At 34.2% G+C, this 72,089-nt stretch overlaps 2 protein-coding genes and 1 pseudogene across 12 annotated transcripts; 1 reads left to right on the top strand and 2 right to left on the bottom strand.

The window, feature by feature from the left end:
* Positions 1-45,194: 45,194 nt before the first annotated feature.
* On the top strand, positions 45,195-49,165 carry LOC107921405 (protein DA1-related 1). Of its 10 annotated transcripts, none has more exons than XR_005909437.1 (6): positions 45,200-45,413; positions 45,803-45,820; positions 46,302-46,454; positions 46,740-46,830; positions 46,986-47,121; positions 47,217-48,645. XR_005909437.1 is itself a non-coding variant. In XM_041087274.1 (4 exons), exons 2-4 carry the CDS (start codon positions 46,743-46,745, stop codon positions 47,293-47,295), a joined length of 303 nt encoding a protein of 100 aa, XP_040943208.1. In that variant the 5' UTR covers positions 45,198-45,820; positions 46,740-46,742; the 3' UTR covers positions 47,296-48,645. The 10 variants fall into 10 exon arrangements, 1 of the variants encoding a protein (XP_040943208.1); XR_001691055.2 differs by adding an exon at positions 48,803-49,165 and having other exon boundaries at positions 45,201-45,820; positions 46,296-46,454; positions 47,217-47,302; XR_001691056.2 differs by having other exon boundaries at positions 45,201-45,413; positions 46,296-46,454.
* Positions 49,166-53,198: 4,033 nt separating this feature from the next.
* LOC107922315 (probable galacturonosyltransferase-like 1) lies at positions 53,199-54,597 on the bottom strand (annotated as a pseudogene).
* A 2,737-nt stretch (positions 54,598-57,334) lies between these two features.
* Positions 57,335-58,786, bottom strand: LOC107922316 (E3 ubiquitin-protein ligase RNF185-like). Of its 2 annotated transcripts, none has more exons than NM_001399843.1 (2): positions 58,645-58,786; positions 57,335-58,317 (listed from the first exon to the last, which is right to left on the bottom strand). In NM_001399843.1, the coding sequence occupies exon 2, from the start codon at positions 58,284-58,286 to the stop codon at positions 57,576-57,578; it is 711 nt and encodes a 236-aa protein (NP_001386772.1). In that variant the 5' UTR covers positions 58,287-58,317; positions 58,645-58,786; the 3' UTR covers positions 57,335-57,575. The 2 variants fall into 2 exon arrangements, with proteins under 2 accessions (NP_001386772.1, NP_001386773.1); NM_001399844.1 differs by lacking the exon at positions 58,645-58,786 and having other exon boundaries at positions 57,484-58,085; positions 58,205-58,395.
* Positions 58,787-72,089: the final 13,303 nt, after the last annotated feature.

The raw sequence follows: 72,089 nt of genomic DNA, 5'->3' as shown, positions 1-72,089 counted from the left end.
TTTATTTAATATATTCATATAAAATTTTAACTAAAATTTTATAATATATTAAACACACATGTAAGTCATAACCGACCTATAATAACCATTTATATAATGGTTTATTTATTAGATAAATCCCTTAATTATAATTTAGCTTTTAATTTAATAACAATCAAAATTTTACCATTTACGCGATGTAGTCCCTATACTTAAATTGAGCACTAAATCAACGAGATTATCTAATCGAAATTCAATTCATTTAAATATATATATAACTATGTATATATTTTTATTAAATTTTTAATAAAAATATTTACTAGTCTGGTTTACGAAAACGGGTCCCGAAATTATACTTTCCAACACCACTGACTCTCGGGTCATTACAATTCTCCCTTCCTTTAAGAAATTTCATTCCCGAAATTTACTTGAAAAGAGGTGGAGTACTAAAATTTCATTTAACCTATTCACTCGAAATTCAAGTCAAATACATAAATTAACTAACTTGTATCCCAGTCTAGCATTGTAATTGCATCATTGTATAAAACTAAATTACTCATGTTGTCACATAAGTATATCCCCGAACGAACCGACGCAATTATATCGGCATGTAAGTGAATCATCAGATGAAACCAAAGCTACTATACTGGCGCACACAGTGCATCATGAAGTCGATTCTATTTAATATACAATTTAGTATACAATTTAGTACACAATATTCTCGTAATGTTCAATTTAGAACTATTTTCTCAACTGTTAATCTAATTCAATTTACACTTCACCAAATTTCTAGAAGAAAACTATTTTATTTATGCAATTATCATATATACGTATCACAAAATCTATAAGTAATCATTTAAAAAATTTGAATTAGAGAGTTATGAACTTATCGACTTACAATAGCTATTAATGTTCAAAAGCGATTACTCAACGACCTTCTCTTACCCATAGTTAACAACTGATCTACTCGTTTCTTGACCTCTTTGGCACGTAGTGCCTAACGGATAAGTTTGTCGTAAAGTTTTGCGCCTAGCGCTAGTCGGATATACCAACAATAATTGTGTCCTGCATTGGTTGGTTAAATCGACAATGTTTTGCACTCAACGCTAGTCGAATAAACTGATGATAAGTGTGCTCTGCACTAGTCAGATAAATGATAATATTTTGCGCCTAGTACTAGTCAGATAAACCGACGATAGGTGTGTCTTGCACTAGTCGGATAATCGACAATGGTTTGCGTCCAGCACTAGTCAGATAAACCAACAATATCATATGTGTGCCCAACACTAGTCGCTAAAACCAACAAATATATATGTCTTGAACTTCTCAACAAGTAGACAAATATCCTACTTCATCATTACATTCATAACCATTATACATAATGAAATTTATTCTATATAATATACAAATTAGCATATAATATTCTTGGAGTAATCAAGTTTGAAATTTCCTACCCTACTCCATTCAGTTCAATTCTCACAATTCAGTATTCATAATCACACTTAAATTTGTACGACAATTTTAAAATCGCCTCTATCCATAATCATGCGAACGACATATATTCGTAAACAGGTAAGTTGATCCTAATTCATATTATTACGTACTAGATCTCCGTGCTATTGGTTCACCAATAATGATTCCTCAATCTCTAGCTGCGGGAATAGATCTTTGATTAATAGAAGAAACATTCTTATTATTTTTCGAGCAACCTCGAGCTAAATGTTATAAGGATCCACATCGATATCATGCTTCTATTTTCTCCCAACATTCACTTCCTACAAAATGATTATTCTGCTAATTTCTGCTCTACAGCATAGTTCAACTCATAAGACATTTTCGAATATAAAACAAAATAATGAACCATTAGTATCCAAATCTCGACTCTGACTCGATTCGATGATGAAATGTACCTTTAAACTCAATTTCGAGCTCGATTTAGTCCAAGAATCGATAAACCTATAACTCTGATACCACTAAATGTAACACCCCATACCCGATCCGATCGTTGAACCCGAGATATAAGGTGCTACAAGCAAAAACAAAACATTTGATTTCGTTTCATAGTCCAAATATCTATTAAATATTGGTTTTGAAAAAATCACAAGAATTGTGGGAATTTTTCTCTGTCTCTCATTCAACCCAAAAACAAGAATATATATACACAGTAAAATACAAAGATAGAAACCAGAAATTATCTCCTAAACTTTAGCATCTAATCTCCTAATTAAAAAGAAAGAGATATACACAAAAACTAACTTTAGCATCTAATCTCCTAATTAAAAAAGAAAGAGATATACACAAAAACTACCATACATATTCACAGAATAATTCCAATACCCCCTCAAGTTGGAGCATGAAGATCATGGATGCCCAACTTGCAAAGGAGAGAACGAAATAATGCCTGACCAAGAGCCTTGGTAAATATATCCGCAAGCTGTGACGTTGTTGGAACATGGGTAGGTTTCACATTGCCTTTGAGAATTTCATCCCGAACAAAATGACAATCCACCTCGATATGTTTGGTGCGCTCATGAAAAACCGGATTGTGAGATATATGAAGAGCAGCTTGACTATCACAAGCAAGCGTTATTGAGTGCGGATGAGAGACTCCAAGACTACCTAATAATCCCTTTAACCACTTGAGCTCACATGTGGTCACAGCCATGGATCGATATTCGGCTTCGGCGAAGGATCGAGATATCGTGTGTTATTTTTTTGTCTTCTAAGAAACCGAAAAAGTGCCCAAGAAAATCAACCATCCTGTGAGTGATCGTCTTGTCAACGGACAACCGGCCTAATCTGCCTCGTACCAACCGTACAACCGCAGATCACTTTTGCTACTCAAAAATACTCATTGACCCGGAGTTCTTTTCAAGAAATGGACAACTCGAAGCACTGCATTCCAATGATCAATGCGTGGTTGTTGCATGAATTGAGATAAAATATGAACACTGTAAGCAAACTCTAGTCTTGTGAAGCATAAATAAATTAGTCGTCCAACCAAACGATGATACGGTTCCGAATCATTTAGAAAAGAACCTGTAGCAAAAGCTAACTTATGATTCTGCTCAATAGGAATACTTGCTGGTTTGGCTCCTAAAAGTCCAACTTTCAAGATGATGTCAAGAATGTATTTGCGTTGATTCAAAACAATCCCCTCTGGAGAACGCGCAACTTCCACCCCAAGAAAATATTTTAAGGGTCCCAAATCCTTCATATGAAAACAATTACAGAGATAAGATTTAAAAGACTCAATAGCTTCATGATTATTACCTGAGATAATCAAATCATCAACATAAACGAGAACATTAACTTGAGATGTATCTCATTGCAAGGTAAAAAGAGAGTAATTCGAATGCGATTGTTTGAATCCATAATCTTTTAAGGCTGTCGAAAGCTTGGCAAACCAGCATCTTGGCGCTTTCTTGAGCCCATAAAGAGATTTTCGAAGCTTACACACTTTTCCCGGTTGTGTTACTCGAAATCCAGGTGGTAACATCATATAAACTTCCTCCTGAAGATTCCCATGTAGAAAAGCATTGTGTACATCCATTTGATGTAATTCCCATTGCTTGGCTGCTGCAATAGCAAGAAAAACTCGAACAGTAACCATCTTTGCAACCAGTGCAAATGTTTCAGTGTAGTCAATTCCAGCCACTTGATGATTAACAAGAATCACAAGACGAGCTTTGAATCATTCAATGGAGCCATCAGAGTGATGTTATTTTATATACCCATTTGCATCCGAGTGCCTTTTTCCCTTTCGGAAGATCCTCAATCTCCCAAGTTCTTTGCTTTTCTAAAGCCTCGATTTCACTAGACATGGCATCACGCCATTCTTTGCTTCTAGCAGGTTCAGAATAAGATTTTGGCTCTCGTTCTGCGGTAATGGCTGCAAGAAAATTCTGATGTTGCACAGAAAATTTATCACAGTTCACATGATGCACTATAGGATAAGGCTTACCTTGTGAATGCCGTGGAGGGGAGAATTTCGGGGATGGACTTTTTCTCTGAATGGTGTGTATGACAAAGTCCCGCAACCGAACTGAGGACTGCTTTAAACACCATCCACGTCCCAACTCTTCCTCACCACTTCGAGTATCAATTTCGCTACTTTCATTATTATTTTCAGCCTGCTGCTCATCTACATCAGTAGCTTGGCTATCATTTGAAATCGTTACCTCATTCCATGCCTCGTCAAGTCCTACACTTTGAGGGAGTGCAATTGTGTTGATCATGGACTGATTTGCAAAAGATGTAGCAAAAGGAAATTAATCTTCAAAGAAAACAACATCTCTAAAGACAAAGAATTCCATTTTTTCTAAGTCATATAAACGCCAACCTTTCTTCCCATAAGGATAACCCATGAACACACATTTTCTACTTCGACTGGCAAACTTATCCCTAGTCTTACAGTGAGCGTAACACAAAGACCCAAAAATTCTTAGGTGACCAAAATCTGGTTGTCAACCATAGAGAGCCTCATATGGCGTCTTTCCATTTAAACCCGAACAGGGAGTTCGATTAATTAGGTAACCGGTAGTCAGAATGCACTCACCTTAGAACTTGATAGGAAGCGATCCTTAAAATCTAAGAGCACGCGCAACATTTAAAATGTGCCTATTCTTTCTTTTGACTCTCCCATTTTGTTGTGGAGTGTCGGTACATAAAGATTGGAAAATAATACCATGTTTCACAAAATAATTCTCCATGTAAGTAAATGCTTTTCCGTTGTCACTTCGTACCATTTTTACTTGTTTATCAAATTGTCGATTGATCATAGTGAAGAAATTTTTGAACACTGAAGGTACTTCAGATTTATTGTTGATCAAGAAAATCCACGCACTTCTTGAAAAATCATCAACTACTGTTAGAAAATATGATGCACCACAAGTAGACAAAGTGTTATAAGGACCCCATAAATCACAATGTATTAATTCAAAAATATCAACTGCACGATGTTCACTTAAAGGAAAAACTTCTCTAGTTTGTTTTGCTCGAAGGCACACATCACAACATTTATTCAAAATCTCATCCCTACTACCTCTATCTACCTTCGAAACAAGTTTAGTCATCTGCATAGATGGATGACCTAACCGCTTGTGCCACATTTCTAACGAGTTGCCGGCAGTCACCCTCATTGCCTTGATCCTTGGAATTTCTCGAAAGTAGTAGAGTCCATCCCTTTGTTCACCCGCTCCAATCAGCATCCTCGAGGTATGGTCCTGTATAACACATAATTTTTCAGTGAACTGGATAAAGCAAGAATTATGTTCCATAAGATTGCATGTCAAATTCGGCACAAATAGAACATTTTGCAACAATAAATCTCCTCCAAGAGCAACAGATCCTTCCAAAGTAGCCACAGATTCACTCCCATCTGGTAACCCAATGGGACAACTAGGAATTTCATGAATATTATGTAAAAATTTTAGATTACCCGTCATATGATTTGACGCTCCTGTGTCAATAATCCAAGACAATTTCTTACCTGTCATCTTCTCAGTCGTAGTTGATCTCATACCCTTTAAGGCTTGGAGCAAAACTTGCCTCTGTTCATTGCTAAGCCCAGGCAAAGTGTTTGCTTCCGTCTCATCAATGCTAGCATTTGAAGACGATACTCCCCCTGTGTGGGTTTGGACAGCATTAGCTTGCTGCCCCCTCGTCCTCGACCATTTGATCGACGCTGGCCCAAATTCTTGCCACGGCTTCTACCCTTTACAGTTCCTCGGGGTCGATCTCCCCACCATTTAGGATACCCAATAATAGCAAAACAATTATCAATATCATGTCCGGGTTGTTAACAAACCCCCATTTCTCCTTACTTTCTCTACGGTCTTGACTTTGCACCGCCATAGCCATCACATCGGGGCGATTTTCCACCTCATGAGATATGGTCTTCACTCGTTCTTCCTGAATAACCATCGAGTAGGCCTTGCTCAAGGATGGCAATGGATCGTTAGCCAAAATGTTGGATCTAATCGTGCTATATGTCCCATCCAATCCCATCAGGAAGTGGTGAACCTTTTCCTCTTCTCTTCGCTTCTCCAACTCGGCTGATAGTTGACAAGTACAATTCCCGCATTTACAAGTCAGCAATTGATCAAAAGTCGCCAATTCATCCCTTATCAGTTTCAACTTTCCAAAATAATTGACAATAGTCAATCCTTTTTGCTTGCATTCTACAAGATCAGATCTGAGTTGTTGGATTCTTAGACCATTGACCATTGAAAATCTCTCTTGGATATCATCCCACAAATCCTTAGCCATCTTGACATGAGATATTGTGGATCGAAGAGTTGGTTCAATGGTATTCCGAATCCATGAAACTAACAACAAGTTAATGGTCCACCAATCTTCAATGTTGTCTGATGTATCATTTGGTTTTTTAATCGATCCGTCAATAAGTCCGAACTTCTTCCTAGCATGCAATGTTGTTCGGAAAGAGCAAGCCCATTTTTCATAGTTTTCCCCTTTCAATTGTACTTGAGTGATTGTAAGTCCAGGATTATCAAGCGAGGTTATATCGTACAGAGAAATCGTTTTTCGCACAACCATCCCTTCGCCGGATTTGTGACCGGAATTACCTTTCCCACCAGCCTTTAGAAAAACTTTACACGTTGAAAACCTGTTCTGATACTATGAAAAAATCACAAGAATTGTGGGAATTTTTCTCTGTCTCTCATTCAACCCAAAAACAAGAATATATATACACAGTAAAATACAAGGATAGAAACCAGAAATTATCTCCTAAACTTTAGCATCTAATCTCCTAATTAAAAAGAAAGAGATATACACAAAAACTAACTTTAGCATCTAATCTCCTAATTAAAAAAGAAAGAGATATACACAAAAACTACCATACATATTTACAGAATAATTCCAATAGGTTTGTTCATATATAATCAAATTCAACGTGTAATTCATTGATTTCCAAAATGATAAGAAAATACTCACAATTCATAATATAACCATTTGACATCCTAGGTACATGCTGAGACCAAAAAGAAATCACCCCCATACTTGAGTTCGGGATTTATGCTGGATGTTGAATCAATGATCGAATCGCTAAGTACCTAACCTGTGTACAGGAAAAAAATCATACGTTGAGTATAACCCAGTGGTATCTCTATATCTAACATTTGAAGAAATTATAAAACATGTATGCCTAACTTAACAATAGGAACAAATGCAATTTAGAATGGAAAGTTTCATGTCACAATACGTCAACTAAGAATACGATTCAATTTACTTTTTATAGATTAATCTACTATATCTGTACCATATACATCTCTTTATAGTATAATTGAAATAATTTAATCATTACATAATAGATTCGCATTTACAGACTTAATTTCGATATCTTTAAATCTCCTTGTTTCAATTTCCTTTATAAACAATTCTCCAAATTAATACCATTAATTCATCTATTATCCATCAATACATATACATAAAGAAAATATATCATATTTCAGGACATATCATATTTCATACTTTTAAAAATAGAATGTCGGTAATGACACAAAGAAAAGGGAAATAAAAATAAAGAACATGAATTTTTACGTGGAAACCTTTTCGAGGAAAAACTACAGGTAGAAGAGAAGAAAATTCACTATGTCGAATTTGAATAATTACAAGAGGAGTAGATTATGTCTATTTATAGGCTTGTAAAACCATATTCTAATAGGAGTGTAGTAAGATTGAAACACTTTATTCTAATCAATATCAAATAGATGGAGTTTAATAAGGTTTAAAAAACCTTATTCTAAAATAAAAGAAAAAAAGTGTAGTTCTATAGGGATTTTACTTTTATTTTATTTTACCACTGTATTTTATTTAAATAAGGATTCGGGTCAGTTAATTCTAACAATCTCCACCTTGATACGAATTCTCAATGAACAAGTTCTTCATGGCGAACTCTCAACGAACAAGTTCTCCACCTCTTCCATAAAACCCCTTAAGGGTTTAACTTCAACAATGAACACCAATCAAGTCTAAGCAATACTCAAACTTGGTTATAGGAAGTGACTTAGTCATCATATCTACACGATTTTCATGAGTACTAATTTTACTTAGAACAATATCACCACGAGCAATAATATCACCAACAAAATGATACCGAACATTAGTGTGTTCTGTTCTCTCATGAAAAATTTGATCTTTTGTAAGGAAGATGGCACTCTGATTGTCACAAAATACTGTATTGATTTGAAGGTCTTCATTGAGTTCACTAAAGAGTCCCTTCAACCAAATAGATTCTTTACAAGCTTTAGTAATCGCCATGTATTCAGCTTCAGTGGTAGAAAAAGCGATTGTAGTTTGCAAAGTGGCTTTCCAACTGATTGCACAACCTCCGATTGTAAATACATAAATTGTAAGAGGTCTTCTTCTATCAAGGTCTCTAGCAAAATTAGCATCAACATACCCAATAACTCCATCTCTAGTTCTTCCTAACTGTAAGCAAGCATCAGTAGTACATTGTAAGTATCTTAAAATCCACTGAACTGCTTTCCAATGTTTTTTACCGGGATTTGCCATGTATCTACTAATTGCACTGACTGCATATGATAAATCTAGACAGGAACAAACCATAGCATACATGAGAGATCCCATTGCACTAAAGTATGAAAAATGTGACATGCACTCAATCTCATCATCTGATTGTGGAGACAAAGCCGATGAAAGTTTGAAATGGGCTGCTAAAGGAGTACTAATAGGCTTAGCACTCTGCATATTAAACTTGCAAAGAACTTTCTCAATGTACCCCTTCTGACTTAGGTATAATTTACTTGTTTTTCTATCTCTGAGAATTTCCATACCAAGTATCTTCTTTGCTGGTCCCAAATCTTTCATCTCAAATTTTTCACTTAGTTGGGCTTTGACATTTCTTATCTCTCATTTATCTTTCGCTGCTATCAACATGTCATCAACATAAAGGAATAGATACACAAAAGAACCATCACTGTTTTTCTTAAAGTAAACGCAACTGTCAAAGCTATTTCTTTTTGAAATCATGAGAAGTCATAAAGGAATCAAACCTCTTGTACCACTATCTTGGTGAATGTTTCAAACCGTAAAGGGACTTTTTATGCAAGCAAACATAGTCCTCTTTTTTTGAGACTGTAAAACCGTCTGGTTGTTGCACGTAAATATCCTCCTCAAGTTCTCTATGCAAAAATACAGTTTTTACGTCTAACTACTCAAGCTCCAAATCATGCATGGCTACAATACCAAGCAAAGCTCGAATCGAACTATGCTTTACAACTGGCAAGAACACATCTGTGAAGTCCATTCCTGGAATTTTACTGTAACCCTTTGCAACAAGCCTTGCTTTATATCTGGGTTCTTCAACTCCTAGAGTCCCCTCTTTCTTTTTAAACACCCATTTACAATGAATAACCTCTTTACCTTTAGGAAGTTTCACAAGATTTCATGTTTTGTTTTTGTGGAGTGATTCCATCTCCTCTTGCTTTGTAAACATCCACTTTTCTGAGTCTTCACAGCTAACCGCCTCAGTGTAATTAGATGGCTCTTGGTTTGCATATATATCTTCAGCCACATTTAAAGCATAAGCAACTAGATCAACCTCGGCATTCTTCTTTGGAGGCTTAATTTCTTTTCTAGTTCTGTTTTTGGTAATAGAATATTGTGGCAAAGAAACAACTCTATTCTAAATTTTTGTACTGGCTTGAGGAGTCTACTCTGTTGTAGGTTCTGGATTAATCTGATGTTCCACCTGCTTTTTATTTTCTTTATTGGAAGATCCTTTAAGAGATAAGTTAGGTAGCATAGCAGTTTCATAAAAAACAACATCTCTGCTAATCACAACTTTTCTATTTTCAAGACACCATAACTTATACCCTTTTACACCAGCTTTATAATCAAGAAAAACACATTTAATGAATTTCAGTTCCAATTTTCCATTATCAACATAAGCATACACAGGACACCCAAAGATCTCTAAATCAGAATAGTCAGTAAGATTACCAGACCATACCTCTTGTGGAGTCTTTTTCTCAATGGCAAGGGATGGAGATCGGTTTATCAAAAAACATGCAGTAGAGGCTACTTCGACCCAAAATGATTTTGGTAAGTTGGCATTTGACAACATACATCGAACCTTCTCCATGATCATTATGTTCATTCATCCTACAACGCCATTTTACTGTGAAGTATGATGAACTGTCAAGTGTCTCACGATCCCTTCTAACTTGCACAGTTTATTAAACTCATCAGAACAGAACTCTAAGTCATTTTCTATGCGGAGGTACTCTATTTATTTTCTCGTCTATTGGTCAATCATAGTTTTCCAATACTTAAATGCAAAAAACACATCACTTTTTCTATTTCAGAAAGAACTCCCTAACTTTTCTAGAAAAATCATCAATAAAAGTTAGCATGTAATTAGCTCCACCTTTCGAAGGCACTCTGGATGACCCACACCGATCAGAATGAATATACTCTAACGTTCCCTTCGTGTTATAGATTCCTCTGGTGAATCAAACTCTCTCTTTCTTCCCAAAAATGCAATGTTCACAGAACTTCAGTTTGCAAATTCCTTGCCCATCAAGAAGTCCTCTTTTTCTTAATTCTGCCATGTCATTCTCACTCATATGCCCTAGGCACATATGTCAAATTTTAGTAATATCATCATCCGACAAGGAAAAGGAAGCGACAGCTGCATTACCAGTAACAGTAGAACCTTGCAAAACATATAACTTGGCAGTCTTTCTCTACCCTTTCATCACTGTCGAAACCATTTTTAAGTTTCAAAAAATGGGTATCGAATTTTAAAATGAAAACGGGAGTTGAGTCGCCACCGATCTTTTCTTGAGATGTGATCGGATCACCTTGAAAATAATTTTAGGTCTGCAAATTTTGAGAAAACAGGTTTGGGAGTCAGTTACGTACGAGGACGGGTTAGCACCCTCATGCCGCCCAAAATTGGTACTGAATCGATTGTTTAATGTCTTAGTGTCGAAAATTTGAAAAGATTTCAAAATACGATCCTTTTATCTTGAATAAAAATGAATTGGATGATAAGGCTCATTATCACACTCAATAAGTTAGAGCGCAATATTTCAAATCCTTAAAATCAAGTTCATCTCCTAAATTTTAAAACCTATGCGTTTTGAGAAGGATATCTGATTATTTGGGTCAAATGAGAAAATCAAAACCCAGTAAGTTAGGGTTCGATTTCACAAAATTCCTAAATATCGAATATTGCCTTTATTTTCATTTGTTAGAAAAATCCTCGTCTCAAGAAAACAACATGTCATATCCAATGCGTTAGGACACAACGCGTCAAATTCCCGAGAATGAGCTTTTTATTTTTGTTTTAATTTAAAGAGATATTCTCGATTATTTAGATTCGACGAGAAAAATTGGAACCCAATATGTTAGGGCTCAATTCTTTCGAAGATTCCAAATACCGAACTTTGCGTTATCTTGAAAGACTTTCGTATAAAATGATTTTGGTATTTAAACGATATGCAACTTTTGAATGAAATAAAAGTGCAATGTAATAACAATGTTCGACGCGATGTGAAAATTCGTAAACCACAATACATGTTAGGAACACAAATAAATCAATAAATACCAATGAACAAATACCATACATAAAAATAATAATCTCACACCACACACCATTTAAATAATAATATGAATGATTAAAGATGAATAGATTAAGTAATACCAAGCAAATTAAAATGAAATAATCGTGAAACAAATTTCAAAATGGTAACCAAATGTTTTAAAATAAATAGGATTTTAAGTAGATACGTAAAACAATTTGGATAAGAGGTAAAAGATTTTAAATAAATAGTACATGAAACGAGTAAAAAAATTAACATAAACCAATTTAAAGCAGGGGGTATAGAACAAATTTAAAATTTATATATAAAGCAATTAAAAATATAATCATATATAAATAACTTCAAAGTAAATTATTTGCAAAGTAGGTTAAAATAACATATAATGAATTAAATATGATATATAAAAGAGGAATTTTAAAACCAATCGATTTAAGGATAATCAAATTTCGGAATAACATATAAAAAATAATTTAAACTAAATGATATATACACATATATTAGAAACAATTTAAACTAAATATATATATACATATATTAAAATAGGTGCTATATACAAAAAGTTTAAAATATGTAACAAAGTAATAAAAATAGAAAATGGAATCGTTCAAAACGTAAAATATATTAAAATAATTTAAATAAAGGTTAAAATCGAATTGAAACTACAGCAAAATATGGGGTATAAATAATAAATAATGAAAAGAGGCCAGGGACCATACTGCACTACGCGTATTACATGGGGGCCCGATTGGGAAATATCCCTCTTCCCCAAAACGCGGCATTGCAAGCTGGATTGAAATGAAATAAAAGCAGGATGAGGGGCTAAATCAGAAAGAAGGGAGATAACCGATTCGAAAGCCTTAGAAAAAGGGGAGGACTGGTCGCGCAAATAGACCATTGAGATGAAATGCGCGAATCCTTCCCTCGGTTTGGGTCACCGCGCGGGTATAGGCCGTGAAACGGCATCGTTTCCCTCTTGTTATTTAAAACAAAAATTTCATTCAAAATCATTTCTGCTTCAGTTCCTTAAAAAAACAAAAAAAAAGAATCTGTTAAGGTTTTAACCTTAACTCTTTGAACGCCGCCGACAACCAGGCCACACTAAGGCCTCCGATCTTTGCCTGATCTCTGATTGCGACGGAGTGGGCAAAGCCAGGTACGCTGCTCCTCCTTTAACCCCTTTTCATTTATATTTATATGTATACGAAAAAATGAAAGAACAGAAGAAAAACACAAAGAAGGAAAATAGAAAAGAAACCACCTTTGAGAAAAAAATCAATCGATCTTTGATTTCTCTTTTTTGATATATTTCCGTCCGTAAAAAAAACTACAAAGGTTTTTCCCTTTCTTTTATAGCCGAAGAAAGAAAATAAAATCAAAATACAATATATTGTCCTTTTCTTTTTGTTGTGCTGTGTTCGTTTGCGTTGGCAGGGGTACGGAGCAGTAGACGTGGAGGCGTGGCACGTGGCGGTGGTGTACGTGCCAGGAAAGGCCCTGGTGGCTGCGGCGCTGGAGGCTCATTGCTGTTGCTGCTAGGGTTTTCTGATTTTGGTCTTTAGGGCTTAGGTGATTTGGGCCAAGGGTACTAGCTGATTCGGGTTTGGTATTGGGCTGTATGTAATGTATTTTGGGTCTGGGTAATGGGTTTAAGCTACTATTGTAATTGGATTATGGTATTGGGATGTATTATTTGGACTTAATGTTTGTAAAAAAACTGGACTGTTCAATAATGGTATTTTAATTTTATGGGTTTTTTTATCAAGCCTGGGCAAATTTTGGGTATTACAGCTGCCCCTCTTTGCTCGTTGTCGTGCAACGGGAACAGAGCAAAGACTAAAAGCTCAATTTTGCCAAGTCGTGTTTGGACCTTGGTGCTCTTCTTCTTTGAGTTGTCCCATTTCATCCTACTACATCTTTAGAGGTATAGGAATCGGTGCTTAGATCCACTCCACCGCAACGTCAGGGAGATCAGATTTGTAACTCATAACTGTGATGTCAGGGAAGCAAGATTCACCGCTGTGGCTTTAATCTGTTCCACTGCACTATCTGGGAAGTAAGGTCTGAAATTCTTCGGTCTATTCCACTGTAATCTCAAGGAGATAAGACCTGATGCGATCTACTCTATTGTAACTTCAGAGAGATAAGATCCTTTATTTTAATCTGCTCCGCTGTAATCTCAGGGAGGATAGAGCTAGTGGCTTAAATCTGCTTCCTTACACTTGAAGATAAGATTCACTGTCTTCGATCTGTCCCACTGCAACTTCAGGGGGATAAGGCCTGTTTACTTAGTCTGCTCCACTGCAACCTCAAGGAGAAAAGACTTGTGGCTTAAATCTGCTTCCTTACACTTAAAGATAAGATTCGCCGTCTTCGATCTGCTCCGCTACTGCTTAGGGTGACGAGATCTGTAATTTCTAACCTATCCCACCGCTGCCCAGGGATATAGGACTTGTGGCTTAAATCTGCTTCCTTACACTTAAAGATAAGATTTTCCGTCTTCGACCTGCTCCGATATTGCTTAGGGAGACAAGATCTGCTATCTTCAACCTGCTCCACTGCAACCGATGGAGGCGAGGCTTGTGTCTTCGATCTTCTTCGTTGTCTACGCAGGAAGGCAAGATCTGCTATCTTTAACCCGCTCCACTACAACCAAGGGAGGCAAGGCTGGTGTCTTCGATCTGCTTCGCTATCTACGTAGGAAGGCAAGATCTGCTACCTTTAACCCACTCCACTGCAACCGAGAGAGGCAAGGCTGGTGTCTTCGATCTGCTTCGCTGTCTACGTAGGAAGGCAAGATCTGCTATTTTCAACCTGCTCCACTGCAACCGAGGGAGGCGAGGCCGGTGTCTTTGATCTGCTTCGCTGTCTACACAGGAAGGCAAGATCTGCTATTTTTAACCTACTCCACTGCAATCGAGGGGGCAAGGCTTTGTTTTCGATCTGCTTCGCTGTCAATGCAGGAAGGCAAGATCTGCTATCTTTAACCAGCTCCACTGCAACCGATGGAGGCAAGGCTTTACTTTCGATCTGTTTCGCTGTCGATGCAAGAAGGCAAGATCTGCTATCTTTAACCCGTTCCACTACAACCGATGGAGGCAAGGCTTTACTTTCGATCTACTTCACTGTCGATGCAAGAAGGCAAGATCTGTTATCTTCACTGATCTGTTTTCTGCGGAACATGACCTATATAATTAACCTAATTATGCCTAATGATTAGGATGGCATGATCAAAATGAATCAGATGCTCCTAACTAGACATGTGTGAATGGTGTTTGCATGAATGCAGAATTTTATTTTTCTGAGAATGATCCCATTTAGGTTGTCATTACTCGAAGTTTGTTAAGGCTTTATCACTAAAGTGCTACAACATCTTCCTTCTCAACTGGCGTTTTCTTAAGAAACATTTAGTCAGGTAGCCCCCACTGTGAACCTCAAAGTTTAATCCATTGGGGCACAAAATTTGTACCATCATTCTCTCAATGTAATCCAAGGGTAGAAATATGGCTTTTCCTCAATCCTCTCTTATCCAATTCAAGGATACAGGATCTACATAGTTCTGGTTCCTTACACCACACCCAGGGTGTCGTACCAAAGACTCATGCACAAATAGAGGCTCTCTTATCCGAGGTAACCTTTTCCTATTGCCTGATGATCATCGCTTGCTTGTTTATTTAAGCTTTATCATCAATATGACATTCTTGTCATTTTTTTTAAATCATGTTTCTTGACAACAAAATCTAAAGAGAAAGTCCAAAATTTAGATTCTTCCTTCTCAAATTTCCAATCTTTAAATTTGGTGTTCTCTAAACAATAGTCCTCTTTCAGGTTCCTGTATTATTTAGAAACTTTTCAGAGTAATATGCAAAATTTCCTTTGTGAAAGTGTTATTAGTCCATTAATCATTATTCCAATGCAACATGCTTGCAAAAAGGGTTATAACAATGGATAAGAATAGAATTGGTTCTGAGCATAGTTCGAAAAGAATAAATTATCAAAAACAGTAAAAGGATAATAAAGAAATTGATTGGGAATGTATATCTTGGAAAAGAAAAGAGAAAAAAAATATTCCAAAAACAACAAATTCAATATAGTAAGCAAATTGGGTGCCCCAGATATCACAGCTTGAACTTCTCTGTACAAATTTTCTAAACACCATTCTGAGTTTGACATGTGTTTAGGAGATCTACAGTGCTTTGTCGATGCCCCAAGATGTCGCCTACCCTTTCTTGTTGATTCAGGTATAACAAGATCACCACATGCCCCAATCTGATCAAAATTTAAATTGCTCTGATCACTTCATGCCCCACTCTGATTAGAATTTGAATTGCTCTAATCACCTCATGTCCTGATCAATATTTGAGCTGCCCTTTTCGGGTTTTCCACTCAAATCCCCTTTGGCCTAAGGCGCCCTTTGTGGGTTTTCCACTTAGCCTCTCCATTTTTCATTTTTCATTTTCATTTTTTCATCATTTTTTTTACTCAGAGTGCCCTTTGCAGGCTTTCACCTTGGTCCTTTTTCTTCTTTAAACGAAGTGTTTCTTGACTGGATCCGGGTTTATAGGATTAGCAATCTCACTCAAGATCAGTGCTCCTCTGAAAAAGGTCTTCTTTACAACACAGGGACATCCCGGGCTTGGCATTCATTTCCCTCTAGAATCCTTTCGTTGAGGAAGGATCTTTTTCAACATCCAGCCTTCTCGTGGAATTATCTGAGACTACCCTGTTTATTATAGGCTTGTATCATTTGTTTTCGGTACATCCGACCCTGATGAATAGCTTTTAACCCTTTTCCTAAGTTTAACTGATCACATCGCGATTGGATCCTTCCAACTTTAGCTCAACTAATACCCGGAGAGCTGGGATTTCAATAGGTTAAAACTACCTCAATCCTGTAAACCATAGAGAGAGGTGTTGCCCCAGTACAGATATTCGACAAGTAGTGAGGGCCAACGGCAATTTCCCATGCCAGTCCTTGCAAGTCTCAATCATTTTTTCTTCAATTTTCTTGATGTTCATCTCTAGGCAATTCGGTGACGAGTCGTGGTGTCTGCTTCTGAATTGATTCCAGACCTCAGCTATCGCATTATCTGATATAATCTTCTTTGGACTTTTATATCGGCATATGATGACATTGGCTTATGAAGCAGTCTCTAATGATCTCAAAAATGAAGCAATGCCCATTAGAAGTCTTCGATAATGGTGATATCCATGCCCTATTTTGCTTAAAATTTGAGTCGCCCTTTTCGGGTTTTCAACTCAAAACCACTTTTGGTCACAAAGCGCCCTTTGTGGGTTTTTGCCTTGGCCTCTCCTTTTCCTTTTTTCTTTTTTCCTTCTCTCTTTTTTCATTTTCATTCTGACTTTGATTTTGATTTTTCTCTTTCTTCTTTTTGTTTTTGTTTTTGATTTTGATTTTGATTTTTTTTTTTGAATTGGATCTGAACTCATAGGATTAGACGAGTCCTTGTTATCCCTTTTGACCAGAACCAATATTTTTCTTGATAAAGTCTCCCACATAAGATCTCTCACTTTCATCTTGTATGCGAAAAACCTTATTTGGTATCAGATTTCTTTTATAGAGCGTTTTGGGGCGAAACTGTGACAAAAAACTTTGGATCTTCCTCTTCAATCAGGATAAATTCCAACAACTTGAAGAGATGGAAACATGACTTCAAATGGGCAAAGCTATGATGAGTCAACGAGAAAGGCATTGCCCCGGTAAAAAAAATGTCATTCCATCGTTCATAATGTTAATCTTGAACATACTGCTAATTTCTTACGTCGTGCTGTTGTGCAGATTTCATTATCAGTAGTTAACCTGGGCATATCCTGGTATGATCATACAAAGACATCTTTGAACTTCAGAGGTAACTCAACAAGGTGTTGTTTCGTCTTTGCGGTCAGGTCAATTCTAGTCTTCACCAAGCTCACAATTTCTAATGATTCCTTGAGAGGTAGGATCTGTCTATCCTCTTGTTCTACCATCTTCAACAAGTCTGGAGATAAGCTACAATCTATGTCATTTTCGAAGTCATTAGATCCCTCTAAACACATGCCTCGCTCAAAAAGAAAATCTAAATCTGTAGCAGAGTCATTCACGTAATTGATATCTGGGGACCCATAATATGTACCGAAGAATGTACAAAAGAATGTACAAATTCATGAATAATTATTTGTACCATATAATTATGAATGAAAGAATGATGTGGAAGATAATTTAAAAGAATAAATGAGTAATTATTCAAAAAGAATGAAAGAATATTAGCTCAAAAATGAATGCAAAGATGTATTTTATTAGAATAATGACGTTCAGACATTAGCCTATTTCGCCAAGGAATTTCTATCACTTTTAGGCTAAAAACAACAAAAATGTTCTGAACATTACTCTAAATAAGCAACAAAAACTACAAGGGTTTCTTCTACAGTCCAATTGCTTAGAACGCTCCCAAATTTATAAGGGCGGATATCTAAAAGGGTCCCTTCTTCAGTTGCTTTTCGTCGATGTGAACATTTCCCACTCTTCTCCATACATTGCATTCACCCTATTTTCAATCATGATTGGGTAGCGGATTTTCTACACGGGAGGAATCATCAAATTTGACGACGCCCATACTGATAAGCCTTTCAATCACTTTTTTAAAGGCAATGCAATTTTCTATGGAATGCCCCGTATTTCCCGCATGATATTCGCATTGCGCACTCGCGTCGTACCATTTAGGGCACGAAGGCTGTGGAGGTTTTCAGTAGAAAGGGGCAACAATGTGCGCATCAAATAAGCTTTGATACAGCTCTTTATGCGACATGGGAATTGGCGTGAACTGGAGGTTCTCAGTGCCTTGTTTCACATAAGATTCTTGTCTTAATGAACCTTGTTGACTAGCAACCACTTTTCTTGGCTGGTTCACCGTAATCGATTTGTTGTAGGCGCTCGCGTTGTTTACCTCATTTTCCTTTCTTCTCGAGGCTGATCTTTTGTTACTCTCTCATGCTTCTATTTTCCCATTTCTTATGGCATTTTCAATCATTTCGCCATTCATGATTATATCTAAAAAACTCCTCGAAGCACTTCCCAACATGTGAGTGATGAACGGGGCCTTCAATGTGTTGATAAAGAGCATTATCGTCTCTTTCTCCAAGAGGGGTGGCTGAACCTGGACTGCAACCTCCCTCCACCTCTGTGCATACTGCCTAAAACTTTCGCTTGGCTTCTTTTTCGAATTTTGCAAGGTGATTCTATCGAGGGTCATATCCGTTACATGACCGTATTGTTTCATGAATGCCTATGCTAGGTCCCTCCATGAACCAATCTCGGTACGGCTCAACCGATTGTACCATTTCGACGCTGCTTCAATGAGGCTATCTTGAAAACAATGTATTAATAGCTGATCATTATTAATATACCCAGTCATTCTCCTACAGAACATGGTGATATGGGCTTCAGGGCAACTGGTCCCACTATATTTATCAAATTCAGGCATCTTGAACTTGTGAGGGAGTACTAAGTCTGGAACCAAGCTCCGATCTTTAGTATCGATTCTATGGTAACTATCGACACTTTCCAGGGCTTTGAATTTTTCCTCCAACCATTTACACCTATCCTCCCATTGTTTTGACAGTTTGACGTTTACCTTCTCTTTTTCAGCCATTTCATCGAAATCAGGAATAACAAGATTCATTGGGTTATCTCTAGGACTAGAACCTGATCCAGCCTGAAAGTTCATCGGCTTTGAAACATCAGCTTGAAACTGCTGAGGCCTAATTGAAACAGAGGATCTGCGCGGATGCACCTCAGCTTGAGTTTGCACATGCGGAGGCGTAAAGCTTAGAGGATATAAAGGTCCATCCTTGTCTTCTTCTTCATTATTAACCATAGGACCTTTCCCCTTATTTATTCCTTTTAGTTATTGCTCCAGCTCAGTCATCATGTCCTTTTGAGACTCCCGCATCCTTTCTGTCATGTCCTGTTGAATTTTTTCCAATTGCTCCTTCATTTGATTCTGTAGCTGATCTTGCATTTCTTTTTGCATTTGCTCCAATTTCTCTCATCTTTGATCCATTTCTTTGGCTTTGTGATGAGTACCGTAAGGGTGCTTGATTGGTTGGATTTCTAGATTAGCTGAAATAAACTTACTCAATTAGACCCTTTCAATGGACTTTAATGCATGTAATGCGAATGCATGTAATGAATGCCTAAAGAGACGTTGATTCTGATTCAATTACATTTATAAAACTTTTCTAGAAGACAAATTTCTTTACATAAAACGGATACATGTACGGCCTCACCCTCATATTCTAAGAAACAACATCGATCATTTTCTTCATGCGCATGTTTGAGATAATCTCACCAATTTCCAATAGATGCCACTGCTAGCTCCTTTTCTTGATCGTGGTCGCGATCCATCACCTGCCCATTTTCATAAAGCTCGTCAGCTTCTTTAAGGGAGTTGGAACGTCAAAGGCTCTTAGACAATCACCTTGAATCCTCAGGCTACGAAGCAAGGTCACGAACTCTTCTATGTGTTTTTCAGAATATATTAAGGTAGCCGTATTGTTTTCCACTTTATCAAGGAATCCGTATTCCATGACAAGATTTCTAATTTAGTAATTGGACTTGGATCAATATCTCTTTCCTAAGATGCAAATGCAATGCAATCACAATCAAAACACAACAAAAGGGGTTAGTACAAAACAGAAGTAAACAAGGAAAACAGAAAGTACCAAATCAGGTAACCACTAGGTATTTGGAGTGGCTTTACCTAGGTTAAGTTCCTAAGTCCACTATATGAGGTTTGGTTCTAAAGCCAAGGTACTCGAACCAGCAGATTCCTCGATTCTCACCCATTATAGGCTCATACAGACCGAGTTCGGTTCAGGGGAATACATTTCCCTATGGCTGCACGAAGATGAAAATCTCACGAAGACATAGGTACGAATGTATTCCGAAAGTGATCCACTATCCTGCACGGAGGTGAAAACCTCACGAAGGAGTAGCTTCTCACTCCCACTTAAAAGGGTAAGACTAAACAGTCTTTATGCAATATGATGCCAAGGTATAAAACTCAATTTACAGTAATCATGCAAACAAGTGCAAAGAAAAGATCGTAATTTTTCAAATCAATTTTTGACAATAAGACAGAAAACAATCAATTTTACGGCTTGACAATCTATCTTCCCAGTGGAGTCGCCAAGATGTCGAAACCATTTTTAAGTTTGAAAAAACAGGTATCGACTTTTAAAATGAAAACGGTAGTCGCCACCGATCTTTTATTGAGATGTGATCGGATCACCTTGAAAATAATTTTAGGTCTGCGAATTTTGAGAAAACAGGTTCGGGAGTCGGTTATGTACGAGGAAGGGTTAGAACCCTCGTGCCGCCCAAAATTGGTACCGAATCGATTGTTTAATGTCTTAGTGTCGGAACTTTGAAAAGATTTCAAAATACGATCATTTTATCTTGAATAAAAATGAATTGGATGATAAGGCTCATTATCACACTCAGTAAGTTAGAGCGCAATATTTCAAATCCTTAAAATCAAGTTCATCTCCTAAATTTTAAAACCTATGCGTTTTGAGAAGGATATCTGATTATTTGGGTCAAATGAGAAAATCAAAACCCAGTAAGTTAGGGTTCGATTTCACAAAATTCCTAAATATCGAATATTGCCTTTATTTTCATTTGTTAGAAAAATCCTCGTCTCAAGAAAACAACATGTCATATCCAATGCGTTAGGACACAACGCGTCAAATTCCCGAGAATGAGCTTTTTATTTTTGTTTTAATTTAAAGAGATATTCTCGATTATTTAGATTCGACGAGAAAAATTGGAACCCAATACGTTAGGGCTCAACTCTTTCGAAGATTCCCAATACCGAACTTTGCGTTATCTTGAAAGACTTTCGTATAAAATGATTTTGGTATTTAAACGATATGCAACTTTTGAATGAAATAAAAGCGCAATGGAATAACAATGTTCGACGCGATGTGAAAATTCGTAAACCTCAATACATGTTAGGAACACAAATAAATCAATAAATACCAATGGACAAATACCATACATAAAAATAATAATCTCACACCACGCACCATTTAAATAATAATATGAATGATTAAATATGAATAGATTAAGTAATACCAAGCAAATTAAAATGAAATAATCGTGAAACAAATTTCAAAATGGTAACCAAATGTTTTAAAATAAATAGGATTTTAAGTAGATACGTAAAACAATTTGGATAAGAGGTAAAAGATTTTAAATAAATAGTACATGAAACGAGTAAAAAATTAACATAAACCAATTTAAAGCAGGGGGTATAGAACAAATTTAAAATTTATATATAAAGCAATTAAAATATAATCATATATAAATAACTTCAAAGTAAATTATTTGCAAAGTAGGTTAAAATAACATATAATGAATTAAATATGATATATAAAAGAGGAATTTTAAAACCAATCGATTTAAGGATAATCAAATTTCGGAATAACATATAAAAAATAATTTAAACTAAATGATATATACACATATATTAGAAACAATTTAAACTAAATATATATATACATATATTAAAATAGGTGCTATATACAAAAAGTTTAAAATATGTAACAAAGTAATAAAAATAGAAAATGGAATCGTTTAAAACGTAAAATATATTAAAATAATTTAAATAAAGGTTAAAATCGAATTGAAACTACAGCAAAATATGGGGTATGAATGATAAATAATGAAAAGAGGCCAGGGACCATGCTGCAACACACGTATTACATGGGTGGCCCGATTGGGAAATATCCTGCTTCCCCAAAACGCGGCGTTGCAAGCTGGATTGAAATGAAATAAAAGCAGGATGAGGGGCTAAATCAGAAAGAGGGGAGATAACCGATTTGTAAGCCTTAGAAAAAGGGGAGGACTGGTCGCGCAAATAGACCATTGAGATGAAACGCGCGGATCCTTCCCTCGGGTCGGGTCACCGCGTGGGTATAGGCCGTGAATCGGCGTTGTTTCCCTTTTATTATTTAAAATAAAAATTTCCTTCAAAATCATTTCTGCTTCAGTTCCTTAAAAAAAAGAAAGAAAGAATTTGTTAGGGTTTTAACCTTAACCCTTTGAACGCCGCCGACAACCAGGCCACACTAAGGCCTCCGATCTTTTCCCGATCTCCGATTACGATGGAGTGGGCAAAGCCAGGTACGCCGCTCCTCCTTTAACCCCTTTTCATTTATATCTATATGTATACGAAAAAATGAATGAACAGAAGAAAAACGCAAAGAAGGAAAATAGAAAAAGAACTACATTTGAGAAAAAATCAATCGATCTTTGATTTCTCTTTTTTATATATTTTCGTCCGTAAAAAAAACTACAAAGGTTTTTCCCTTTCTTTTATAGCCGAAGAAAGAAAATAAAATCAAAATACAATATATTGTCCTTTTCTTTTTGTTGTGCTGTGTTCGTTTGCGTTGACAGGTGTACGGAGCAGTGGACGTGGAGGCGCGGCACGTGGCAGTGGCATACGTGCGAGGAAAGGCCCTGGTGGCTGGGGCGCTGGAGGCTCGTTACTGTTGCTGCTAGGGTTTTCTGATTTTGGTCTTTAGGGCTTAGGTGATTTGGGCCAGGGGTATCCGGGCTAGCTGATTCAGGTTTGGTATTGGGCTGTATGTAATGTATTTTGGGTCTAGGTAATGGGTTTAAGCTACTATTGTAATTGGGTTATGGTATTGGGCTGTATTATTTGGACTTAATGTTTGTAAAAAAACTGGACTGTTCAATAATGGTATTTTAATTTTATGGGTTTTTTTTATCAAGCCTGGGCAAAATTTGGGTATTACAATCACAACGAGGGAACCATTGAAAATGTTCAAAACTCCATTTCCAGTTGTGTATTTGTACCCTTTTGAATCAAGAGTACTCAACGAAATTAAATTTCTCTTCAATTCTGGAACATGTCGTATGTCACTAAGTGTTCTGACAACTCCATCAAATATCTTAACTTTAATTGTTCCAACACGAAGCATTATTTCCCATCACAACAACACCTTCAGACACTGTTTCGTAAGTTGTAAACCAAACTCATGTGAAAGGTGTAGCCCGAATCAAGGATACACTTCTTGTTCACTTTAGAATTATTGACAAAAGCCACTAGAAGTTCATCGTCGCTGTAGTCTTCTACAATATCAACTTCACCGAAATTTTTCGGTTGTTTTCCCTTTTGATTCACAGCCTCCGTTTTGATCTTATTCTGTAGCTTATAGCACTCAGATTTAATATGCCCTTTCTTCTTGCAGAAGTTAAAAGTTTTACCTCTGTTTGAAGACTTCGATCTACCCTTAGATTTATCACGAGGATTCTATTCTTGTGTCCTTCCAAGATCATCATCAGTATTCGGATCTTGTCTCCCACGAACAATGAGACCCTCTCCTTAAGAGTTAATTTTCACCACAAGATGCTTTATCTTATCATACGAGGTCAAAGAATCATAAACCTCATCAACTGTGAAAGACTTGCGGCTATATAAAATTGTGTCTCTAAAGGTTGAATAAGACAGTGGCAACGAACAAAGTAGAATCAACCCTAGATCTTCCTTATCATACTAAACCTCCGTGGTGTAACACCCTAAACCTAGCCTAGAAGTTAGGGCCGAATCTGGCGATGTCACACGGTAGTGTGTTAGAAAACCGTAGCTTTATTTAAAATATTTTCCGTTTAGAACTCCTCAGTACCTTTAGTAATTATAAAATAGTGATTCTTATTCAGTTATTAGTTATCAAAATATTATGCGTTGCAGAAGTTTTTTAAAATAGTTTGTGTCATTGTGGGTATTTTGCTAAAACTCATGCATTTATTCTAAAACCCGTATTTGTCCTACCTCTAGCAGATATAAAACATAAAACAATATAAGTGTAAAATTTTAAACAAAAATTCATAGAGGCCTTTATTACAGTAAAATACCGTAAATAAAACTTTAAAAATTTAATTAAATACGAAACAGTGTAAAAAGGGGTCGTGTGGCCACCACGGAGTCCTCCACCACTCTAATCTACCTAAGTTTGGGGGGTCTCCTGTACAGATAAAACAGAAGAGTGAGTTTATGAAACTCAGTGTGTAAACCCCTAATAAACAAGCAGACAGAAAGCAATCATAGTCTGGGCCTTAGCCTATTTCAGTAACAGTTTTAGTTAGCCCACTACAATATAGTAGCAATCTCCCGTTTGGGCCTTGGCCCATTATAGTATCCATATTCAGTATAGTAACAGATATGCAATATCAAATCCTATCCAGCCAGCCTCTACACACCAACTCTGTCCAACCATACACTCAATGTGGGGATATAATCAACTCACGCATCCCTACACTCCAAGTAGCACTGAATGCGGCACTATACAGTATTACGCAACTGAGCTGCAATAAGTTAGGCTCGAAGCCTTTTAGTACACTTCCTCCGATCAATATAAACCCATCTCATGCTATGCATCATACAATCATGTCATGTCAAATCATGGTATCATACATGCATTCAGTACAGTTTTACAACATACTCAATATACAGTCATAAATATATATATCATACATGGATATAATATTCATTCAATCAATTAGGGGTCTAAGTAAGCTTACCGACCCTACTGTAGGTCCACAGTCTACTCGGGCGACCCGTGCAACTTTAGCAATAAAACAGTAAAAATGAGGATCTTCACCCGTGTGGCCCACAAGGCCCAAATTCGCCTTGGCCGTGTAGATCACATGGCCTAGCCTAAAAATCCTACACACCCGTATGGTTCACTATGTGGGCTCACACGCTCGTGTGGCCCACACGACCTAGTTCAGTCTGGCCCGTATATCGCACATGACCAGCCTCGTCGATCACACGCCTGTATTCAGTCACAGGCCTACCACACGAGCGACCATTAGCCAGTGTAACGTCGGCAATCTAACTTTTTAACTTTTCGCTGATTACCGATTTTCAGTGTTGTGTTTACACACCTAATACAATCTTTGGTATGCAACCTCCTAAGACAAACACACCTAAAACAAATGGAAATTCCATGTCCAACATTAGTCACACTTAGAACTAATACCACTAAAACAACAACAATCAAACTTCATTTATGTTGCTTACCCCCACTGCTCCAAAAAGATGTAGCCTACGATTTTGCAAGTAAACCAAGTTCGATTCGATTTGATGCTGTCAAATCAAAATTAGACATAATGGAGGGTCAAGAACTTATCACAATTAAACAAATGAAATTTCCCTAAATCAATTGAAGCATAACCCCCCTCTTACCAAAAGACTTACCAACCGAAAGCAGCCCATGTTGAACAGGAGTAACTAATTAAGAGAGAAGTTAACAGAAAAGGGAGAATAAGGGGGAGTCAAGAAATCAACCAAGGGAACCGAGAAGAACTAATGCCAATTTTCCCTTTTTAGAGAGAACCCAAAGAGTTAGAGTAGAGAAAGAATAAGGATTCGATAAAAGTTTTTGGCGAAAAGAGAGACTGAGGTGAGAAAATTAACAATAGAAAATGAATTAGTAAGGACAGACGTAGCCCTCAATCCATCTAAGTTGCTTAAGATTTAACTACCATCATCAAATAAACTAAGACGAGCAAACATCGCCCTCAGATCAGTCACAGCCCTACGGCTTAGTCCATCGACCACCCTATTAGCCTTACCAAAGTGGTATTCAATCGTACAGTCGTAGTCCTTAAGCAGCTCAATCCATCTACGCTGCTTAAGATTTAACTCCTTCTGAGTGAGGAGATACAGGAGGCTCTTGTGATATGTGTAGATGTTACACTTTTCACCATATAGGTAATGCCCAGATTTTCAATGTGAACACCACTGCGGCCAACTTTAGGTCATGCGTTGGATAATTCACCTTATGAGTCTTAAGCTAATGAGACACATACGCTACCACCCTACCCTCTTGCATCAACATACATCCCAAACAGGCAAGTGATACATCGCCGTAGACAACAAACTCTTTTCCAGACTCTTGCTGTATCAAAACAAGGGCCTCAATCAATACAGTTTTGAGATTTTTAAAGCTCTCTTGCTGCGCATCAGTCCAGTTAAATGGCACACCCTTACAAAGTCAAGGGTGCTGCAATCAGTGAAAAACCCTCTACAAATCGTCGATAATATCCTACCAGTCTCATAAAACTGTGAATCTCAGATACAGTCTTAGGTTGTTTCCAATCTAACACCGCCTCAATCTTTTGAGGATCGACCCAAATCCCCTCAGCAAAAACCACACCCAAAAATGTTACTTCTCATAACCAGAACTCACATTTACTGAACTTAGCATACAGTTATTTTTCTCGTAGAATCTGTAAAACCACTCTTAGGTGTTCATCGTGCTCATCTTCAGTCTTCGAATACACCAGTATGTCATCAATAAATACCACCATGAACTGATCTAGATAGGGTTGGAACACTCGGTTCATCAAATTAATAAAAGCTACTGGTGCATTCGTCAGTCCAAATGGCATCACTAGGAACTCGTAATGACCGTATCAAGTCCTAAATGATATTTTGTATACATCAGTCTCCTTAACCTTCAACTGATAATATTCTGACTGGAGGTCAATCTTCGAGAAAATCGAAGCCCCTCAAAATTGGTCAAACAGATCATCTATCCTTGGTAAGGGATACTTATTATTGATTGTCAACTTGTTCAATTGTCGATAGTCAATACACATACGCATCGATCCATCCTTTCTTTTTACGAACAGTACTGGTGCTCCCCACAAAGACACACTAGGGCGGATGAACCCACGATCCAGTAACTCTTGCATCTGAACCTTAAGCTCCACAACCTCTTTCGGTGTCATTCTTTAGGGAGCGATGTAGGCCAGATACGCCTCACATCCCTTACGAACCAACTTTTTTGCCCTCAATGTAGAAATCACATTCGACAAGTAGTTTCGACGTTCCCTAATTACGACTACCTCACTATCCTCCTCAATTTTCAGTACAAACCTTTTTGTGGCACAATCCAAACTCACTCGATTTTTGACCAACCAATCCATCCCTAGTATTAAATCGAACTCCCCAAATGGGAGCTCCATCAGATCAGCTCGAAAGGTTACCCTTGTACCTCTAAAGGGACGTCTCTAAACATTTTATTTACCCTCACCGATTGTCCCAGCGGACTAAGTACAGTGACCTCACTCATAGTGCTCTCAACCAATATACCCAAGTTTTTAGATACGATACAAGCTATATAGGAGTGAGTGGATCTTATATCTATCAGTGCAGTATAAGGTACATTATAAATGAAAAACGTACCCGTAATGACGTCTGGAGCATCACCATCCTCTCATTGACGTGCAGCATAAACTAGAGTCGACTGTCTCGCCTCAATATGTCCAGCACCTCTGCTTGGTGCTCTCTGACCCCGCTCCAAACTATTACTACCTTTAGCCTGACCACAGCCCCTCGGTGGCTACTAAATTGCTCTCAGTGGTGGTACAATACCAGTGCTCGAAGCTTGCATCTGATTGAACCTCCGTGGACACTCTCTAATACGGTGCTCTAGAGAATTGCTCTCGAGAGCTTGCATCTGATTGGACCTCCATGGACACCCCAGTTCTTTTCCAACATTAGCCCTGATGGCATCTTCCACAGTCAGTACACAGCGGCTGTCTAATAGCAACAATAGGAGCCCCAAATTTGATCGGCCCATCAACTCTGGCCTTTTTCTTAGGCCTCTAAACGGAACTCGAGGGCTCTGAATCCCTCTTATTCCTACCTCTCTCTCTGTCACAGTTCTGGCGCTCAGTGCGCTTCACTTCTTCGGTGATCTTTGCCTTATCAACTAGTGCAACAAAATCTCGCTCCCTCTATGGAGCTATCAAAACCCTCAGATTCTCTTTGACACCATCCTCAAAGTGAACACATCGCTCGTACTCAGTCTCTACCATACCATGCGCATAGGGGCTCAATCTCAAAAATTCGACCTCATACTCGGCCACTGATCTATCTCCCTGAGTCAGATTCAGGAACTCCCTCCTACGGACATCCACATAACTAGGCCCCAAAAACATCGCCAACAAAGTGATTTTAAAGAACTCCCAGGTCAATCGATCGGGCTGAGTACCCTCCTTAATAATAAGCAACAACTGATACGCCTCATCACGTAGTAGCGATATAGCACCCTTTAATTTCTGTTCGGAAGTGCAGTCCAAATCGTTTGTAATCCTCTCTGTGGCCTCTATCCAGTACTCAGCCACATTAGGGGCAACTCCAGCAATACCCCTGAAAAACTCAGCTCCGTTAGACCGGAGTCGTTCCGTAACCAACCCGCAACCTCCAACTCCAGTATTAAGCCTAACGACCCTCTCTAAAAACCTCAACATGTTCTGAGACAGTGCACAGTCCCCAGCCGCTCGATCATGAGACCCAGCCTCAGCCACAGATGAAGCCGGTGTCTCATTAGTATCCAAATTAGACAAATTACCAGATGATGATGACCCAGCTAGAGCACCTCTACGGCCTCTACCACGGCCTTTTGTACCCCGTCCGCGAGTACCTCTGGTGCTAATTGTCTAATTGCGTTTTATCTGTATTAACAGTTTTATGCATCAGTTTATAGTTCCAGTATTTATTAACATATATTTTATGAAAACAGTATTCGAAGTGTAAATTTTGTTTCGTACATCGCAGTGTCAATTAATGTCTATCAGTTTTACTACAGTCTTAGCATACACTATTTTAAGTGTTTTTCGTACAGTCTAACTATAGTAGTCTCAGTATATACTACCTATAGCAGTTTCAGGATATACTATCAAAAACAGTTTCAGTTTCAATTTAGACAATTCTCAGTTTCAGAAAACTTACTGGATCGGGGCCGGAAACTCGGTATACCACACTTTTAGTAAAAATATTTAGAAATTAGTTCTCAGAAATCATGTCTTAAAAATTCACATCCACAGTCAAGTTTTGCAACCTGACTCTGATACCACTAAATGTAACACCCCAAACCCGACCTATACGTTATGGCTGAATATGGCGATGTCACGTAGTAGTGTTTCTGAAAAAGTAAGTTGTCATCAAAAACCTCCTACCTATATAATCTCTTGACAGTATCTTATGTTAATTCCATGACGTTTCGTTCATTTCCAAAACGTAATTCATACAGTTATTCTATTTCAAAACGTTAATAATTCTCAAAACGTCACTTATTGCTGAAGATTTTTAAAACAGTTACATATTTGAGTGAATTTTGTTAAAACTTTTGGTTCTTTTTGTAAACTCGATTATCCCTACTACTAGCAGTTACAAATCAAAACAATAAAAATCCCAAATTAAAAATATACATCCAAAGAGGTCATTATTACAGTCGAATACCCCCAAAATAAATTTAAAATTATAATTAAGTACTAAGTCGAATTAAATAGGTCGTGTGGCTACCGTTGAATACCCCATCGTACCGATCTGCCTATGTCTGGGGATTACTCGTACAGTCAAATCAGAAGGGTGAGTTTATGAAAACTGAGTGTGTAATCCCATATAAAGTAAACAGACAGAAAGTAATCACAGCCTGGGCCTATGCCCTTTTCAGTATTAGTGACAATATCAGTTTGGGCTTTCGCCCATCTCAGCACAGAAGCAATCATGTGTTTGGGCCTTAGCCCATTACAGTAACAATAATCAGTACAGTAATAGATTATACAGTATATAGGTCCTACCCAGCCAACCTCTACACTCCATCTCCGTCCAACCCTACACTCCATGTGGGGATATAATCAACCCACCCATCCTTACACTTCAAAAAGTATCGAATGCGGCACTCGATTGTAGTTTGCAGCTGAGCTGCCAGAAAATTAGGCTCGGGGCCTTTTAGTACACTTCTTCCGATCAAAATAAACCCCCAACCTAAAGTAATGCAGTGTACAAATATGAAATACTATAACATAATATCATGCATGTAACTAGGGCATACAGTATCAAATCAGTGGATCATCATCATGGTTATTCATATCAGTCATACAGTCATTTCAGTCAATTAAGGGTCTAGGTAAGCTTACCAACCCTACAGTACGTTCACAGTCGACTCGGGTGACCCGTGCAATCTTAGCACTCAAACAGTAAAAATAGGCCTACAGGCCCATGTTGCATGCCTATATGGGCCCATACGCTCGTGTGGCCCATGTGGGCCCATACGCTCGGTGTAAAATGACCTTAGCCATGTGGATCACACGACCTGGCCCAATATTTCTACACGTTCGTGTGGCCCACACGGCCCAATTCGACTCGGCCCATGAGTCGCATAATGCTAGCCTCTGAAACCTACACTTGACCAAACAATCACCAATTATTCACTTAAACATTTACTCAATCAAATACACATAAGTTGGCCAAGCGTTAAAAACTCACAACAACATTACCTTCGATCGAGTAAAGAGGGAGGTTTCGCCCACTTAAGACGTCAATCAGAGACCTCCAGCCTTTTGGTCAACTCCTAATCAAGCAACAGAAAATCCCCTTAAACCACTTAAACAAACAAAAGTTAATCAAGAAGTAGAAACATAACTTACCGTACCACGAAAAATACGCTTACTCACGGAACGAATGAACACAAACAAGCAAATAGGAAAATAAAATAGGTGAGAAGGGAAAAAACTTTTGATAGAAATTTTGACAGCAATTTGGCAGCAAAGAGAATAAATTCAAAATGTCAAAAAATTAGGAGCAACCGAGATTTGGGAAAAGAAACAATTATCATTCGACTTTGGAAGAAAAAGAAAAAGAAAAAAATGAAAACGGAGAGAAAAACCAAAAGCAGAAATGGAAAAACTATTAGAAAATTAGGGAATGAAATAGGGTAGCCGAAATTGCCACTACTAGTTTCGGTTCTATCCAAACTCCTTCACCCAAATCTCTACAAAACACTAATCTCAATCCCCAAATCCCTTAATAACCAAAATCCCCTCAACATCCTCCTAAAAATTAGCCACAACATTCCCACACTCCTCAAATACTCAGAATTTTACCACATTTCAAACTCCATGGCACATATACAAAAAAACATTCCCCTTGCACTTACAGAGGTTCGAACTCAAGACCCCTAGCACTCCAACGCAGCACATAACCACCAGACCAGTAGGCCCATTTTGACAAATTTTTCCAATATTTATTTTTAAACCTACTGGCTAGAGATAGGGGTTTATTCAATTAAAAACAAAAATTTACCCAAGCAAAGGCTTAAACATGGGACCTCCCAAACACTCCTAGAACACATAACCACTAAAACTAACAAATATTTGTGTCACAAACATACAGAAAAATATATAAGAGATTTTGGGGTGTCACAAAAGGAAAGAATAAACCGACTAAGTCTTTGGTTTCACCTCGTGCGGATAGGAAGAAGGCTAAGAAGTCAAAAAATCCTAAAAAGATCAAATGTTTCTTCTGCAACAGAAAATGGCATTTTAAATCAAACTAAAAGGAGTATTTTGATTACCTAGTCGAAAAGGGCAAAGGTATTAAACTCTTTGTGGTTGAAGCTTACTTAGTGGAAAAATCAATTAACAACTGAGTTATTGATTCTGGAAAAACTAACCATGTATGTGTTTCTGTATAAGGGTTTAGCGAAATGAGAAGCCTGTTTGACAAGAGCGTCTCGTTGCAGATTGGAGGTGGGAGCTATGTTTCAACTGAAGTATTGGGAAAAGTTATTTTACATTTTGATAATTTTAGGAAGAATATTTTAAAGAATGTGTTTTACGTACCCTATTTTAAGCGGAATTTAATTTCTGTAGCATGTTTATTTTATAACGGTTATACCGTGACATTCAATACAGGGATTGCTATTCATAAAAATCATTTTTTAATCTATAATGAATGGATGGAAAATAATCTCTACTTTATCAAACCAAATAACTACTCGATGCTTCAAACTGAAATAGTGAATAAAAAGCTTAAATCTTCTCAATCTAACGAGGGGTACCTATGGCACTTCATATTAACCAAGAAAGAACCACTAGACTCATGAAAAATGGTCCCTTAAGTATACTTAAGGAAGTTTGTCTTCCAAATTGTGAATCTTTCTTGGAAGGTAAAATGACTGAGTGGTCTTTTACTGCGAAAGGTACAAGGGTCAACCAACCTTTAGAACTTGTGCACACTAATGTATGTGCTCCCATGAGCATCAGTTCTCGAGGAAGTTACGATTGTTACATGACTTTTATCGAAGAATATTCTCGATATGGATATGTGTATCTAATGCACCGTAAAAGTGAAACCTTTGATAAATTTTGAAAGTTTCGTGCGGAACTGGACAAGCAATTAGGTTTATCCATAAAGAATATTTGGTTTGACCAAGGTGGGGAATATTTGTCCGATGAGTTCTTAGGATACCTTATAGAGAATAGAATTTCATCCCCACTCCACAGCAGAATGGCATAGTTGAGAGAAGGAATAGAACCTTGCTTGACATGGTTCATTCAATGTTAAGTTATTCACAACTTCCTACTTCCTTCTGTGGATATGCGATACAAACGACTTGCTATATTCTGAATGATGTGCCAACCAAGTCTTCTTATAAGACACCTTATGAACTGTGGCATGGAAAGAGACCCACTCTAAATCGTTTTAGAATATAGGGTTTTCCAGCACACGTTCTGAATAAGGATGTAAAGAAGTTGGATGTACGGATAAAATTGTGCATGTTTGTAGGATATCCAAAAGGAACAAATGGAGGATTATTCTACAATCCAAAAGATAATACCATTAAAGTATCTACTCATGCTACTTTTCTCAAGAAAGCTACATGGATAACTTTAAGCCTTGAAGTAAAGTGGTACTCGAGGAACTTTCGGGAGTGGTAGAATAATCACCAAGTTAAATTATCAAGAAAGTTGTAGAAAGACCTGCAAATGATTAACAACATAGAGGAATCCATTGTAGTGGGAGCCTTTCTAAGAAACCAGACTTCTTTATCTATGATGGTAGTATTTATAATACGGAAATCAATCATGAGGGTGATGACCCACTCACTTATGAGGAGGCTATACAGGACGTTGATTCCAAGCTTTGGAAACAGGTCATGGATGCCAAATGAAATCCAATACGGTGTGGGAACTTATAGACTTATCGATTGGGATTAAACCCATAGGGTGTAAGTGGATCTACAAGAAGAAGAGAAATGTGAAAGGAAAAGTGGAAACACACAAAGCTAGACTTGTAGAAAAAGGCTACACAAAGAAAGAAGGCATCGATTACGATGAGACCTTTTCTTCGGTAGCCATGCTCAAGTCTATTCGCATACTATTATCCAATATCGGTGCTCTTGATTACAAGATTTGAGAAATGGATGTCAAGACAACATTCTTAAATGGATAGCTTGATAAGACCATTTAGATGGCATAACCCACTAGCTATGTTGTTAAAGGAAATGAGCAGAAAGTTTGCAAAGTACTAAGATCCATTTATGGACTAAAGTAGGCGTCCTGTTAATGGAATAAAAGATTTGGTCAAACGATCAAGACTTTTAGATTTGAGCAAAACGCTAATAAACCTTGTGCTTATAAGCGTATAAAGGAAAAAGGGTGGTATTCCTCATTTTTTATGTCGATGATATTCTATTTATAGGAAACATTATAGGAGAATTGTCCTCGGTTAAACTGTGGTTATCCCAATAGTTTAAGCATGAAGGACTTGGGTAAAGCTAGTTATATTCTTAGAATTCGAATCCTTAAAGATTAGAAGAATAAAATGATAGCTCTACCTCAAGCTTCATACATCAATAAGGTACTGTAACATTTTGCAATGACCAATGTAAAGCCAAAGCATTTAACCGACTGCATCAAGTTTTCATCTTTCTTTATATGACTATCCTAAAATAGCAGAAGAAAGAGAGCATATGAATAAGGTTCCATATGCTTCGGCAGTTGGAAACTTTATGTATGCGATGCTTTGCACACGTCTAAATATCTATTTTGCAGTAGGAATGGTTAATAGATATTAGGCGAATCTAGGCCTCAGGCATTGGCAAGCTGTAAAACATATATTAAGGTATCTTAAAAGAACCAAGGATTATATGTTTGTGTATTCTGGGGAGAACCTTACTCCTGTTGGATAAACAGACTTAGACTTCCAAACCTGTAAAGATTCAAAGAAATCGATGTCGAGAAATGTATTTGTTCTAGGCCGTAGAGCCACAGTATAGAGAAATGTAAAACAAACTTGCATTGCTGACTCCACTATGGAGGTTGAGTGTGGCTGCATTTGAGGCAACGAAAGAAACAATATAACTTTGAAAGTTCCCAACCAAACTTGAAGTTATTCCTGGTATGGAAAAAGTTTTAACATTATATTGTGATAACAGTGCTGCAATAGCAAATACCAAGGAAATGAGAAGTCACAAAAGGACAAAAACATATTGATCAGAAGTATCATTTGATACGAGAGGCAGTAGCCGAAGGAATTGTAGATGTGATGAAAGTAGCTTCTAAAAATAACCTTGTGGATCCGTTTACTAAGACTTTTGTAACTAGGAGTTTTAACAAACACGTTGAGGATATGGGAATGCGAAACATGACACATTTACTTAACTAGGGCAAGTGGGAGATTATTGATAAATGTGCCCATATTGTAGTAAGCATGTAACTGTTTTCTATTTATTTGAACGATGAATAAATAAATAAAGTTAATTTCACATTTCACGATTCTGTCTTTTGTATTTTCTGACTTTTATATTTTTCATGCATAGCAAAATTGTGACAAGCAAATATTAGCTTGTTGATTGTCTAAAATTCAAACTGAAGATAAGTGGCATTGTAAAGAACGTTTACATTACGAGAAATACAACTTACTTCAGTAGATAATCTAATTGAGCTCGTAATCTAGTAAAACAATCAAAGTGAGCATTTGATTCAAATACTGAGAAGGATTATTATGTCGTCTACAATTCTAATTGGGGAGATGGCTAGTCTTGGCTATCAAAGCAGTTGACTCCCGTGTCTCAGGCCGTGCAACTATCGAATAAGGGACACACGGCCGTGTCCCAGCCCGTGTCCTCACCCGTCTAACTCTCTGAGTAGGGTCACTGCCCTTGTGCCAGGCCGTGTAACTTATTGACTTGTACCTTAAAGAAATCATCAGATGACATACGGTCGTGTCGCTAGGCCATGCGTCTCATATGGCTGAGTCACACACCCGTGTCTCAGGCCGTGTGGACCCAAATTTACCTAAAATCAAGCCATTTCCAAGACCACTTCAAGACCCTAAATTCAACTAACCAATATACCATTCAAAGGCACCATAATATACCAAGACATCAACAGTCAAAACATGTCAATATTATACCAATTCATACATGATAACCTATTCAATTTCTTACCTAAAACATACCACATATTGACCATTCTCAAACCAAACAAATTGTACCAATCTACCATAGACATCCATTATCAAAAAGTGACCAAAAGTATTTACCTAAAACAAGCATTATAACCCCATCAAGCATACATGAACTTCAAAGCACAAACATATCAAGTACACCATTATAAACCACCCTATACATGATAATATTGTCATTTCAAAATGTAATAACCTAGCTCAAATATGAACTAAAATATGTCACAAATAACCATTTCCAAAACCATCATCAACATTCCAAGAAAACCATATCAACAAGTACTTTAAAGTAACCAGAATCACATACCTTGGTAAGGCATCAAGGTGTACCAAACCAACATAGCTTTCCAAAGCTTATACATACCAAAACACCATCAACACATGCACCATAATACCATTACAAATCACCCTATACATGTCATTATAAACCTCAGCCAAAATACTCAACAACTACCGAATTGTCCACTAGATAGTGTGATAGATCTCTGATGAACTTCCAACTAATCGAGCTTCTGATATCTGTAAAGTAGAGGAAAATAACTACGTAAGCAATGAATGCTTAGTAAGGTCGTATAAGCTTAAACATAACTTATCACTTCATTAATACAATTCATAGATTAAGCATGAACTAATATCAATGCCATAAGCTTAGTATAAGCCTATTGAAACACCATCAATCTTACAAATTAGTATGTTCATCAACATCATATAATCATCAATCTTTTCATAAGATTATGAACCATTTCATTTACTTACTTACCATTCCATTCCAAATGCTTAGCATGAGCCTAAACAACATCATCAATTCACAAGTTAGTGCACTTATCCATGATATGAATGAGTTCATCCATAAGATAAGTGATTTACCATGTATAAACATACCATTTTACATCATCAATGTTACCATAATGTCATGATTCATTGCAATTTCATACTTATCATTTCGTTCCTTTTTCTTGCCCGTTGAACCATCTAAAATTACATCAGATACTCGGGAAATCTCACACATAGTGTGCCTTTGCATATAACCGTAACATTTCCTTTACATTATTGCTCACACGAGCTGCGAAATAGGCCTGCTCACACAAGCTGTGGAGAATCTGTAACAAAGGCAGGACCTCAGCCATCTGTAAGACATTCAAGACCAGCACCCAAAGCATGCAATCCCTAATGACATGTCATTTATATCCTAAGAATTCCTAATGTTCATCCAAGACTTAATAGCCGTCAATTCATCATAGCATTGGTACATTTATAAAATAATTCAATTGTATTAAAATGACAAAACAAACATCAATTTATATAACATTAAAAATGATAACAGTTCATACGAACTTACCTATACCAAAATGATGCCCTAACTTGATCCAACGACTAATCCGTTATTTTGACTTTCCCGAGATAACTGTCCGTTTGAGTCGTTACTTGATCTAGATAAATATTTTTATTCAATTAATCTTATTCCAGCATTTAAAATAATTAATTTAACATATAACCCTTCATAATGAAAATTTATAGAATTGCCCTCAAATTTTACCTTTTATATAATTTAGTCTCTAAACCCAAAACTTACTAATTTATCATTTATAGCTACAATTCATGTTAGCTGATTTTTAACTAGTCTCATAACAACCCATATTTATCATCAATTCACAATATTTTCCTTGAATTTTTACCATTTTCATAAATAAGTATTTAAACTTTAAAATCATCAAAAATTACTTAACAAAACATGTTTATTTAACAACTAAACTTAACAATCTATCATAAAACTTCAAAAACATATCAAATCCATTTATGGCATAATCTATAACATTTACAAGTTTTACAAATTGACCCTCGGATTAGCTGGACCTAATTACAACAGCCTCAAAAACATAAAATTTACGAGAAATAGGTAAGAAAATTACTTACACGCAAAGCTTGAATATTGGTCGAACCTTAGAACTAAAAATGGAGGTTTTCTTGTTTGGGTTTTTCGGTGGTAGACTAAATTAAAGAAGATGATACCTATCTTTCTTATGTTTTACTTATTATTTTTATTTTAACATTTAATTTTAATGAATAAAATATAAATAAAAGGAAACGGTTTATTTACCTTCTAAATCCTTAAACAAACCTTAGATATGCACCTTGGTTAATAATAATCAATAGTGATGAAGTTTTACGTCTTTTACAATTTAGTCATTTTTCTTTAATTAATCATTTAAACATCAAAATTTCTTAACCAAACTTTAATACAACCTTAATAACATTTCATAAATATTTAATAAAATATTTACGGCTCGGTTTATAGAAACAAGGTCTCGATACCTCATTTTTTAAAATAACTTCACTTTAGGGTCATACCACTTGAGCTTAACTATTCATTCAAATAGCATAAATTGCCAATTCAAATTTTATTTTAATATCATATTTGACTCATAAATATTAAATAATAACATTTACAAACTTACTCGTCAGATTTATGGCCCAAAACCACTATTTCCGACACCACTAAAAAATGGGTCGTTACACTGACCATACGTATGCAACTCATGTGCTTTGATATAACTGGAGGCTTATGCTCTAAAGAAGATCGAGCCCATAGTCGGTATGTTGGGTACATGACTTGTGTATGGCATGGCTTTACTAGCAACAATGAAATTCATAGCTCAATTAAAGAGTTAATGATATCCTCTCATTGGCATTGTGTGGATTGATAAATATGGAACGTGGCCACGGGTTGCTTGTTCTCGAACGAGCAATTTATCATAGTCATTTATTAACAGTAATCATATTAATCATTAAGAAGACACAGTGGTGACAATGAGATAAAATATGATTGTATTGAGTGAACGGATTTAACTCAAAGAAATTAAGGATATCATATAAGGGTAACACACACATGATGAGGTCATTGGACAAATCAATTGGATGAATTGTTTACGTAAAGAGTACAATAATGAGTTTTCAATTATGGTACTTCTTGTGGATTGACTCCAAGATTAATTAATTGTGAATTATCGGAACGATGCTTTTGGACATAATTGCAACCACTAAAGCCTAATTGGATATGTCTGATTGGTCTCTCCGCTAGCTCAACAATAGCTCGATTGGATTGCATTTGCATCAGAAGTAAATTCTACGACTTTGGAAATAATTTAATTGATTTGATTTATTCGATGTGGAATTAAATTAGGTGGTCGTGAGAATTGTTCAACTAGAGAATTTGATTAAAGAATTTTCTTAAAAAATTAATTTGGAAAATCTAAGTGATTTTTGGAAAAATTAATTTGATCAAGTAAAATTAAATTAATCAAATTAATTAAATTTAATATTATATTTTTGGAAGTTAATTTTCAAGTAAGACAATTGGCCCAATGAGTAATTGAACTTGAAAATTAGATCTGAGATTGTAAATTGGGTCTAGGATCCCAAAATCGAGACCAAGACTAAAAAAAATTAGTCGAACCGGGCCCAGTATGTGAAACCGAGCCAATGGTCCAATCAGTGGCTAGACTGAATCGATGATTCATCATTGACCTGGACCTAAACTCTCGCAGCCAAACCGACTCGGGGTGTTGTAAAGGGGTCACAGCTGCACCACTGGACACGGCAATGCCTGTAACAACCCGTTTTTCAGTAGTGTCAAAAATAGTGGTTTTGGGACCACAAATCCGACAATTAAGTTTGTATAATTAGTATTTAAATTATAAAAATCAATAATAATTTTTATATTGAATTTGATTTGATGATTTTAAGCAATTGAATTAAAAGTTAGTATAAGTGGTTTGGTTCAAAAGTCAAGTGGTTATTGAAAATGAGCTATTAGGACATCATTTCCGTAATTTAAAGCCGTAAATATTTTTATTAAATATTTATAGAGTCGTATCATAGGTGAATTGAAGTTTGGTCTGGTAATTTTGACGATTGATTGCTTAATTAAGGTAAAAGGATTAAATTGTAAAAGAGGTAAAAATTAATTGCTATAGATTTAAAATAGTAAAGGGACCAATATGGTAATTAAACCATGGTCAAAAAGTTCAAGCGGTGTGACATGATTAAATCCACTAACTTTTGGGCTATTTTCTCATTTAGTCCTAATTATCTTAGGATTAAATTGTAATTAAGTTTATTTAGTTGGAATTTAATTTAATTGAAGGACCAATTGTGCAATTAAACCTTCCTTAAATGGTAATTATACCATGTTTATATATTTTGGACATTTTTGGACATTTTTAGTGATTTATAAGTTATAAATTAAAGGTTAATTTTGTAAATAATTAAAGAATAAGTTAAATTAAAAGATTTAAAGGATGATATTATCGATTTTCTTTCTTCTTGTTGTTGGACAAGCCAAATGGCCTCGGGAGACATGGGGAAACGTTCATCCAATCTAGGGCAACTTGATTGGATCCTAAACGAGTGGAAAACTGAGGAAAAGAGAAATTTATCAAATAGCTCATATACTTTGTCGTTGTTACAATTTAGTCTGGTAAGTTCGTACGGTTTAAATTTAGTACATTTTTAAATGTGTTATATGCCTTAATTGTATAATGTTTGGATTATATTGATGGGTGTTAATTGAAAATGAAAATAATGAATTGACACAACGTCGATCATTGATTGAGCTATTTTGGACTGTTACTGCAAATCAGTCATGTAAGTTCGTATTTCTAATTTTTATAATTAGTGTTTCTTTCCATATATTTTTTGTATTTAAGGTGTGGAATTTCTAAGCATACTTGATCAATTGAGAGTTGGTGATACGAACGATTAAGGTGATTTGGCCTTGGGCCGGGACATGAAATGATTAAATGATTAAATATTTTGTTCTGATGGTATAGATCGTTCCGATGGCTGAGAATCCTGCATAAGTTGCGAATTTTTGACAGCTTGTGTGAGCAACATCAAGAAATAGTGAAATGTCTAAATACTATGTTTTGATGAATGAACCGTAGCGATGATTGAGGTCCTGCATACGTTGCAGATCCTCGTCAGCTTGTGTGAGCAGCATTGCGAAACGGTCAATGTTCTAGAAACTAGCTTCAATGAGCGATACCCTGCATTTCTAAAATGACGAGCTAATGACATCTGAGAAAATTGATTTAATGAAACATGTAGCTCTTACCTATGGTGGATTGTGAACGACAAGGAATTATCTTATTAGTTATTCAATTGTGTTGTTAAGTTAAATTGTGGTAAGCTTTACCGTTATTTTTATGAACTTACTAAGCTTCAAGTAAGCTTACCTCTGTTTGCCCTTTGTTTTGTAGATTTCGTTTTGCAGTTGGGAGATCGGATCAAGCTCAAAGAAACACACTATTTCAAGGACCCTTTTGGTAGATTTCGGATAACTTGGTTATATGGCATGTAATAGGAACATCTGGTTATGTTTTGTTATGACTCATAGTATCTAAAATGCGTGTGCGTTGGGTATTTAATGTTGTGAAAGAAGCAATTAAATGAAGTATGCATGTTTCATCCCGAGTTCATTCAAGAAATGGTAAGTTGAAGGAATATGGCATGATAAATTTGGTGTACGAGTTATGATTTGTAGGTGTTATATATGATATTGGTTTGGAGTGGATAACATTTTGTGATTTCAAGCATGACATCTTGTTTTGTTATTAAGTGATTGAAATTGGTATGGTTTGGTTGCTTTTATTTGTGGTTACAGCCTTGTAAACATGTAATATGAATTGGTATAGGTACCTATGCATAAGGTTGGAAATCAAGCTTGAAATTGGTCATTTACACACGGTCTGGAACATGGGCTGTCACATGGCCGTGTGATACACACGGGTAGGCCACATGGGCGTGTGCCTAGAACATGTTTAAAAATAGTATGGTTACAGTTGTCACACGGGCTGGCACACGACCTACGACACGGCAGTATGAGGGCATTTCGAGTGTCACACGAACTGGCATACAGCCTGCGACATAACCGTGTGATCCAAATCAGAGAGTTACACAGTCCATACACATGGGCATGTAGGATAGCCACACGACCATGTTTGGAGCCATATAGGCTGGGCTCTATCACACGGTCGTGTGACCCCTGATTTGAAAATTTTTTAATTTGTCATGAAATTTTTGATTTGTTCCCATTTGGTCCTTGAATGTCCAAAACTTATTTTTAGGGTTTTGAAAGCTCGACTTTAATGTCGTAATAGAATGTTTTATTTCATTATGAATATTATATGTAATTACGGAATTAAATTGATAATTGAATACTATTTGTTATGCAATGTTCTGACTTGTACGGTAATACTTTGTAACCCTATTCTGGTGATAGAAACGGGTTTTAGGTGTTACAGTGCCGGTGGTTGCGAGGCGGCGTCCCGGTGGCTGGCAGCAGTTGGTCTTCAGTGTTTGAGCAATGGAAGAATTACACTCATACTAGGACTTTACTAGATAATTTGATTTCAGATTAATTATTCTAAAAATAATATTATTTTAATTGTTTAATATTAAATTTAATTTAATAGTTATCTTAATAGTAGTTTATTAATTTAATATTAAAGTGATTATCTTAATATTAAATTTAATTTAATATTTATCTACAAGATAAACATTTTATTATAATAAGATTTAATATTAAATTTAATCTAATATTTATCTTGATAAATATTATATTAATTTAATATTAAAGTGATTAATCATAGTTAAACTCTCTAAACTCTCCCTATATAAAGAGAGCATTGGGTCATTACTTACACACACTTAAATTCAAGAAAAAGTTGTAGAGAGAATTCTCTGAAGAGATTATTCCAGAAAATTTCTAGAGATATTTTTTTGATTTACAACTTGACCTAAAAGTTTAAAGAATTGCAAAATTACCCCACTGGTAATTTTTGTGAAAAAATTTCTGATTCAAAGCAAGCCTACACTCAGAAAATGTGAGCTTGAGGATAGCGGAGAAAACTACTCAGTCGAAGCGTTCATCCTCGACGAATCGAAAAGGTACAATTTTGATTAAGTGTTTATTACTTTAGATATCACAACCAATATCTTGTTTTCGAAAAAAAAATTAAAACTCTGATTTTTCCCTAAATTTATTTTCCGCTACGTTGTCCAAACTCGTTTTTTCCAACAGTCACAGCCCTTGAATAAAAAATGATCGTATAACTATCGATTCGATGATAGGATAGTGAGAGCTTCAAGGCCATCCCGGCTTGACGAGTTCCGCAATGTGACGATCTACAATGAAAAGGGAAAATAAACAAGGTAAGTATATAGGATACTTAGTAAGTTCATAGGTACTAAACAAAATCTACCTTATTTTTTATCTAAATGCAAATAGCTACCATAACTTGGCATAGTTTGGCTAGACATGGCAATTCAAAACAACAACAAGGTGAGTTTTAACTTATAATTAAAACCGTGTGATATCACAATCACTTATCATACTAATTCATGTTATTTCGCTTAATCGATCCCAAAACTTATTCAATGAGGAGAAGATATAGTTACATATATGTCAAATTCAATATTACAATACATTACTCATGCTCAATTCAATATTATTTTCATTTGAACATCAAGTTCACATAATCTTTTTTCAATTTTCTCATTTTTATATCAACCGCTTGGCCCGATGAAACCTAGTAAATGGACTCGGATACACAGGTAACTACACGACACTAGTTGCTCGTTCAAGCTAAAAATATATACATGTCAGGTTACCCGTCCAGGCTAAACCTTTAAAACGACATATCACGTTACTGGTCTGAGCTAAACCTATGTCACATGTAATTGAAAATTTGCAACAAATGTTGGACCTTGATAACATTTTTATCAATCTCGTATAGGCGTGCACAAGACCCTATAGGCATGCCAATTGTATCCTAACTTTTACTAAGTTTACACGGGCATCTTTTACACATATAAACACTTCTTTTCAGTTTAGTCCAATTCTAGCCTTTAAAACCAATTTACAACCAACTAATCCACAATCAAACACATATACTCAAATAAAATACATAACAACCTAAATAAATAAATATCATATGAACTTACCTGGTCGAAACGTCAAATAAGTTGATTTTTCAATGACTACTCTACAAATTTAGCTTTTCCCCTATTACCTTCGGTTTGATCCAATTCTTAATCTATACAATTATTCCATACAATCCGTCAATACCAAAAATTTTCACATCATACCATGACATGGATGAACCTCAATAATCTTATTTTTTATGCCCCTAAAGTTTTGTATTTTATTCAATTTAGTCCCTAAATTCAAAATAATCATATATTTCAATTTTGAGCCTCAATTTAAAAACCAACTTCAATTACATTCATTAGGGACCCTCTACTTTCTATTTATACCGAAATTTCATGAAAATTTTACATTTCATTCACTTTAGTCCCTCTATACAAAACTAATAATTAAATGTTACAATCTAGTCTTTTTTTCATAATCTAAGTGTAAAATATATCAATTTAACACCAAATTCTTCAAGAAAATAACAATGGAAGCTTTCAAAAACTTTAAAAATTTTACAAATTGGTATATGGGCTAGCTAAATCAAGCTCCATGACCTTAAAAACATAAAAATTACAAGAAAAGAGCTTGAAATTGCTTACCAATCAAGGGTCGAATGCTTTGAGCTTCCAAATGGTTTTTCCTTTAAGTTTTTATGCTTAAACAATGAGGAAGAATAAAGAAAAGATGACAAGTTTGCATTAATTCATCTTTTTATACTATGATTAAAATTGTATTAATTTTAATTAACCTTACTTAATTAACATACTAATCATGTTTTAATGTTTAAGCCATCATCTTCCCCTAACATATATTCCAAAATGGTTTAATTTTCATTTTGGACCTTTAGTTAATTGTAATTTAAGTCCTTTAAGTCTTTGACCAATTAAAAACCTATAGCAATTAAACTTTTACAATTTAGTCCTTGTACCTAAATTAACTACTAATTTGGCACAATTACTAGAATAAACTTTAAATTACTAATATAACATCCTTGTAAATATTAATATTTAATAATTATAAGCTTATCTTACAGAAATTAGGTTTCGAAACCTTCTTCTCCAATATCACTGAAAATCGAGCTGTTACACATGTTATATTCATATAATAATAAAATGATAGTTTATATTTATAGATAATAAGTATAAATGATATCGCTCTACACTTAATAATAATAATAATAATAATAATAATAATAATAATAATATTAATAAGAGAGAATTATGTTAAGTGGATCAAAAGCTTTCTAAAGAAGTTGAAAACGATAAAAGCGGGGGCGAAGTGGTAGTATAAAAAGAAAATAATTTTATAATTTTATAAATCAGTTTTCTTTTTATATATTTCCCTTTTCTTTACGCTCTCAACAAAGAAAGCTTTGCGTTTTCTGTTTAGGGGGGTCTTCTAGTTGATGAATTAGAAGAACCCCTAACTTAAATATTAGAGGGAAAAGGTGAAAATCGCTCAATTGGATTTGATGAGTCCCTTTGGGGATTATGACAAAATTCATCAGTTTTTGTACGTCTTCTTAATGTTTTGACTTTGAATTTTCCTACCGTTGAAGAACGCTTGTGTTCTTAGTTTATTCGACTTCCATCCATTGTCATTGCTGAATCACGTCTTGAGCAAAAATTCTTTAAAAAGACTTTCTTTTTGAGGGTTTTGGGTGTGATAGGTTCTTCTTTGGAGCCAACGAAATACAGGGTGTCGCTGTTTTTCTTGTTGTTTTGCATCCTTGAATAGATTATTCAATTTTTATTCACCAAAAGAGAAAGAAATAAAAAGCAAAAGGGTGTGAGGGAATATATAGCTTTATAGAACTTTTTTTTTTGAAACTTTTTGTGTTAATTTTGGGATCTTACCTGATCTAGCTCTCTTTTGCAATTTTCTTCCACCGTTTGCTGCAGGTTATTGATTTGTTTTCGGTAAGTCATTTTCTCCACTTGTTTGATTCTTCGTCTAGTGTTCTTTGAGAGCCTGTAGTTCAGTCCTTATCATGAATTTTATTGGCGTCTTCAGCTGGAATAAATCTGTCTTTTTTTTTTTAACCTTCACTTTCTCTTTATATCCACTTGGTTTGGGGAAATTTCTGATGTTTCTAACTAATGTTTAGCTTAATCATTATGGGGTAAAACAATGTCAGGTTGTTGATTTTGATTGCTATTGTTTAACCTGGTTTGACTTGCTTAGCCTATACAGTTATGTTAGCATTCTTCTCTTCATGGCTGTTTTTAATCCACTTTGACTTATGATCTTCTGTCAGGCTTTATTCATTAATGATTCTTCACTAAAAGCATGAATTCCATAGTTTCCTCTTTTGGCATATATTTATATTTACTGCAGTTTCAAATATATATGTGTGTATATCTTTGTTTTTATTTGCTTCAATGCATGTTGTAGTTGCAGGCAGAAACCTTATTGATTATGAGCAGATAACATCCTGCATTATGGGTTGGATTAAAAAAAAAATTTAAGGGCTCTGGCCAAAAAAACTCAGAAGGACATTATCATGGGGATTATGCAGAGGATCCTCAATTTTATGCACCATCTAGCACAGGGGTATTATATCTGTTACTATTTCTATTCCTACATGTTCTCGACTTTTTTGATGACTGGATTCCCATCATGCTACCTGTAATGCCGTTGATAGTACATACATAAAGGACCTATTACTTAAAGGCTTTTACTCGGTTGTATTGAAAACATATTAAATTTAGACTATGAACCATGGGTTGTATCAATGGATGCTTTTGTGCACAAATATGTTAATTTGGCTGTTTTATCTTGGTTAATTAGCTTCTAATATGCTTTCTATGTTATATCTTGGTTTCGACCATGATGTAGGACATGTGGCAGGAGCATGAGAATGAAGAGATAGATCGAGCTATTGCCCTATCCCTTCTAGAGGAAAGTCAGAAGGAGAGAAACATAATAAGTGAGTTGTATACCGGATGTTAACATGAATGTTCTTTTCTGCTGTTTTTTTAATGATATCATCGAATTAGTTGCCAATAGGATGTTTTTCTCTGCCCTACATGTAATCTAACATTCCATAATTTAAATTATTAAGTTTCTCGAATTATTGAGTAGATGATGAATCTCAACTTGAGGAAGATGAGCAACTTGCGAGGGCTATGCAAGAAAGCTTGAGGTTTGAACCTCCTCCCCAATATGAAAATGCAAATACATTCCAGCCAATTCCAATCCATTTTCCGATGGGATACAGGTATATGATATGTCATTGACTACAATAAATATTTCACCCCTTGCTTATCTTTGAGCTTTTATCCTTGCAAATATATGCTAATAATCTTTTTGTAGGATTTGTGCTGGCTGCAATATTGAGATTGGTCATGGAAGATTTTTTCCGTTGCCATGCTTGCAACCTTCCAATTTCTGATTATGAGGTACAAATTTGTGACACCATCTCAATCAACAATATTATTAATATAGATATAATTGATGGAGGTAATAAAGTGCACATAATAAAACTAAAATATATAAATATATTCAAATATAACTTTGGTTGAGTGGTAAGTCTAAGGTTTTTTTAATCCAATCGGCTTGAGTTTAAATTTTATTCTATGCATATTTTTATTAGTTTTTAAAAAAAATATATCAAATAATATAACTTATTTTAAAGGGAATAACTTACATAAGAATTGTCCTAAAAACTAAGGTTTTAGGCACCAATAAAATTTTGTCACATTATTATTATATACTCATCCATATAGAAATTATTTTATGGACCCTTCCAACCATATTATTCATGGTCACTTCTCAATTATTTAATTATATTTTAACAATTTTTTTCATGTCATTAACACATGATTTTGATAATTTTTTTATCCTAAACCTTAAATCCTAAATCCTAAATCTAGAATATCGAGCCCTAAATCCAAAATGTAAAACCCTAAACCCAAACCACAAACCCATAACTCTAGACTCTTGAACATGAACCTTGAATCTTAAACTCATAATTCGTAACCCTAAACCTTAAATTTTGATCCCAAAATCTTAAATCTTAAACCCAAACCTTAAATCTCGGGGTTCGGGATTCAAGGTTCGAGGTTCTGGGTTTAGAGTAAAATAATTACCAAAATTAAGTGTTAATAACATAGAAAAATTTGCACAAAAATTATTAAATTTTAAAAAAAAAATAGTTGCACAAAAATTAAAAAAAATAGTAAAAGAAGAAAAGTCATTTGTTTATAATTTAAAAAATTAATTATTTTAAATAATTTAATTAAAGTTAAATTAAGTTGGAGAAAATATTAGATATAGATGAATGTATAATAATACTTTATTATCTTAAAAATTTAATGACGAGACCTTATTTTATCGGTGCCTAAAAGTTATATTTTTTAGGATCATCCTAATATAATTTATTTCATATTTTAAATACTAATAGAGATTAAAATAATTGTCTATAAAAAATCAGATATAACCATGTATATACATTATTTATATCTAAATATATACGCATACACCTAAGAAGAATAAATATATAGGCTTATACTAATTCATGAAATGTAGGGTAAGACAATATCTGCATGGGATAAGCCAAGTGTCGTCGTATTTTCAGGTCAAAACAACAAGTTTGCATGGAGACAATATAGTTTGCATGAGAAATGCACGCGTCTTAGTATCTTCATGCCACCATGTGTCTACTTTTTTAAAACTCTGGTGTTTGAATATTGATATATTTTCTTAAAAAAAAATCAACGTATAAATGTCGAAGTTAATCTCACTTCATGTGTGTGCATATGTTATATTGGCATTTTTCTTTTCAATTGTAAAAGCTTTAATGTATGATCGAAATATTTCTCATCTTTTCCTAACTTAATGTATACAATGATATACTAAGTTTGAAAAAGATTACTAAAAGTAATATAATATTTTCACAGTTGTGTTGAATCTCCACAAAGAGAAATTTTATTAATAAAATCAGTAACCAAAGGAAAACCATGAAGAGATAGAGAGCAAGTCATGGAAAAAGAGCTGCATAAAACGTTTCTGATCAAAAGAGTCGGCCATCCCATTGGGACTCCATGAAACATTTCCAGCAATCCTTGCCCATGTATCCCAAAATAACACAATCAGCTTCCAATCCATTGAAAATTTGATCTCCATAGTATGAGTGCTTATTGATGCTTCTTTACTTTTTGAATAATTTTCAATGACAAACTTGGTAAAAGGGATGTACAAGAATTACGGGTCAACGTGTTCAATAGCAAACCTCCGCTCAAGCTTTGTGTTCCTTGCCTATATTCCAAGAAAAGAATCACACCCCTTGCAACAATAATAAGAAGGGTATGTACCATGTTAAAACATGAATAAACGATTGTTAGTTCTCAGAGAATGTGAATAGTTATTAGCAAAAACAAAAGGCAATTTAGCTAGAAATCATCTCATTCCCTATTCTCTCTTGTGCTTTTAAATCAACAAAAATTTAATCTTGTTTTGTGCAAGATAGAGTTGGAAGGAAAAGGGTAGAAGAATGTTAGAGAAAGCAACTACTGTTGAAAATGATAGAAGCAGTACCAGGAAAACAAGTTTGAGAGAGATGATATAAAGCGGTACATTTAAGAGGTCCGTCTTGGCTGTAAAATCATCGGAGCTCCAAACACTAAACCCAAGTTTAGGAAACAAGCTTTTAGGGTGAAAAAGGAATGAAAGACAAGAAGTCTTCAAGGAAAGTTGTTTTGAGAAAGATGGGAGTTTTTCATTCACAGTTTTAACTTTAGAATGACATTAAAATTTTATATAACCCTTTTCATTTTCCCAAATTATACCTTCAAAAATTCAAAAACATATTCCCGAAAATGAAATTGTTGCATCAAATAGACCCTAATATCCTCACCACCTTTCAAATGCTATTTAGATTTTTTTTTTTAAAAAAAAAACCTGTATGAAGAAACAGAGGCGAACCAAGAAAATATTTTGAGAGGGGCCGTTCTATATTTTTACTATAAAAACAAAAAGTACAATTTCATCATTTTAATAATTTATACCTTTATAAATTTTAAAGGGTTAATTTTCTTTTTCATTATTGGAGGGCCAAAGTATAATTTTATCATATACTAATTTTAAAATTTTAAAATTATAAAAGGACTAAAAGTGAAAATTTTTATTTTAGGGGGCTTGGCTGCTCCACCCTTGTGCAGAAGAGAAAAATGATATGACAACTACAAAAAAGAGCTTTTGGATTTTCACTCTTTTGTGTCTTTAGGTAAAATTGAATGAAAAGATTAAGAAGTTTCAAACTTTCTATTCCATAGCCGTTTCAGCTATTACTTGTACGAGATGAAATTCTCATATACGGTTCTCGGGGGGTCCTCTTGGTTTACCTATTTCAATAAAGTCTATGATTGGTTCGAAGAGCGCCTCGAAATTCAGGCGATTGCAGATGATATAACTAGTAAATATGTTCCTCCTCATGTTAACATATTTTATTGTCTAGGAGAAATTACGCTTACTTAATTTTGACATTGAGTAAATTAATCTTTTTTAGAAAATAAGAGTAATTTAATCACTTTTAATTTTGAAATTGAGCAACTAAAGAAAATTAATCACAGACACTAATATTTTTCATCAATTGTATAATATTTTGATTGGTATAATAACAAATTTAACCCTCAAAGTTTAGAAATTCAATCAATTTGGTCTTAGTTTAACAAATTGATCCTACAACATTTGGTAAACGTTAAAGGCTTAAATAACAAAATATGTAAACGCTAAAAACATAATTTATCATTATACCAATTAAAAATATTAATTTCATTATTAATTATTTTAAATTACTGAATTTAAAAATTAATAATTTCCTCCTAATCTTTTCCTTTATTCTTGTACAGTGAAAGTTTCCAACTTCTACACTTTTCTTTCTCTTGTTCAGAGCCCTTTACTCCTTTAAACCGTGAACCCTTCCCTCCCTTTTTTTAACTCCGATATGAAACCCGATCCTCTTACCCTTTTATTAATTAACTTCTTTTTCTTTTCTTTTTTATTAATAAATAATAGCTATAATTATAATAAATAAACAAACTATGAAATAAACATATTCAAGCATTATAAATTAATTTTAATAATTAGTTAGAGCAATTATAATAATTACTTGCCTTCCCCTATTTCTACTATATAATATTATCATTTTTCTCTTATTACACACAAATTTGTTTAGAAACTACATGTTTAAAATTAATTAATAATATATTAAATATATACGATATTAAAATGAAAAAAATAGATTAAATTATGAGTAAAACGAAATTGAACCACAAAAACACATTAGATTAAGAATACTAAATGAATACAATTATTTATCATTATTCTGTCATCAATCTTAAGTTAGTGTTGAGTTTATTTGTGACACTACCTTTGGTTGAGCCGAAAATTTAAGGCTTTGCTAACCTAATTGGCATGGGTTCAAATCTCATCATATACATATATTTTTATTCTATTTTTTAAATAAAAAGATTAAAGTACCCTCTAATAATGTAATTTTTTTAAAATGAGAAGGGATATTAAAACAATTTTCCTAACTGAGTTGGGATTAGACCTGTCCATGGGTCGGGCCGTGAATGTCCACTCAAAAAGTGGGAGGATTTAGGCAAAAATATAAATAAAAAAATGGACTTGGGCAAAAAATAAGACCCGTTTTGAAAACGGGTCGGACCTCGGGTAATGTTTTTTTGGCTTGGGCTTGGTTGACCCAAATTTGCAAAAAAAAACTGCTATTTTCCCACTGTTTTGTTGTTGTTTTACTATTATTTTCCCCATTTTTTTGTTGTCATCTCACTATTATGTTACTACTATTTTGTTATTATTGTTTGGATATTGTATAAGTACTGTTTTATGGTTAATTTTGTTACTATTTTAGAGGCATTTGCTTGTTAAGTTGCACTTATCTTAGTATTATGTAAGTATAAAAAAAATTTAATTTATTTTCAATTTGTTGGGAAACATTTATTTTAATATTTTTGGTGTTTTTGATGTATTATATATTTGATTTTTTATATAAATAAAATAAAATAAATTTCATACCGGTCGGGCTCGAGTTTAGCATCTATAATCTGGGCCGAGCTTGATCAAAAAATTAGGCCAAAGTATATCAAATGGGCCTAGAATTTTATTAGGACCTGGCCGACCCGGCTCATGGACAGGTCTAGTTGGGGCTCGGTTGATGAGTGACACCAATTCAATAAAGAGGTCTATAAATAGTAAGTATAAATATATATACAATAGATGGAGTTAATAAAGTGTGCATAATAAAATTAAAATGTACAAAAATATTAAAATAAATCTTTAGTTGAGTAGTAATTTAAAAGTTTTACTTACTTAATTACCATAGGTTCAAATATTATCATATATATATATATTTATTACTTTTTTAAATAAAAAAACTAAAATTTGCTCAAATAATATAATTTATTTTAAATGAAATTTCAGTAATTAAATTAAGACCTGGTTGATTCAATAAGAAACTTTATAAATAATATATAATTATTAAAATAGTAAAAATATAAAAATATGTTATAAAAACCCCCTTTAACCGTATTTTCCAAAACCAAAGCTGAAATTGAGAACGTTAATATTTGTTTCTTGTGGACAACTATGTTTAAATATTGGTTAAATTATGTTGTCGTATAAATTGTGAGTTTAATCCTAATATTTTAATGTATTTAATTTTAGTTTATATTATATATTTTTTTATTTTAAAAATTTTAATTTTAATCCATTTAAATTCATATGGTTAAATCTTGTTATTAATCTTGTACTATGCATAAATCATTGATATAACTATGTTTTTTGATCTGATAATTTCTAATCCATATACTTGTTTTAATTTTGAAGTTTTAGCGTTGAATTAAACAACAAAATCCATTAACTGTGGAAGGATGATAGGTTTGGTAATATCCAGGCTCTATTATCATCCCTATTTGGGTTTCCATTAACTGTGGAAGGATGATAGGTTTGGTAATATCCAGGCTCTATTATCATCCCTATTTGGGTTTGATATAGATATCAAGATAAACAAAGTATGTTAATTATGGAGCGGTGATAAATTCAAGTATACCATTATCATCCCTAATTGGGTTTTGATATGATACGATAAAAAGTATGTGACAAAATCCATTCCCGCTCACTCCATTATTATCCTAAATTGAATTTAATTAGTGTTTGAATAGGGTGTTTCACTATTTATGTTTGATTATAGATATAAGTTTAATATTTATTAATTAAAAAACATGTAATTGCTAATAAGATCCTTGTTACTCCTATGATCAAAGTTGAAACCTGTTGAGGATTAAAGCAATTTGCTTTCATTTAATTTAATCCGTCAATCGTTTGTAAACACATCCCTAAAGCTCCGCCGTGGCATTATTGCAGCTTAGAGCTCTTATAGCTCCACCGTTTCTCGACGATTCCGTCACTTTCCCAGCAAACAAACACTTACACCCGAAGCAATATTTTGGCATTCGATTCAAGAATCAAAAGCAAATGAAGTATCCAAGAGATCATAAGATGCCCACAAAGCATCCAAACGGCAGGGTGTCTTAGCATCAAGCCTCGCCCATGGCTTCCCTTTTCCACTCCAATGTAAAACACTAACCGGACCAGGATGCAAATCCCGGCAAAGACCATCAAAGTTATCACCCCCAAGCCCATGTTGATTCCACCTGTGATCCACCGGAACTATGTTCCCAGCGAAAACTAATAAAAACGGCGGCAATGAACCCAGCTCATAAATCCTCATTCTTTTTTGAATCTCCATCCATTCTTCTATCTTCCTCGTGTAATCCCCTTCTCTCCATCGATCAAGGTCCATCACCATTACTCCTGTGTTGAAATAACAAGCTTTACGATTCGCAAAAGTCAAGGATAAACAAGGGTTGGACCAAAACGTGGGAGTAAAGTAAGAAACGAAGTTGGCACTGCAATATTCTGTTGCCGCCAAAACTGAATTATCTCCGAGTTGGATCGCAGCGAGTTCAGCAATATCGTCGACGAGAATCAGGTCCGAGTCAAGGTACAAAACACGGTGGATGCATGAAGGAAGGAGAGAAGCTAAGTAGATTCGAGCGTAGTTCAAAGGGCAATCTAAAGCTGAACGGATTGAGGTTGAAATAAGAGGCGCAACAGATGAGTGATCAAAAGGGTAGTCTGAAGTAGAGGTAAGGGAAGGAGGAGGATATGGTGGCGCGTAAAAGTGAGGCGTTTGCGGTGGCGGAGATGAGGAAATGGAAGGCAATGTTGTGGGGACAAGAGGAGTGTTGAAGTACGGAAAGAATAGCGGCCATGGATCCCCTGATGTAAGCTTTGTCGATGGTCATTGCCACATGAAGGGCTTGATGGGAGCATAAAATATAGGGTTCAGATATTGAAAGGCAAGCCGGAGAATTATAGAATTTAGAGGCTTCTTTGAAATGTTGATGGGTTATTGGTGTGACGGTGTCAGCCATGGCTATTAAGATGGTGAAAATTACTAAGCAATGGAGAAGATGAGCCATTGTACAAATTACTTTCATCATCAACACAGAGTCAATATAAATACATGTAATATTAACTCTGTATCTGAATAGACGGTTGATATTAAATGTAAAGAAAAGGGAGTTTGGATAAGAAAGGTGGTTTCTTCGCATGGAAGAAGAAGGAATCAAAGGAAAAACAAAGTCCAACGCCATTCACTGCTTCCAAATAACACCTTCGTCTCTTTTTAAACAATTAATAAATATTTTTATATAAAATTAATTTAATTTTAATAAAAATATACAAATCATCAACCACTTCAAATATTTTTACATAAAAATATATATCTATACTTACTATTATTTAAATGTAATTCCAATTTAGTGTATCAGGTCGGCTCAAAACCAACTTGATCTAAAAAAAATACTAAAAAATCAAATTTAAAGATATTATCATAGAGTTTTTTTGTATTTTATACATTAATATAGAATTTATATTAAAAATCTTAAATTTTAAAAAAATATATATACAAAGGATGAGATTTAAACCTAACCTATTACTGCTTCATTTGCTAGTAGGAATATTATTTTTTACACATGTTCTAGTATATGAATTAGCAATAAACTAATTCAATTAATAATATTTAGCCACATCTATAACTTATTTTTGGCACTTATTTTTTACAAGAGTTATCATTCATCTTTCTAATTTCAAATTTAAATTTGTACTAACTATTCTTTATTTTACATCTAACTATTGTAATACATGCATAATAACTAAGTTTGTTTTGCTCATATAATTACACTAGTAACCAAACGAGACATAAGTATCTTAAATCTTTAATTTGACCATGTCATCCAAAGCTTCATCATTATTTATATGATTTTTTACATAAAAAAATATTTTTCACTCACATCGTGTTTTCTATATATGGTTACTATTATTTAAATATGTGACTAAATATCTCGAGTCAACTCAACAACAACTTGATCAGAAAAAATATTTAGAAAATCACATTTTAAACAATTAATAAATATTATTGTAGGATATTTGTTGTATTTCCTTACCTTTATATAAAATTTATTTAAAAAACAATTTAAACTTAGGAAAAATATACAAACATTAAGTTTTTGACCTAAACTATGAAAGGATTTTTAATTTTTAATTTTAACTCCTATTGAATTTTTACATAAAATTTATTTAAGCCTCGTGTTTTTTCTGTTCATTTTTTATATAAATGAATAAAAAAATCACACATGGTGATTGGAAACTTTTTAACTATTTTAACCTTTTGTTATTTAAATTTGAATTTTTTTAAAGGATGGGGATAGTGTGGTGTCCACCATATTAAAATGGCATATAATTCCTAGTTGTAGGCCACAGCTTGTATACATATGAGCGGGCAACTAGCTAAGGCAAAACAAGTGCTCGATATTATGTCACACAGAAGAACCGTGACATAAACATACAACGAAAGTGATGGTCACTTGAGACTAGAAACTCTGGAACACACCCAGATCAGCCTGAATGGCCCCATGGACAGCTCCTAACGCACGACAATTGCTGCCTATGTTTTTGTGCCAGGTGCGCCTCAACAAGTGATAATTTTGCATGATGAAAAAGTGCTTAACATCATTTTGTTACAAAACTAGCATAACATCAAACAGTAATTGACCCCATAATTCTGTAATTATCATCGAAACAGTTTCACAAAAAAATACAGGGAAAAAGAAATTACCTACCATGAGGCCTAAACGGCAGCATCACCAGACCTCCGAGCAACCCATGTGCGTAAAGCTTCATCCAATGAACTAAAGGGCCACCCCAGCACTCAACCAAAAAAATCTTGAAACTGGTGGATCAGATAAGAGTAGGAGGAGGCTGATCAAATAAAGCCATTTCAGGACCACTTGCCAATAAAAGAAACAGATAGCAACAATTCATACCCATTAACTATATTGGTTAAAAATAACACCTTGCTATAGACTCACTGTCTACTGAAGGCATCCAAATCATGTGATGCTTGTCTGAAAGTAGTAACACAACCAACACTGGATTCCATCATACTTTTGATCATATAGATTCATTTCAAGTACCAACAAAACCAACTTATGCTATAGCGTGCATGTGTGCGCACAGGACAGCAGAGGATACACAACAAGGTAGGATTCTATGTTATAACCAGCACAAAGCTGACAACAGCAAAACGTCATACACTATCATCAATTGCATATATAACTACTGAGATGCATTCCCCTGTTTTGCGAAGAATTGGCTATGGATTAAAAGGTAACCTCCCTGGAGTCAACAATGAGAATCACAAATCTCATTAACCAAACAAAACAAAGAAATCAAATCTAGTTCATATTCGTAGTCCATGCACAATTAGCACTAGAAACACAAACTGGGTTGCAAACTTGAGCTTGGTCAGGAGCTATAATCACTGAAGTTTGTTATATAAACAACTACGCAAGCACAAAGAATTGCTGTGTCACTCAGGCCAAGAAAGGGAACCATTTTACTATCGCTACATAAAAAAAATCTTTCGTTCATAGTCTCAAATGAAAGGGTAAAGAGCAGTGGAAACTGAACTGAGTGTGACTAATGGCAAATGCTTATAACAAAGCTTTAACTGCAGAGAGAAACAACTCCACCTACACTACCTATTTAACCACCCATCTAAATCAACTCAGCTATCCTCCCTCATATACTAAGGAAATAACCATGAAATATATAGAAGGCCAAGACAAAATCTATTCAGATCGCAAGAAGTTCTAACTTATGAATAGCTAGGCACATAAAATACTGCTACATTTTATGTTACCCAACACTTGAAGATATTACGACTGGAATTAGGATAAATAAGCTGAAAACACATGACCTTGCTCTCATGACTCAATAATCTTGCTGAAACCAAAGATGCGCAGGGAGAAAAGAAAAAGAGCCAAATTAGTGTATTGCAGTTGCTAAAACACATTGATGCTTTTTAGCCATAGAGGACAGCGAAAGATATTCCAAAGCATAAATACAAAGCCGAACCAACTGATGAACCAAAAATCAACAGGGGAAGTGCCATACAATAAATTCCTCAATCACTAAGTAAAAGACAAAAAGGTAAATGAAAATGCATTTATTAGATTTACACAAGATATCGGATTGGCACTCCTAAAATAAGTTAGCAATTTATGCTTTGATAGCAGATATGGTCTATTGATAAATCATTGCAAAGATAACACAAACAATGATAAACAGAAACAGCATCTTCAGATAATGATCCTGCTGGCCTTGTGCGGTGCGATGATGATGGTGGTGGTGGTGGTGATGGTATCCATGAGCAAGGCCACCATGATATGAACTTGGAAAGCCATATGGAAAACCAGCAGCTGGACCAAACATAGCCGCATCAGGAAATCCATGGACCTGAAGGTTAAACAAGGATGGGATAAGACCACCAAAAGCAGCAGAGAGTGTGAAATTCCCAAATCGAGCGGTTGCCATTGGTGCAAAACCTCCCAAGCCTCCCATGAACCCGAACCCATTTTGGGGAAACTGATTAGGTGCTGGTGGAGGAGCCGTTTCAGGTCTCTGTCCAGCTGGACGATTCGGAATATTAACACCCGGGATAGATTTGGACCTAGGATCAGTAGATGATTTCCCCCTTCCATACAAAGGAACCAATTTTTGTTCCTCAACAAGGGCTTTACAAACAGGACATTCCTGAGAACGGGAATGAGTATGAAGCCATTTGTAAAGGCAAGGCCAGCAGAAAAGATGCCCACATAAAGTGACAATAGGGTCTTGAGCTAAGTCAAAGCAAATATTGCACTCAAAATTACCAGCATCACCATTAGCATTATTGGTGGAGCAAGATGGATTGTGGGGAGAATGGCTCGCTGATTCCCCAAACCCACTTGCCATTTCTTTTCCTAGACCTCCGAAACTCCGATTCCTACAAAAATCGAATTGGAACGAAAACAAACACCAATCATAAAATTCACTAGTATCAGAAAATTGCAAGAATTTCCCCAAAAATTGAAGGCTGTCATATAAAAACCAAAGCCTCTAACGACTCAAATCATCTCAAATTCAAAAAAACCTCAGATCTCTTATGAAAATCAGCCTAACTAATTAAAACAAAATCTATCCCGATTAATTAACGACAAAAATCGCGATTCAACGGTAACAAAAAAAACAAATCTAGCTTTTAAAAAAATAATAAAGAGAGAGAGAGAGAGAAATATGAATAGAGAGAGAGAGAGAAATATGAATTACTGACCTTCAAAGAGATATTGAAGAGATACAAGGACCGATCGATATGGCAATCGACCGATCCAAAGAAGTCAAAAATAAATAAAAACTAAAAAAGAAAAGAAAAAAGAAAAAGATGAAGATCGCAGAAAAAAACTCTTCGAAGAAACTTGGTATTTATTTACAGACGCGTTTACAGCGGAAAGATTCCTATAATTCCTCTTTCCTAAGTTTTAATACGCAATAGCGTTTGAGCTTTTGAATCCCCACGTGGCAACAATCTGTTGGTTCATTTCTCCTGACTCCTTGATGACCCGTTATTAGATTGCGCCTGTGGTTTGGATAGGCAACTACCGGCGTTAGAATGTTAACGCGTAAACGCTACGCTCCAACTATCGCATTGAGTTTGTCCTTTTTTTTATTTTTTATTAATATAGTATTTGTTACCTGAGTTTGTCTTTCATATTGAATTTGGTACATGAGTTTAGCTTTAAGGTCTAATTTGATACAAATGGTATTATGTGGTTCAGTGAATATTTAATATGTGAACTCTAGTAAAAAAGTGACAAAAAATACTTAAGAATCAAATTGAACATTGAAGCTAAAGTCGGGTAATTAGGACCAAAAGAACTCAAGTATCAAATTGAAAAGTTTAAGCACCAAACCGAACATTAAAGCCGGACTTAGGTACTGAATTGAAACAAAAATACTTAAGTATCATATTAAACATTAAAACCAAATTCAAGTACCTAATTGTATATAAACCCTTATTAATTTTAAGAATTTAAAAAAAATGGCTCAGATACCGGACTAATCCTTAATATATGCAATTTTTTTTTCGTTAGGTAACTTGTACGTAAATATATGTATTTATATAATTTATTTTAATAAAAAATTTAATTTTATATAATTAATTTAAGTAATCATTACTAAAAGAAAAGGAATGTTAGATTTCTATGGGCATGGTCTCTCAAAATAGATGTAAATAAATTAGATATATTATAAATGCAATAAATAATAATATTATTTTGAATTTTAAAATATGTATTTGCGTAATTGCTAATAATATTTTTTGTTTTGAGAATCATACTTGAAAGTTATTGTGAATAGGTTGTTTTAGTTAATATTATTAGTAAAATAATTATTTATAATTATTTTTTGTCTAAATATTATATAAATAATATTTTATCACATTTAAAATTTTTATTTGGATAGAATTATATCTAAAGTAATTTTTAATATGTTATTTTAATTAATATTAATTATTTTTATCATATTTACTCAAGAATGTGGAAGAATGAAACTACCTGCATGATTAGATTTTAGGCATTATACTTCTAAGACCAATATAATAAAAATATTGACAATAGTTCATAAATGTTTAATGCGTAAATTTATTGAGATATCAATTCAAAATAATTTTTTTCAATGAAGATTTTTTTTTTTAAATTTCAATATCATAGAATTATATTTAAAGTAATTTCTTATATTTATTTTCATTAATATTTTTAATAAAATAATTATAATTTTTATATAGTTTTTAATTTAAACATTATTTTAATAGTATTTTAACATATTTATTGAGAAAAACATAAAAGTAAAAAAAGATCTAATAAGAAATTGAATTTTTTTTTAAATTTAGTAAATTATACTTACTTTATCTTTTACATTAAATACATTTGATGATTTTATGCGATTAAAATTTTAATAATTAATAACATAATAATAAAATATTTTAGAAAAATGTAAAATTTATATGATAAAATATTTAACTGTGACTTCATCAATTACAACTTTTGATAAAAATTAATTACTATATTGTATTAAAATACATACCAAAAAATTTTATATATTTTAACTATCCAATACATTGTAATACACAACAATATAACTTATGAGCAAGGTTAAAGAGTCTGTAAAAACAATTAATTTTTTAAAATTTAATGTCTAAATATTATCATTTAAATAATTATGTAATAAATAAAAAACTATAAAAATATGTATTAAAATTATCGATAAAGGGGCCATATTAAGTTAAAAAGTTTTTGAAAATAAAGTTAAATAAAAATATTTAATAAATTGTATAAGAATTAGAAAAACCAAGCGTCCTAAAAATAATTAAAATAAAATTATATTAAAGCATTGAACTTCCTTAAAACAATAAAAATAAATTTTATTTTAAAATATATACTAATAATATTGCAAAAAAACATTTTAATGTTCAATCTATCATAATTGTCATCATCTTTGATCAAAAGGGATTATTGTTTCTCAACTTATTTAATTTCAGATAAAATTAATTGCATTTTGACTTTCATTCCTTCATTCAACTTAAAAAAGGCTAATATCAAATAATATATTTATTATTCAATATTAAATAGTAATAAAATAATAAAAATTGAGCATATCAAATAATAATCAAATCTTTTTGGGTGATTCTCTAAATGCTATTTGAACGAAATGCTTCGTTAATGCATCAATTTATATATAATGTTAAATTTTAGTTTTAATTTGTATATAACTGTAGTATTATTTAAGTGATAATCATATTTAAAATAATAAGTATGTAAAATGGGTTGAAATATTAATTAAGTGATGATAACTATAAGAATTAATAATTAAAATTTTATTAATAAAATAATTATAATTATAACTTTATATTCATAATCTTTTTTCATATTTATTTAAAAAGAAACATGAAAGTAAAAAACTACAAGTACAATAGATTACTTTTGTTACTATATGTACACACAAATTTCAAGTTAAAAATAAGACTTGAATATTGGAGCAAATAAAAGAATTTTATTTATAACTTTTGAGTTATAATCTCTAGATCAATTCTTTGATTCTTTTCTTCAATAGAGTTTCGATCTAAGGGTCATCTAGACTTGATCTTATATGGATTTAGAAAGATGTTTGCTTGAGAATTCCATTTAAGGGCCTTTTAAGACTTGATCTTGAATAAATGAAGTTTGCTTCAAGGGTCGTCTAGACTTGATCTTAAAAATGAATTTGGAGAGAGTTTGGATCCAAGGGTCTTCAAGACTTGATCTTGGATGATAGAGCCCACTTCAAAGGTTATCGAGACTTTATCTTGAAAACAAGTTTAAATATCATTACGTAAATGCAATCAGATTGGGAAGAGTTGTAACATCCCAAAAACTGGGTTAGAAGAAATTAAGTTAGTGAAACTAAGAGCGGTTACACCTTGAATTTGAGTTAAGATGTTGAAAGTTTTGCAAAAGTAAATTGATTTAGTTTAGTGGTTAAGTGCTCTAGATTTGTGCTTGAGGTTTTGTGTTCAAATCCCTTCTTTGGAATTTTTGTTATTTTTGCCTTAACCTCTATTCCTGATCATCTAGCATAATTAATATTTTCGACCAATTGATGTCACAATAGGCCTAATGGTTTAGTGGTTAAGATTTTGTATACCGTTTGGTCTTCTGTTTGACTCTTTGAGTAAGCAATGAGGGAATATTTTTATGTTGTCCCATAAATTAGTTTTGTTTTTGTTTTAAAATTAATTAACTCCCTTTCCATGTTTTTCCCTATTCTGTTTACATTTTTTTGTTTTGTTTTATTTGTCCTTCTCTTACATCTTTCCAAATTTTCCTCTTTGATTTTTCTTTTTGGTTCTTAAGATTTTGATCTTTGGCTTCGAGTGGTTAGCCTCAATCCTTATCAGTAAGTTGGCATCATTTTCTACTCTATTATTTTGTCAAAGTTACTCATGTGTCTTTAGGGATTTTGAGGTTTCAAGGTCGTGGTGTTAAATTGCTTCGTGTTTCCTAATTATTATAATGTTCTTTTAAGAGAGAATCGAGCGACGTTTAATGTTCCTTCAATGATTTAAGAATTTTGTAGTTGCTAATTCGTTTGTCGGTAAGTTTTGATTTAGGGTTTTGCGTCGAAGTTCTTCGACATAACTTTGGGTTAGATGCTAATTCAGGAGATTTTATTCGGTTTAATCGTCTAATTTGGTCCTTGTAATGTCGTTTTTAGATTCTAGAGTCATCTCTGTTGCTTCTACATCAAAACTGTATCAAGTGTGTAACAAAAACCCGAAATATTACGAACGGAAAAGGCCAAAAAATATGGTTGTCAACACCACACGGTCGTGTGTCAGGCTGTGTGGTAGGCCGTGTAACTCACTGTTTTAGAATTAAAGGCACAAAGGCTAGAGACACGAGCATGTGTCCAGGCTTTGTAACTTACTATTTTGGAATTGTGTCACATGGGCGAGAGTCACGACCATGTGCTAGGCCATGTAAGACACTGAGATGAGCCACACATGCGTGTGCTAGGCTATGTGGGTCACATGGGCAAACCATGTAGGCTGTGTCAATCTATATGGGCATGTGGCCAAATATTTGAATTTTTCTCTAAGGCCATAAATGTCATTCGAAATGAGCGTAGGCCTTCCATAAGGTTTGTATGGTCTAAATTAGGCTATAAAATTTGACATCTTCTGATCTCTTAGTGTATAATTCGTTATCTATACGTATGGTTGATATGGTATAAGTTAAGTAAGTATGATATGTTAGTGTATGATGTGTTTTTATTTGAGATGTGTTTAAGGTATGTGATTTATCCAGGTATAATCTGTGTTCTATTAATTTTGATAGTACGTCTCTATGTACTTTGTTGAATGGGAACATGTGATATCTAAATATCTTGATTTGTTGATACTAATTTTGATATAAAACCATGCATGTGGTTTCATGGAAAATCTTATATGGGTCATTGAGATCTAAGAAATCTGTTATGCAAAGCATGGTTTACCATGCCTTCTATTTCTGTTATTGTACAACATGTCCTACATGCTCACACTCTGATTTTGTATATGCATGTTATGATACATTGCATGAGGTTTGGGATAATGTGAAATGAGGAAGTTTCTGGCAGTTTTATAACCTACATTATCTGGTGGTTTGTCCACAATTCTGTTCTAGTAACTTGGCTGCAACATAATGGCTTGACCACATATATTTGATTTGACAGTTTAAATGCAAATTCTGGTGGCACTGTCCACAATTATCTATTGGTGTGATTTGGTTGGATGAGTTCTGGGGAACTCTCTATTTTGGTGTGTAGCAGAGTTGGGTAGGATGTTTTCTGAAAAATCTATATTATGATTTTCTGAAAATGTCGCATTGGTATTTTTATGCATTCACCGTTCTGTTTATATGATCGTTATGAAATCCTTGGCATTACTTTGATTAGTATGATGTGTTTTGTATGATTTATATTTGAAATTAGTTATACACTGAGCTTTATAGCTCACCATTTCGTTTTGTTTCTGATTGTTCAAGTAACCCTCTGATTTAAGTCGGATGACGTGTGGGAGCTTAGGTTGTTTTCGTTCTTAGTGTAAATATGGTTATTTTTCGTAATTATTTGTTTTGGACTTTTGGGTTTGTAATTTGTTTCTGAACTTGTTTTAAGTTTCATTAAATTTTTTTTGGAAAATGATATTTTTAAAAATGAATTGGCAAGATCACTTAAGTTGATAAAATGAATTTCGATTTTCAAAACAAAAACTCCGAAAAAGGTTTTCCACTGAAAATTAAGTAATTTCTTAAATGTTTACTAAAAGAAAACAAATAGTGTTTAATGAAAGCAAATAAATAGTGTTTAATAACTGTTTGCTATATTCGTATTTTCCAAATACCTATTGAACTCAGCTTCCAAATGAGTCAAATTAATTTCTCCAAATTTGATCATAACTTCTAGGTCGGGTTTAGGGTGTTACATTTAGTGGTATCAGAGCCAGGTTGCAAAACTCGGGCTGTAATTTTTAGATTCAAAAATCTCTTTGAAAAATGTTTCAAGTAAACTAAATTTCTGATTGATTTTGATATTTTGGATTTATGAAAAGTGTGTGTTTAGATTTTGATTAATTCGACCTCTGAAACACAGAACCCCATCGCAGTTTAATCTAAAATCTAAAGCCCCGCTATCCTCAACCTAACGAAAACGAGGAACCAGAGACTCATCACTCAACTATTTAGCTCGAATCTGATCAACTCAGGTCGACTTAACCTGCAACTCGGCCAACAGACTACCGTCATCAAACAAACTCAAGCGAGCAAACATCACTCTTAGATCAGTCATCACTCTACGACTAAGAGCATCGACCATAATGTTGGCCTTATTAAGATAGTACTCTATCGTGCAATCATAATCCTTAAGCAACTCCGCTCATCTACCCTGCTTAAGGTTCAACTCCTTCTAAGTTAGCAGATATTTGAGACTCTTGTGATTGATGTAAATGATACATCTCTCACCATACAGATAATGCCTCTAGATTTTCAGGGTGAAGACAATTGCAGCCAACTCGAGATCATGCGTGGGATAGTTACTTTAACATCTATAACCGCTTCTGTCGCCGGAATAGGGTTATAGAATACCACTATACATTTCAAAACATTTAGTAACAATAACATCCATTTCACTAGAATAATTAACAATATTTTTAAAAAAAAATTAATTTGGATCAAAGCAAACATACATTTTTGGACCACATATCGGGCCTACGAAGCCTTAAAATTAGTTTGGGAACAATCAGGGACCAATTTGAAACAAAATAGAAAATTCAAGGAAAATTTGTAAATTTTCAAAATAGGAGTCACAAGGTCGTGTGTCCAGGCTGTGTAGTGCAGGGGCATGGCCTTGTAGCCAATCGTGTGGTAGGCCATGTACCTTTCGAAACAATTTTACACAACCGTGTCGTAGGCCGTGTGTCAGCCCGTGTGAAATTTGCACGTATATTATTTTAATACACGTTCAGGGCACACACCCATGTGGGTTGCTCGTGCGCATCACACAGCCGTGTGACAGCCCATGCACGTGCCTAAAAATGACCAATTTCAAGCTCAAATTTCACTCATTTGCTTAGGAACCTAAACACATTCAAATACACAACTTTATAAGCCAAAAACCATCTTTAATAACACTAAAACATATCAAACAAATCAACCTATGTACCTAACCAATGTGCCATCATTGACACCACAATGCATTTCTTGACATTACACTTTCAAAGTTGCATATACAAGATATACTTTACACATCAAAACATCTATTTCCATTTCATACCATAGTTCATCAAAATGTCAACATTTTCATTCTTGATCAACAAGCTTATCTTAGTAAAACATACTTAATTCCATTTGTTTTCCAATCACACAACACAAGTTCAAGTAAAACTTGCTCAAAAATTAAAAACCAATATCATACACACAAAAGGGTCCTAATACATGCCATATATACCGACCAAAATCAAATTCTACCAAAGATTTCTCAGATAGTGTGATTTCTTGTGTTGATCCGATCTTCCAAGCCCTCAAAACATAACCTACAAAATGAAACAAATACAAGTAAGCTTGAATAAAGCTTAGTAAGTTCGTTTAATAAGTCGATAAGCTTTTTCAACTAACATAGTAATCAATTTAAATTTAAAAAATGAAATTCTTGTAAATTTCCACTTTCATCTGAGAAGTAACAATCTGTATAGTATTTTAGTATATTTAGTGAGTAATGCTCGTTTGAGCTACTTTCAATAGAATCGGTAGGTATGGCTCGATAGAGCATACTTTCAGTAGAATTAGTAGGTATGGCTCGATAGCGCATACATTTCAGTAAATTCAGTAGGTATGGCTCGCTAAAGCATACTTTCATTAGAATCAGTAGGTATGGCTCAATAGCGCATACATTTCAGTAAATCATTAGGTATGGCTCAATAACACATACATTTCAGTAGATTCAGTAGGTATGGCTCGATAGTATTTCAACTAGTGATCGATGTCATTTCAATTCATTATTTCCATTTCCAATTACACACATCAATACAATCCAATATTATGCAATTAAGTTCATATAATACATATATAAACGTACTAAAATTAAACCAAACATACTTACCTGACTAAATTGCAGCAATGACAAAGGTACAGGGACTATTCGATAATTTTCTCTTTTCCTCAGTTTTTCACTTATTCTTGATCTAAAATAATAATTCGATTCATTTCACTAATTTTAATATAAAAATTAATTCATTAAATGCAATTTATTCCTTTTTGACATTTTTACAAAATTACCCCAATATTTCACTTTTATGTAATTTAGTCCTTAAGCTCAAACTTGCAATTTAACCAATATTAAATAAAACCAAGTTTAGCTAAACTGTATAAGGCCTCTCTACAGCCCATAATTTCTATTATTTCACAAGATTTCCTATAATTTTATCACTTTAATGATTTAGTCCTTAAACATTAAAATTACCAAAAGTTACTTTACAAAATAGTCCTATCTAGCAACCAAACTCAATAATCTTTCATAAAATTTCAAGAATACACTAAACTCATTAATGGCATAATCCAAAACATTTTTTATTTTTATAAATTAGTCCCCGGGTTAACTAGATTAAGCTAATAGGAGCTCAAAAACATAAAAAAATACTAAAAACGGGAAAGATTTACCTACCAAACCCAAGAACCCTAGCTTGGCCGAAGCTTTTCTCTCATTGCTATGGTGTTTTCAGTTTTCAATTGAAAGAACAAAGAAGATGAAGCCTTTTTCTTTTTATTTGTTAACTTTTATTTTATTTACTTAATTGTCCGTTTACTAAATTAACCTTTAATATAACCTATAAAACTACTAATTCACGTCCATACATATCCACGATATATATGGTTTAATTACCATCTAGGTCTATTGATTTACCTTTTTAACAAATAAATCCATCTTTTTCATATTTATAATTTAGTCTTTTTACTTAATTTATCATCCAAACATTAAAATTTCCTAACCAAATTTTAATACGACACTAATGACCTCAAAAATATTAAATAATTAATATTTAGTACCTAACACATCGGAGTTGTGCCCTCGAAATCACCATTTCTAATCATACAAGAAACTATTTAATTAATAAATCCATATTTAATTAGGATTTAATTGCAATTTACCACAATCTAGAGAATTCCACATCATTTCTATTATTAAACCATTTAAAGAGGGTCCAATTACACAGTTGGTCCTTCAATTATATTAAATTCCAACTAAACAAACTTAATTTCAATTTAAACCTAAACTAATTAAGACTAAAAGAGCAAATAGCCCAAAAGTTAGTGGATCAATCATATCCACCACCACTTGGACTTTTTTGACCATGGTTTAATTACCATTTTAAGTCTATAGCAACTAACTTTTACCTCTTTTACAAATTAATCATTTTACCGTAATTAAGCAAAAAATCATCAAAATTACCAGACCAAACTTCAATTCACATATAATATCAAATATTTACTACCTTAAAATACAGAAACGGGGTCCTAATACCTCATTTTCAATAACCACTTGACTTTTGAACTGAACCATTTATACTAACTTTTAATTCAATTGGTTAAACTCACTAGATCAAAATTCAATATAAAAATTATTATTGACTCGTATAAATTTAAATACTAATTATACGAACTTACTCATCGAATTTGTGGTCCCAAAACCACTATTTCTGACACCACTAAAAAATGGATTGTTACAGTTACTTTTGTGTAACTTAAACTGTCAAGACATGTAAGCCACAACCTTACCATCCTGCATCAGAACGCAACCTAATCCGACATGCGAAGCATCGCTATAAACAATAGATTCTCTATCAGACTTAGGTTGTACTAGAACAATTGTCGCTGCAAATTAAGTAATTTCTTAAGTGTTTACTAAAAGTGAATAATTTTTAATGATTGTTTGTTATATTAGTATCTGCCAAATACCTACTAAACTCGGATTCCAAATGAGTCAATGTAATTTCTCCAAATTCTGTTATAAATTCTAGGTCAAATTTGGGGTGTTACAAGAGTTTTGATCCAAGAGTATTCAAGACTCAATCTTTGGATGGATGATGCCACTTTAAGAGTCTTCTAGACTTGATCTTGAATGACAAGTTTAGCCTTCTTTTTGTTCATTGAACAAGATCAAAGAGTAGCTTTCTTTAGAACTAATGTGATGTTTTTAACAATTTTTTCTGGTTCTTCCATTTCTTTACAGACCTTTTGGGATTTTGAATAAAGCTTCTAATCCTTAAACTCTTCTCTTCAAGCTTCGATTTTTGAACTTCTAAACTTTTCCAAACTTCTAAACTTGTGAAGTTGTATTGAATGGCTTGGAAGTGACCCCATTTTACAGTGCTAGTTATTCAAGTAAAAGAGATTTCTTGTAGAATATAAACGCTTCATTGCTTATTATTTATCTAATTTTAATTTAATTAATTATTGATAAAATGATATGGTATTATTTATCACTTAATTTATTTATTTTAATGAGTGATAATATGATTTCTTACCACACTTCAAATATTAGTGTGAATAGTTCCAACAAATAAAAATTTCCTACCACACTTCACTATGACAGGTTGTATTCTCAATAACATATCCTTAACCTTTAATAAGAATATCATAGTTCAAACTGCTTCTTGTATACTAGTTTATCGATGCACCTTGAAGGCTTTGCATCTCAATTTCATATATCAAATAGTTTAGTTTGTTTCCATAGTATCATAGGGCCACTAGGGTTTTTAATTTGTAATACACATGGTCGTTCACATGTTTTTCATATTTCTTATTCCCGTTATCGAGTATATTGACATGCCTACATGGCTTTACATTTCGATCTCAAGTATCAGGCATCTTGATTCATTTCATAACATCATTCATGTATCAATTTCATACTCAAGCATATGCCATTTTTCATATCTCAATTTCATACAACACTATAACCCCCAAAACTTGGCTTAGACATTATGATCGAATTCGAAATATTACATTAGCCACTAAAATGACTTAGTAAAACTATCGGAGTTTTTATAAAATAATCATTTAAAACATTTCTTATTTTTGAAGAAACATTTAGTGTGTTATCTTTTCTTCACTAAAAGATAAAATTTTCCATTAAAGTTTACTTAGCAAAAGTTGATTTCCAATTTATTTACTTTTTAAAATCTCATTTACACGATATCGTAGCGGAAAAGTGATATTTAACATAGTTTTAATAAAAATCAGATTTCATGCAAAATTAAATCAAGTTTTATGTTTCAACAACCAAAAATCAAATTAAATGTCATGCATGCCAAATAAACCCAAAGTCTAAGTCTCATGCAAAATTTCAAATAAAACAATACAATTCCAAATAACAAAAATTATAAATATTACGTCTAAAATACTCTTTTTAAGAAAATTTTCGAGACAAGCCCTCCGAATGTTGAGTCCGCATTTTAACCTTGTGGGTTATCTGTAAATATGAAAATTAATGGGGGTGAACTTAAAAAGTTCAATACGTGTCCAATCATAAGAAAATTGGTGCAAAACAGTAGATAAGTGTACAAGCAACAATTCTCAGAACAATCACAATCGTATAGCAAAGCAGAATTCCATAGTTCATGTGAACATACTTATGAAGGACAATGCAATGCAAGAATAATAGGAAAGGTCATACCCATACTCCGTTATACTCCATAATAAGAGTTTCCTAAAACTTTTCCATCGGATTACACTCTATTTGTGGATGAACCACTGGTAATTGCAGATGAATTGTTTCACCCCAAATCTGGGGGATCCTAGAAGAAGGTGTATAGTTGTGAAGTCATTTGTTTAGTGTATTATAGTAGTATAATCTTCCAATTAATAGACTTTTGGCGAACGAATGTTTGGTGCATAGAGTATCCGCCCATAAGATCATGAAAGACATTTAATAATTGTATTAAGAACCTTACGCGAGCTTCAGTTGTATGCCAAGTTTAGTAAGTATTAGTTCTAGTTAAAAAATGTGTACTTCTTAAGTCATGTGATTTCGGCAAAATGTATCAAGGTGGATCCCGCCAAGGTAAAGGCAATTCTTGAATGGAACTCACCCAAGAATGTTATAAAGGTTCATGGTTTCCTAGGATTGGCTAGGTACTGCAGGAGATTTGTGAATGAATTCCCTATTATAGCCTCACCTTTCACCAAACTATTTAAGAAAAAGGAGAAATTTACTTAGAGTGATGAGTATCAGTAAAGCTTTGAAAAGTTAATGGCTATTCTAACTAACACTTTAGTGTTAGCTCAGCCCGAGCCTAGAGTTGAGTATATAGTATATAAAGATGCATCCTTGAATGGGATAGGATTTATCCTTATGCAAAAGGGAAGGCTTATAGCATACTCTTCCTGCCAATGAAAACCGCATGAAAGGAACTACCCCACACATGATTTGGAATTGGCAATTGTAGTTTTGGTACTAAAGCTCTGGAGTCATTATCTCTATGGAGAAAGGTGTCACATCTTTTCTAATCACAAAAGTCTCAAGTAGCTAATGACCTAGAAGGAATTGAGTTTACGCCAAAGGAGATGGCCGAAACTGTTAAAGGATTATGACCTGATCGTTGAGTATTATCTAGGAAAGACGAATGTGGTGGCAGATGCTTTGAGCAAGAAAACTATAACGGTTTATCGTACCTATGAGCTAAAGTGATAATGGCTGATAATGGAGCATTAATGGCAGAGTTGGTGGTAAAGCCAACCCATCTTTCGCAAATTCTAGAGGAATAAAGAAAAGATGTCCAGTATGAAAAATACAAGCAAAAGATGTCGTTAGGAAAAACAAAGCACTTCAGTGTGGGTAAGAATGGTGAACTTAGATTTAGGAACTGAGTATTTATACCGATGAGGAATGATTTGAGAAAGAAATTATTGATACATTGGCAACACCGGTGTTATTTTTTTTAAAAAAAAGGTGGTTGACAAAAGAAAAGCTAAAAAGAGAGGAAAAAAGCTAAAAAAAAAGGGTTAGGGGTGAGCCTGTGGCCAATTGGTCACGTCGAATAGTTGGGTGTTAGCCAACGAATTCTGTCAACTAAAAAGTTTCCAAGTGTCGAGAATATAGTTGTACAATCATTGAGCTCACTCTTCATGCATTAACCGCCATCACCTTCCTAACCTCCTCGTAGTGTCTCGCCTCCATCTACTTTGCTTGTTTCTTACCCATTCTTGGCATCAAGGTTGTCAACCTGTAGAACATAGTTGATAAAACAACTGAAATGAGAAGATGTCATGTATGTTTCAAGATGACATTAATAGACTCTATGAGGTTAGTGGTCATATGACCATAGCAAGACCCGTCATCAAAATATTAAGCCCATTAGTATGGCTCTATGCTACTAAACAATTCATGTACATCACAATTCGTTTCAGCCTAAAGCCTTACCATCTTTTGTTTAAATTGGTGTTATTCTAGCTCATACTATGTGTCCATATTCCCATAATACATGTTATCAGTCATTTGAGTTTCTAAATGTATTCAAAAGATAAAAAAATATGACTATTGAATTACCCATGTTCACAACTTGTTTATGCCAATTTGCATTCTTGAAGTCCCTATGAAAGTTAACCATAATGTGGCAGATGCAGTCCATGGATCTCCACGAAACACTGATACACC

This window comes from Gossypium hirsutum, chromosome D01, assembly GCF_007990345.1.
Source record: "Gossypium hirsutum isolate 1008001.06 chromosome D01, Gossypium_hirsutum_v2.1, whole genome shotgun sequence".
NCBI lineage: Eukaryota > Viridiplantae > Streptophyta > Magnoliopsida > Malvales > Malvaceae > Gossypium > Gossypium hirsutum.
This window is presented reverse-complemented; position numbering and strand designations above follow the sequence as displayed.

Coding starts and splice junctions, on each gene's coding strand:
- LOC107921405 (XM_041087274.1), top strand. CDS start 46,743: ATGTGGCAGGAGCATGAGAATGAAGAGATAGATCGAGCTATTGCCCTA. Junction 46,831..46,985: donor GAAGGAGAGAAACATAATAA/GTGAGTTGTATA, acceptor ATTATTGAGTAG/ATGATGAATCTCAACTTGAG. Junction 47,122..47,216: donor CATTTTCCGATGGGATACAG/GTATATGATATG, acceptor ATCTTTTTGTAG/GATTTGTGCTGGCTGCAATA.
- LOC107922316 (NM_001399843.1), bottom strand. CDS start 58,286: ATGGCAAGTGGGTTTGGGGAATCAGCGAGCCATTCTCCCCACAATCCA.